Consider the following 72,089-nt stretch of genomic DNA (forward strand, 5'->3'; position numbering starts at 1 on the left):
TTCAGCTCAAAATAATCTTCATGCCAAAGTAGCACATGTTGAAGCAGCCTGCCTTTGTCCCCTACAATATCAACGTTTTAATGTCATCTATCCTTTTCTCATAAAAATTAGAGGGCAAAGTTTCTGATGTATTTGCCATTTCACATTATTGGCATTCTGGATGGGAAAATGAACACATTTTTAAAAATAAGACAATTGTATTTGAAGACATATTAACAGCAAATAGAGTGAGTTAGATTGAAATTTAAGTACTTCCCCTGCAATCAAAATCAACTTGACCCAACTATGTGAGCTGAGGTTGTTTTTCCCAGTTACCACATGTCTCAGTTCTGTTCTTTACACATTCATTCAACAATCTTTGAAAGTGAAAGTTTACATGGTTCTGCACAGAAATAAAATAAAAAATGAGTCTCCACTTAAAACTTGTGTACTTTATAAAGCTATAGCTCAATTAAAAAAATGTGAATGATCAGATCTTTGTCTAAGACTTAGCCAAATGTGTGTTTTGCCGACATCTGTCTATCCCATATTCTTGGAAATATTGCTCTCATATAAATATTGACAAGAGATGGGTTTATGGTATGTAAGATGTATTCACATACACATACAGAGTACGAATCACACTAATACTTAGGTCAGGGGATAATGAGTCTGAAAAAATAGGTATGGTTTTAGTATAAAGTCAATTTTTTAAGAATCTTAACATACACCCAAACTTTACTGAGAGGTTTCAACTAGCAAAGATTGTACTTCTGGTTACTATTTTGCAATGTCTTTGACAAAATAAATGACGACAGGGAAGTAGCTCTACATGTCTAAGGACTTCACTAGATTGTCTCTTCAGATCCCTCCTAGTCCTAAAGTTTTATTCTATGAAATAATGGTCTCTGATGAGTTTGTTTCTAGCATGACTCTGTGGTATCCATGGTTTCTCTAGGAGATGTTCTTCGAGGGACGGCTGGGAGGCCTTGTTAACTATCCATGTCAGTCCTGCTTCACTTTCCCTTTGGCTTCTGTGGGAGAGGGAGAATTTTCAAGGTTCTTCTAGGTCTGAGAACCAATTTGATATAAAACATATTAACAGGAGAAAAAATAAAGTTTTATTATGTAGGTATGGGGAATCCATTGACATGAGATTCCACAGATAGCCAGGGACAATGAGGGATTTATGTCGTCCTGAACTAAAGAGAGGAGGTAAGCAAGGAAGGCAATTTGCAAGAACTTGAAAGACCTAATGTTTGATAAACAGATGCTTGACGGGCTACATGGAGAAAATGGGACATTCGGAGGAATTTTAACAGGCTTCGCTACATTCCTCCCTGCCTAGTACCCTTAGTCACACTATAATGTAATCATCTATGGTGTTAGCTCCCTTCCTGGAACAGTTCCTCCATCTAAATTGCTTTAAGCAGTTGCGGGAAGGTCACATTTCTTTCTGAGTTTTCTGAGCCTTCGTTGTTCTCAGCTCCACGTAACCTGCATGTCACAGTGGCACATTTTGGGGTGGCCTGCCCTTGCTCCCTATACTTCTGATATAGTCCTTCTGTTGTGAGCTCCTGGGAGCTTCAGTATCCTGTCAGGACTCTGTGTCTGAGCAGCCACCAAACTCTTACATGCCATGTTACAATTCCCCATCAACAGCACTGAGAGGAAGCATATAACCTTGAAAGAGGACACGTCCCCTATTTTAAGCATATTGCCAAGCCAGGCTGGAATATACCAGGTCCCACAACAACTAAAGCTGAGGTCACTCTAGTCAGACAGTTTGTCTACACAGATGTGCAGCAGTTTGTGTCTGATGCTCTTGAACCTGAACATATATTTCTTTACCCACTTTGATCTTCCCTAGTCTCTAACTCCATACTAACCTTACAAGCTGCACATAGGCACATTCCTTCACTACTTTGCAAGAATTATTAACCTGTCCTTTGTTTTCTTTCCTGAAGCTAATTAGAGGACCAGGGAGGATTGGGGGTGATGCTAGCTGGTAACATTTAGCATGCAGAGCCACTGCCAGATGTGGTCATGAGGAAATACTCCAGGACCCCAGGGTGGTACTGGGATAATGGGATTAGTGCATAACTGAGAAGTTTCAAGGCCCATCTGAGGAGTTTCAAGGCCCTGTGTTTCTGCCCCAACCCCCACATTCGTTTGCCAATAGTATATAGCCTGTCTCTAGGCTTGATTGGCAAGGCATATTTGGGAAAGGTCCCTTTCATTCTTCTTGAGCAGCCCATCTGATAATAAGGCTTTTTTCTGCTTCAAATCCCCTGAATCAGAGATTGGCTTACTGCACATCAGGCACACAAATTCAAATTTGGAGGTTCAGTGAAGTCTGAGGAAGGAGTTAAACTCAAAGGATGCTATATAACTGTAACTAAACAACTGATTTTTGGATTGTGACCTGATCTTGCAAATCCAGGCAAAATCATCAACAAGAGCTCTGCAGTCACTTCATCTGTGGTTAACTAAGGGTAAGGGAGACTCTTCAATGTAGGACTAAGTCCACTTTTGTGTTACATTGATTTTGCTTGTTTTTTATTGAAATATAGTTGATATATAATGTTATATTGGTTTCAGGTATACAACATAGTGATTAGATAATTACATTACAAAGTGCTCGCCATGATAAGTGTAGTTACCATCTGTCACAATACAAAGTTATTATAATATGATTGACTATATTCCCTATGCTGTACTTGTCATCCCTGTAACTTATTTATTTTATAATTGGAAGTTTGTACCTTGTAATCCCCTTACCGATTTTGCTCATCTTCCCATCCTCCTCCCCCATGGCATTCACCAGTTGATTCTCTATGTTTATATGTCTAGAGAAAATGAACAATTTATGACTATAATACAACATATCTTCCTTAACTTATAGAAAATACTTCCAGTTTTTGAGCTATTTATACCTTTATCAATGCACTACTTATAAAATACAACTATTATTGGAAAGGAAGAAATTTCCTCCACCCCTCGGGGTTCTTTTAGCTGGTCTAAGAATTAAATTGACATGAGGCAGATTAACGAGGAAAAAAATGTTTAATTACATACGTATGGGGAAGCCATAGACATGGGTTCCAAAGACAGTCAGGGACAATGAGGTATGTATGTTAGCCTGAATGCAGGAGAATGGGGTAGGGGGCTAAGACTTCAAAGGAAAAGGGAAGTAATTCACAGTACTATGAAAAGAGTAAATGTTTGATGATCAAATATTCCCTGGTACACACAGAAACAGTGGGCCACAGAGAGGAATTTTAACAGACTTTGTCACACCCCTTCCCTCTCTACCACCCCTGGTTCACCTTATAATATAGCTGCTGTGGTGAGAGCTCTCCTCCTGGAGCATGCCCTCTATTTAAATTCTTTTTATCCATTGGGGGGTGGAAAGTAAAAGTTTCTTTCTGAGTTTTTTGGGCCTTGATGGTTTTCAGCTCAAAATAATCTGCATGTCACAATGGTACATCTTGTGGTGACCTGACCTTGGTCCCTACACTGTTCCCCTAAATATAAGATATTCTTCAATATCTACAGAGCTTCTGTTTTTATACTATTTATTCTTGTCTGAAAAGAGAGACCAAGTAATACTTCACTTAAATTGAAGATGAATAATTACCATGTCTAAAGCAGTAGGTGTTCAGAGATATTGCTTAAGGAGCATATTTTACTACAAAGTGAATAATTGTGAGAGGTTTTCCAGGAATCAATGTACAAGTCTTGATAGTGAGCATGATTAATTTTGCATGACCTGGACATCTCAGGGAGATGTGAGAAAGTGTCTAACATCAAGAGGCATCTTCAGCTAAGTGAAGATTCCACATAAGATGTGTTTATGATTATCTGGAGTTCTAAAAGTATGTTTATGGTCAAGGAACAATAATTATGGGAATGCATATATACCTGTTAAGCAGAAAGACAGACATGAGTGAGGTGGAAGAGAATAAAGCTAGTAAAGCCCACTAAACGGGACTCAAAGAGATAACCAGATAAAACCAGAGAGCCAGAAAGGATTCACAGAGTTGATTAGTTAATTAGTTGAAGTTTCAAAGGCCAGGAGTAACTTGGAATGTTCAGATATTCCCCATATGAAAAACAATTCCCCAGATAAAGAAGGACCTCAGAGCACAGCCTATGTCTTCATTGTACCAATTAGATCAGGCCTCCAAGGCCAAAGACTGTCAATCAAGGACTTCTCTGCCCCACCCCATGAGGCACAACAGGGAAATGGGACAAGGGTCATGCCATTATAAAAGCTACTTAGCCTGCAAAAGAGGCCCAGCTTATTCTTTAACTTAATATATTTAAATTCATCCTCTTCTTTCAACCCCTTAATCAATTAGGTAACTTTGTAACCAGGAAAGGATATAGGCCTCTAAAATTTAAATGAACCTATGGGATAAACAATGCCAAGATCCAGACCAACACAGTCACCTAAATAACCCTATTCTTAAGACAAAACTTCAAAGGAATTATGAATCATTTGTATAAATTGTGCCTTATGCTGAACCCCTACCCAAAGGCCCTATAAATCCTAACCCCTTAAGTGTGCTCCTCTCTGAGGTTGCTCGCACTCCCCTTCCTTCAAGTGTGTATTTTTTGCCTTAAATAAAAACTTCTTACTGCTCAACTTACTAAATTTTGTCCCTGCCTCTTCCAGTGGTAAGTTTCTTTGTCACTTTGCTATTTCATTCTATTCTCCACACTTACGCACAAGTCTTCACTCTGTCTCTGTCCTACTCCAGATAAGTAGGGAGGGGCTACTGAGAGCTCTGATTTGGGCTTGCAAGTTCCCATCGCCTGGGTGACCCAGACAGGACTGCAGCTGCAAAGCCATTCTCTTTAGTAGCCTGATTGTCTAATCTTAGGAGGCCTACTCTGTTATTCTATTACAGGGTGCAATAAAATTTACTTTGCCTTCTTGACTTTGTTTTCACTCTGACTTCCCTACATCTCTGAACCAAATTCCTTCCCAACATACCCACCTTCTATTCCTAAACATCAAACATATGTTGGAGATGAAGAAGTTTCCTCTACCCTTTGAGGTTCTCCTAGCTAGTCTAAGAATCAAACTGAGATGAGACAGATTAACAGGATGAAAAACAAAGTTTAATTGTGTACATGCAGGGAATGCAAAGAATGAGGTTCTAGGAGAGTCAAGGAAAATGAGGTATATAAATCATCCTGAACTAAGGATAAGGGGGTGGGGTTCTGAGACTTCCAAGAAAAAGGGAAACAACTCACAGTAACATGAAAGAGTAAATGTCCAGTAAACACGTTTCCTGGGCTACATAGAAACAACTCAGTATAGGAATTTTAACAGACTGGAATTCCTCCCTTGTACCACCTCTAGGTTATATTATGATGTGGTTATCTATGGTGGTAGCTCTCTTTTGTAGCAGGTATTCTATCTAAATGATTTTCATGCGGTTTGGGAGGTGCGGAAGGTTAAGGTTTCTTTCTTAGTCTTTTGGGTCTTGATTGTTCCCAGCTCTGAAATAATCTACATGCCAAAGTGGCACATCTTGGGGAAGCCTGCCTTTGGCCATTACACATAAAATATCTTCCCATATATTCTGCTACTCTTTTTTTTTTTTGGTACTACTCAAATTTCCACCAGAAATTCTGTTTAATGTTTAATTGAAATGTAAGGGCTAAAGGCAACTTGCCTCCAAAATGCACCATATAGATCATTAGGCATGCAGATTTTTTTCGGGCTAAAAACAATCAAGGCCCAAAAGACTTGGGAAGAAACTTTGACTTTGCCCTACTAAAAACTGCCTAAAAGAATTTAATTGGAGGACCTGTTCCAGGAAGGGAACTATCACCATAGATAACTACATTTTAATATGAAATAGGGATGGTAGACAAGGAGGAATTTAGCAAGTCTGTAAAAAATTCCTATGTCTCATTGTTTCTGTGTTGGCCCAGCAAACATTTGTTTACCAATTATTTGCTCTTTTTCATCTTCTTGTGATTGCTTTCCTTTCCTTTGAAGTCTAGGACCTCTACTCCCTTCTCCTTAGTTCAAGATGACTTATATATATCATTTGCCTGACTTTTTAGAATCTTGTATCTGTGTAGGTACCCTATATGTATAAAATTAAGTTTGTTTTTCTCCTGCTAATCTGTCTTGTGTCAATTTAATTCTTAGATCAGACAGAAGAACCTTGAAGAGTAAAGGAAAAAATTTCCTCTCCAATAGACTTAACAGACAAAATCCATTTTGACTTCCTACCCTCATAGCTTTGTTAGAGACTGTAACAAAACCTAACTCACTCCATTTTGAAACAAGCTAAGAATTCCCTCCATGTTATGTTCTAACCAAACCCGCCTGAAGCACACACCCCCCCATAAACCAGCAGATAAAGACATTCTATTATTCTCAAGGCAGTTTGGAGCACTCAGCCTTCTAGAAGCCAGCAAGTCTGCCCATGAGCCACGGATTAAGTGTCAATTCTACATGTAGTCCCCTCATGTTGAGACAGGGATCGTGGGTGTAGTCAGAGTAGGGTGAGAGCCTCCGGGAAAAGCAGGGTGGAATATTTAGTCAGAGCAATGTAACAAGGGGCAAAGAAGTCCCTACTGAAACTCTGTGCTAAGTATTATGCAAAGTCAAGGTCACACTAATTCTCTAGGGTAAAGATAGAGACATCTTCAGTGCGATCAGTTAAAGGTCAAAAGGCCAGAAGCAACTTGGCCTGGAATGTTTGAGTGTTCTGCAAGGGTATCAGCATAACCCGTGACTCTGCTGTCAGCTCTGGCAATCAGACTATGACCCAGCCCACCTCGAGGACAGGGCAGGTGGTACAAGTCCACACTCTTAAGTCTTTTTTGATGTTCTCGAAAAATCCTCAACTGCCTGTAAAACCCCCTAGACAACGCACCACTAGGGGCTCTGTTGTCTCCTTCTGGCATGAGCCAGGAGCTTATTCTCTCACTTTATTTCTAAATAAAAGCCTGTACCTTGCTCTCCTACCTTCAGTGTTTGTGAAGCTCATTCTTCGGCTTAGTGAACAAGAACCCTGGCATCAATGTCTCCTTGAAGTTCCCCTTTAAAACACTCTCACTCTGAATGGTACTTTGGAGATGGCCTTGGGACACTAGCCTACCATCTTCCCAGGTTGTCGGCTTCCTAAACAAAGCAAATTTCCCTTTCACCAACACCTGTCCCTCAGGTTTCGGCTTTTCAATCAACGAGCAGCCAAACCTGGGTTCAGAGCCAGGCTACTGCCTGGTAATAGCTTCCAGAGTGTTTTGTGTGAAAGAGAGTTATGATATTTTTAGTCATTCTTAAGACTAAGTGAATTAGGTTAACTGTCCTTATTTCTCCTATAGACCATATAATTTTTCATACAAACTAGGAAAAAATTTAGGCTAAAGAAGGGAGTTATTAATAGTTACTCCAGAACAACAGGTATAACTGTGACTGTTCAAGGAAAAGTAGAATATGTAACTTTACCCATAGTTCTGGTTGAGTGAAACAGTGTTAAGAAAAGTTTTTTATTTTTGAAATAAAAACCAAGTAACTTAGAAACTGAAGCATTTGAGGGATCCACTAGCCCCTTCCAAAAATTAGAGGTATACATCTGAGATTTATATGTATGTCAGCCCTGGGAGTTAACAATTTTGAGAAACAAGGTGTGCAGAGAAGGCTAAAAAGGAAATAGTTAAATACTAAAAGACAGGAACTGGAGTGAGCTTATTACACTAAAAGATGGCAATAGGATCAAGGAAAAAAGGATTATGGGATCTGCATTAAACTATAGCAACCTGAACCCCTGAAGTTCCCAAAGGATTTTGGTCAAGGAAAGAGCAGCATTTTATCATTAGCTGAATCTATCTTTGAAACCCAATGCAGACCTTTCAGGTAACCTGGACTAAATCATTAGGCAGTTTTTTCCTAAATTTCTTTCTGAATAAGTTCATGCAAAAGATAACTATACCTCTGCACCAGAACATGCATAAGCAGAGAGAGAGAGAGATACAAAGAGCAAAGGAGAGGCCCCTACCTGCCAACCCATACCCGTGTGTGTAGGGCAGCTGAAACATCCAGCAAACAGAGCAGTGGTGCAATTCTAGCTACACTCAGAGAGAAGGAAAAGCAGGGAAATGATGACCAAGCCTGCCTTCGGTTCATCTACCATAAAGTAGCATGAAAGAAAAAAGCTAGACTTGCAAGCACTGGATGAATCATTCCCATGTTTATGACGTTTTCAACATACAGTGTTTTCACTATATGATACAAATGGACCTAATCATTTATTTAGGTAAAGTATAAATTGGAAATTCCTATTTCACTCTCTTCATTCGGATAGTCAGTGATATAATCACTGTTAATGAAAGCAACAGTAAAATAAGTATTACAAATTATGATCTCTTCATAACTCAACATTTCTGTCTTCTGCAACTAATAACCTGGTAGTGTTTGCATATGATAAATACATACACATTTAAAAGAACTCCTAAAGACACTCTCCTTACATCATATACATCTGCATTTAACTAGGTAGTTTTAAACTTTTTCTGTTCTACTATAATTAGTTTGACTTTGTCAATATAAATGGAATTGCATTGCTTAGAGTAGAGCAAGAATCTATTTCATTTTATAAACTAGAAAACAGAGCTTTATAACCATAAAGTAGTTTTCCAATGTCAAGGAGGCAACAGGTGGTGACACCCAAGACACGTCATTTGGTTATAACAGCATATCCTGCCCACAATTCCAAGGTGCCACTCCAGACCCTGAGGCAGGGATTAGTGGGATATAGGCAGCCTTAGAATTCATGGCCCCAGTAAGGGAAAGTCAGGAGGGAAAAAGGAACAAGGCCCACAGTAAACAAGGAGCCACATCCTGGGCATCTAGAGAATTCAGCTTGAAAAACAAAGGGGTCTTCTTAGCAACAAGCCCCTGCTGATCCTGTAAACTTTCTTTTTGGCATATATACCCTAGACGCTTAAGGCCAGTGGCCTCCACTCTTGGAGCCCCTCCTTTAGAGGGAGTCTTTTTTTTTCCTTTTTATTCCTCATTAAAAATTTTACTAGTTGCTCCATACTCTTGTCTGCTGGCTTCATTCTTTGTCACCTCCAAGACACAATCCTGGGAAAACAGCATCTCAGCCAATAACAATATAACTTATTACCAGAATGGATAGAGATAAAAATGTTTTAAATGAAGAATTAAATTATTTTGAAACCAAAAGTAAGGTATTCTAGTTTGGAATTATGGGATAGTTAATTTAAGCACATTAAGCTCACATTCTCCAATTTGTCTCTCTGTATCTATTTATATTTCTCTTTATGTCTTCCTAACTCTTTTGTGTATGTGTAAAAGTAAGGATAAAAAAATCTCTGTAGTCATTGCTAAGTAGGTAATAGCTCCTTTTTATTAAAAACAGCATGATGTGTTTCCATTTTTCTTTATCTTTTTTCCCTTTAAAAAAACCAACATAATCTTCCTTTAATTTTTCAATTACATTTTATTTTTTTAATGAGGTGAGGTTATGAAATACCCCTCAAGTGTGTTGTAACTCCTTGAAAGTGCACTATTTCTTTCTAATATTCATAAAGTTTTTTCCAAACCTGAATCATTTGAAAAGTGAAAGGATTCAGAACAAACCTCTCCAAAATGTCCACTTTCTCATGTGGATTTGAGGTGAAGGCAATCAAGATCAGGTAGTCTCAAGAGATACTTTGTCTCTCCCCTACCTTGAAGAATGTAAATTGGGGGTCCTTAACAGAATGAGAGCTTGTTCCATGGATAAATTTTATCTGGGTGACCTATCTGTATGGCAGAGCAAGCATCTAATTACCAAACATCAGCTCTGCTTATTGCCCTGTGAACTGCCCTCCTCCCCATCTGAAGCCCCAGGTCCTTACCCCAATTTTTAGCTCTAAATGGCATATACACCTCATTTTACCTTCCTGTCTTTGAACCTCTCATGTATATGAAATTAAATTTGATTCTATTTTGCTAATCTGTTTCACGCCGATTTGATCTTAGACCAGCGAGAGGAACCTTGAAGGTTAAAGAAAAATTTTTCTTCCTCAACAAAATCTAATCCCTACTGTTAGTTGGATTTTGCACTGTAAACATAGTAAGAGAAATGCCATAACATAAAAAAAAGTATTTTAAGAAAAGAGGTTAACCTAGAAGTCCGTTCAAGGCCTTCATTTCTGAAGTAAGGTAACTGAAAGATGAGTTTCCCAAGTAAAAATGCTTTATCCATAAAAAAGATTACTACTAAATAGTTGTGGTTACTGCTATCCCAGGAATATTGCATGACAATATCAAACTATGAGATTTATTTTGTCCTAGATAAAAGAACAAATAGGTAATTTTCTTGGAAGAGGAAAAAAAAAGATTGGTCTAGAGATAGATAACAGAGATTTAGATACACATTTTTCTTTTTAAAAGAGAAATAATTATAATTGTAAATAAAATAATTATAACCATAATTTCTTTCTATTATTCTTTCTGGATTTTATTAGGTTGGTCCGGTTTGAAAGTCATCTTTTTTTTCCCATTTTCTCTAAAGCTGGCCTGGCATTACTTTGTTCCAGAAGGGTCAGCAAGTAAGGGATCTTTCCTATGGAAAAGTTTATTATTGCCTCATGCCAGACAAGTCTTTGAGCTCCAAGAGCCATGTGTCACGGCCATTCTTGTATTCTCCCATAGCTCTCATTGTATATTACATGACTGTTTTAACAATAAAAGTAAATAATGTCACAGCAAGTTTTAAAAAATAGAGGAAAAACATTCATTTTTTCCACCTAAACAATTTTCTTCCATTTTCTCATCCAGCCTTGTTTCATCAACTTATTTTGCATATTTGTAATAATAAAACATATATTAGTTGCAGCCTATATTCTGGAATCTGAAAATTGCATGAAGGAACTGATATGGCATGTGCCAGCTGTTATTTTTAAATGACTCAACTTCCCATAATAAGGGGCTGACCTTTAATAAACATATAACCTATTTGTATGTCCAAGAGACCTAACAATCTATCCTCATTCTATAACAGACCAATTATCATTCTTTCTTGCCCTCTCTGTTTCACCGTGTTGAAAACTTTAATTTCCTTTGCAAGCTTTTAAAAAAGAACCTTGTCTAATCTTTAGGATTGAAACATAGACTCTAGGACATGAATGAGATAATATTTTACCGGGTACAACTCTATTTGAACACAAATAGAGTGAACTTTCTGAAAGCTTCAACATTTAGTACAGATTGTTCTGCCGTGCTTACTCAGAAAAACAATGCTGACCCTTCTAAATAGGAGACTACAGTGGAAATGTCAAGTAAGTCCATTGTTTTCTTTTCTTCATGTGAATATTTGTTTTGTTTTGTTATTTTACTGACATCAATAGGCCCATACAGAAACACTCCGGCTCTAAAAAAGCCAACAGAAAATAGAATGTAGCAAAAGAGTGACATGCTGGCAACAGCAATATCCAGACTAGCATTTATCACATTTAATGGAAAATACATTTGGTTTGTACCTTACATGAGCACGTACCTTCTTCTCACAAATAAGTCTAAGAATAGGCTGTAAACAGAATACAATGATATAGTTTTTATTTCTGATGCATAATTATCTACATTCTAACATCTCCCTATTGTGTAGATGACTACTCGATTTTTCTATTCCATCAATTCATTTGAAATTCATCCAACAAATAGTAATTGAATGCTTTCTATGTGCCAGGCACCTTTTCAGGTGGTTGGAGCACAATAGTGATCATAGACCCCAGCATTTGTGGAGCTCGCTTTCAAGTGAGGAGAGCAGACAATCCTCGCTTTCAAGTGAGGAGAGCAGACAATCAACAAGAAAGCCAGTAAATACAGATGCTGGGAAGATGAGCGCTACAGGGAAAACAAGTAGAACAGGATGAGGAGGATCAGGGGTGTTTTGGAGAGGATGGTTCAGAGTCCGGAATAGGGTGATTTGGGTCCTTCTAGGCAGAAAAAGCAGTCAAAACAGGGGACTAAGGCAGAAGTGTCTGACCTATTAGGAAACAATAAACAGAATAAAGGAGAGAATAGTAAGAGACAGGTCAGGGAGGCCTCCCACATAGGAGCTGTAGAATATATATAGTAAGGAGTTTACTTTTAGTCTAGAGGATGGGAACCCACGAAGAATTGTCAGATTTAGCATATAAAAAGGTACATTTAAATATAAATTTCAGATAAACAATGAATATATTTTTAGTCTAAGTATGTCCTGTGCAATGCTTGGAACATGCTTACACTAAAAAATTACCTGAATAACTTTAGTATAAGTGTGCTACATACAATATTTAGGATGTACTTATTTCTATAATAATATTATATGTTGTTTAACTGAAATACAAAATTAACTGGGTATTCTGTATTTTGTTTAGCAACCCTGAACCAACCCTGAACCAGGAATTATGTGACCTGACATTTAAAATGGTCACTCCTTAGAGAATGATTTTAAATGACCTATTTAAATAATGACATATTTAAAATGATGGCTGCTGTCTAGAGAATGGATTGTAATGGGGCAAGGACAGAAACAGGGAGATATGTGAGGAGGCTTTTGTAGTGGTCCATGTGAAAGATCACAGTGTCTGAAACCACGATGATCAATAGCCGTAGACAGTAGTTTGGAAAGAAAAACATAAGAAAAAGGCAAGACATTTTACTTACTTATTGCTATACATATAAACAGATATAGTTGATATATATATAACTTCTGATTAATCTAAACTAATTGGTTATATGAGCATTTCTTTTGAAAATGAATAAAGGAAAGGTAGATGGAAGGAAGGAAGAAAGGAAGGAAAAAGAAAAGAAAAAAAAGGAAGACTTCACTGCAGACTTGAATAAGATATAAAAATGCAAAGGAAAAACTCAAGACTAGAAATCAAAACACTTGAGTCCTTTGTCACTTAACATGTTTCTGACTTCAGGTCAATTACAACCTCTCAGAGCTCTAGGCTTCTTTTGTAAATAGACATACATTTCCCTTTACCTTGCCAGATTACTGTGAAGACCAGATGAGCCCAGATGTTTTTGCTAATATGTCATGTCAAGTACCACTTGCTGTAAGAATTGAGGCAACAGGAAAATATATGAAGAGAACTCTGCAAGTAGGAAAAGATAGGATTCAGTGAGCTGAAGAAATGTCTTATTTCTTATTTCAAGGAAAGAGAACAAAAAGACATTTTTCTCTAAGTAACAAATAAAAAATACCAAGAAATCATAATGGTCTTTGGAAAATCATGTACCTATCTCAATTTTACCTTTTTTATTTTAAAACTCTGAAATTTATCATATTTTCATTATAACTTTAAAGACCTGTCATAATTGATGTCAAATTGATTCATTTATTTGTTTATTCATTGGAAAGTTGTTACCTGTCTAGTGTATTGCTTTTTGTTTCTTGTGTTTGGGCTTTGGTTTATCTTTATAAGAGGTTACGACTTTCTTAGCCCTATTGTATGAATCCAGAGCTGCTATGCTATTGAGAAATCATATTCCATTTTTGCTTTCCTATCACTGCCCTGTTTGAAAACTCTTAGAAAAATTATGGATTTTACTTTAACCTTTGCACAGCATTATAATTATAATCAAAGGGCAATGGCTATATTAAATTGTTTCATCTACTCATTCAACCAGTATTTATGAGAATGTATCATATGCGAGGCACTTTTCTAACTGCTGGAGATAAGATAGTGAATAAAAAGATAAGGTATTTTCCCTTAGAAGCATATGTTGTAGAAGGACTTCAGTAAGGACTAGGAAGCTCAGGTAATCAACAAATACATATGTGGAGAAAGCAGAAAATGGAGCTGAAAAATGGGGCAGAGAAAGGAAGACAGTGAATCAATGATTGATGGGTGACAAAGAGGAAAGGAGCCATGTTTACCGCTGGACAAAAAGGCCTGTAAGCAGCGGCAAGAGTGGATGCAGGGTAAAAAGACAAGAGGAAAGAGAAATGGAGCAGAAGTGAAATCACATAGTGACTTGTAATACATGCAAAGTCCTTATTTATTTATTTTATTTTGGTATCATAAATCTACAGTTACATGAAGAACACTATGTTTACCAGGCTCCCCCCTTCACCAAGGCCCCCACTCCACACATCCCTTCAGTCACTGTCCAAGATGCTGTAAAATCACCACTTGTCTTCTCTGTGTTGTAGAGCCTTCCCCGTAACCCCCTAAATTATACATGCTAATAGTAATGCCCCCTTTCTTTTTCCCACCCTTAACCTTCCCTTCCCACCCCTTATCCCCAGTCCATTTCCCTTTGGTTACTGTTAGTCCATCCGTGGGTTCTGTGAGTCTGCTGCTGTTTTGTTCCTTCAGTTTTTCTTTGTTCTTATACTCCACATATGAGTGAAATCATTTGGTACTTGTGTTTCTCCACCTGGCTTATTTCACTGAGCATAATACCCTCTAGCTCCATCCACGTTGTTGCAAATGGTAGGATTTGTTTTCCTCTTATGGCTGAGTAATATTCCATTGTGTATATGTACCACATCTTCTTTATCCATTCATCAACTGATGGACATCTAGGTTGCTCCCATTTCTTGGCTATTGTAAATAGTGCTGCGATAAACACAAGGGTGCAACTGTCTTTTTCAAACTGGGCTGCTGCATTCTTAGGGTCAATTTCTAGAAGTGGAATTCCTGGGTCAAATGGTATTTCTATTTTGAGCATTTTGAGGAACCTCCATACTGCTTTCCACAATGGTTGAACTAATTTACATTCCCACCAACAGTGTAGGAGGGTTCCCGTTTCTCCACAACCTCACCAACATTTGTTGTTTTTTGTCTTTTGGATGGAGGCCATCCTTACTGGGGTGAGGTGACATCTCATTGTGGTTTTAATTTGCATTTCTCTGATGACAAGCGAAATGGAGCATCTTTTCATATATCTGTTGGCCATCTGGATTTCTTCTTTAGAGAACTGTCTATTCAGCTCCTCTGCCCAGTTTTTAATTCGATTATTTGCTTTTTGTTTGTTGAGGTGTGTGAGCTCTTTATATATTTTGGATGTCAGCCATTTATCAGATCTGTCATTTATGAATATATTCTCCCATACTGTAGGATATCTTTTTGTTCTATTGATGGTGTCCTTTGCTCTACAGAAGCTTTTCAGCTTGATATAGTCCCACTTGTTCATTTTTGCTTTTCTTTCCCTTGCCTGGGGAGATATGTTCATGAAAAAGTCCCTCATGTTTATGTCTAAGAGATTTATGCCTATGTGTTTTCTAAGAGTTTTATGGTTTCATGACTTACATTCAGGTCTTTGATCCATTTTGAATTTACTTTTGTGTATGGGGTTAGACAGTGATCCACTTTCATTCTCTTACATGTAGCTGTGCAGTTTTGCCAGCACCATCTGTTGAAGAGACTGTCATTTCCCCATTGTATGTCTGTGGCACCTTTATTGTATATTAATTGACCATATATGTTTGGATTAATGTTTTGAGTATCTATTGTGTTCCACTGGTCAGTGGCTCTGTTCTTGTGCCAGTACCAAATTGTCTTGATTACTGTGGCTTTGTAGTAGAGCTTGAAGTTGGAGAGCAAGATCTACCCCACTTTATTCTTCCTTCTCAGGATTGCTTTGGCTATTCGGGGTCTTTGGTGGTTCCATATGAATTTTTGAACTATTTGTTCCAGTTCATTGAAGAATGCTGTAGGTAGTTTGATAGGGATTGCATCGAATTTGCATATTGCTTTGGGCAGGATGGCCATTTTGACAATATTAATTCTTTCTAGCCAGGAACATGGGATGAGTTTCCATTTTTTAGTGATCTCTTTAATTTCTCTTAAGAGTATCTTATAGTTTTCAGGAGATAGGTCTTTCACTTCCTTTGTTAAGTTTATTCCTAGGTATTTTATTCTTTTTGATGTTATTGTGAATGAAATTGTCTTCCTGATTTCTCTTTCTATTAGTTTATTGTTAGTGTATAGGAAGTCCACAGATTTCTGTGTGTTAATTTTGTATCCTGCAACTTTGCTGAATTCCAATATTAGCTTTAGTAGTTTCAGAGTGGAGTCTTTAGGGTTTTTATGTACAATATCATGTCATCTGCAAATAGTGACAGTTTAACGTCTTCTTTACCAATCTGGATTCCTTGTATTTCTTTGTTTTGTCTAATTGCTGTGGCTAGGACATCCAGTACTATGTTAAATAACAATGGGAGAGTGGGCATCCCTGTCTTGTTCCCGATCGTGGAGGAAAAGCTTTCTTTTCAGCTTCTCGCTGTTCAGTATGATGTTGGCTGTCGGTTTATCATATATGGCCTTTATTATGTTGAGGTACATGGTCTCTATACCCATTTTGTTGAGAGTTTTTATCATGAATACATATTGAATTTTGTCGAATGCTTTTTCAGCATCTATGGAGATGATCATGTGGTTTTTGTCTTTCTTTTTGTTGATGTGGAGCATGATGTTGATGGATTTTCAAATGTACCATTCTTGCATCCCTGGGATGAATCCCACTTGGTCATGGTGTATGATCCTTTTGATGTATTTTTTAATTCAGTTTGCTAATATTTTGTTGAGTATTTTTGCATCTACGTTCATCAGGGATATTGGTCTGTAGTTTTCTTTTTTGGTGGGATCTTTGCCTGGTTTTGGTATTAGGGTGATGTTGGCTTCATAGAATGAGTTTGGGAGCATTCCCTCCTCTTCTTTTTTTTTGGAAACTTTAAAGAGAATGGGTATTATGTCTTCTTTCTATGTCTGATAAAATTCCAAGGTAAATCCATCTGGCCTGGGGGTTTTGTTCTTTGGTAGTTTTTTTATTACCACTTCAATTTCGTTGCTGGTAATTGGTCTGTTTAGATTTTCTGTTTCTTTCTGGGTCAGTCTTGGAAGGTTGTATTTTTCTAGGAACTTGTCCATTTCTCCTAGGTTTCCCAGCTTGTTAGCATATAGGTTTTCATAGTAGGCTCTAATAATTCTTTGCATTTCTGTGGGGTCCATCGTGATTTTTCCTTTCTGGTTTCTGATTCTGTTGATTAGTGTTGACTCTCTTTTCCTCTTAATAAGTCTGGCTAGAGGCTTATCTATTTTCTTTATTTTCTAGAAGAACCAGCTGTTGGTTTCATTGATTTTTGCTATTGTTTTATTCTTCTCAATTTTATTTATTTCTTCTCTCATCTTTATTATGTCCCTCCTTCTGCTGACCTTAGGCCTCATTTGTTCTTCTTTTTCCAATTTTGATAATTGTGACATTAGATCATACATTTGGGATTGTTGTTCCTTCTTTAAATATGCCTGGATTGCTATATACTTTCCTCTTAAGACTGCTTTTGCTGTATCCCACAGTAGTTGGGGCTTTGTGTTGTTGTTGTCCTTTGTTCCCATATATTGCTGGATCTCTATTTTAATTTGGTCATTGATCCGTTGATTATTTAGGATCATGTTGTTAAGCCTCCATGTGTTTGTGAGCCTTTTTGCTTTTGTACAATTTATTTCTAGTTTTATACCTTTGTGGTCTGAGAAGTTGGTTAGTAGGATTTCAATCTTTTGGAATTTACTGAGGCTCTTCTTGTGGTCAAGTATGTGGTCTATTCTGGAGAATGTTCTATGTGCACTTGAGAAGAATGTGTATCCTGTTGCTTTTGGATGTAGAGTTCTGTATATATCTATTAGGTCCATCTTTTCTAGTGTATTGTTCAGTGCCTCTGTGTCCTTACTTATTTTCTGTCTGGTGGATCTGTCTTTTGGAGTGAGTGGTGTGTTGAAGTCTCCCAAAATGAATGCATTGCATTCTATTTCCTCCTTTAATTCTTTTAGTATTTGTTTCACATATATAGGTGCTCCTGTATTGGGTGCATATATGTTTATAATGGTTATATCGTGTTCTTGGACTGAGCCCTTTATCATTATGTAATGTCCTTTATCTCTTGTTACTTTCTTTGTTTTGAAGTCTATTTTGTCTGATACTAGTACTGCAACACCTGCTTTTTTATCCCCGTTGTTTGCATGAAATATTTTTTTCCATCCCTTGACTTTTAATCTGTGCATGTCTTTGGGTTTTAGGTGAATCTCTTGTAAGCAGCATATAGATGGGTCTTGTTTTTTTATCCATTCTATTACTCTGTGTCTTTTGATTGGTGCATTCAGTCCATTTACATTTAGGGTGATTATTGAAATATATGTCCTTATTGCCATTGCAGGCTTTAAGTTTGTGGTTACCAAAGGTTCAAAGTTAGCTTCTTTACTATCTTACTGTCTACCTTAACTAGTTTATTGAGCTATTATAAACATGGTCTGATGATTCTTTATTTCTCTCCCTTCTTATTCCTCCTCCTCCATTCTTCATATGTTGGGTGTTTTGCTCTGTGCTCTTTTTAGGAGTGCTCCCATCTAGAGCAGTCTCTGTAAGATGCCCTGTAGAGGTGGTTTGTGGGAGGCAAATTCCCTCAACTTTGGCTTGTCTGGGAATTGTTTAATCCCTCCTTCATATTTAAATGATAATCGTGCTGGATACAGTATCCTTGGTTCAAGGCCCTTCTGTTTCACTGCATTAAATATATCATGCCATTCTCTTCTGGCCTGTAAGGTTTCTGTTGAGAAGTCTGATGATAGCCTGATGGGTTTTCCTTTGTAGGTGACCTTTTTTCTCTCTCTGGCTGCCTTTAATACTCTGTCCTTGTCCTTGATACTTGCCATTTTAATTATTATGTGTCTTGGTGTTGTCCTCTTTGGATCCCTTCTGTTGGGAGTTCTGTGTGCTTCCGTGGTCTGAGCAACTATTTCCTCCCCCAGTTTTGGGAAGTTCTCAGCAATTATTTCTTTTATGATACTTTCTGTCCCTTTTTCTCTCTCTTCTTCTTCTGGTACTCCTATAATGTGGATATTGTTCCTTTTGGGTTGGTCACACAGTTCTCTTAATATTGTTTCATTTCTGGAGATCCTTTTATCTCTCTCTGCATCAGCCTCTATGCGTTCCTGTTCTCTGGTTTCTATTCCATTAATGGCCTCTTGCTTTCCATCCATTCTGCTTTTAAGTCCTTCCCGAGATTGTTTTATTTCTGTAGTCTCCCTCTGTACTTGCCCCTTTAGCTCTTGCATATTTCTCTGCAGATCCATCAGCATTTTTATGTTTTTTTTTGAATTCTTTTTCAGAGGGAGACTGGTTAGATCTATCTCTGCAGGTCCTCTCTCAGGGGTTGTCTGGACTGAACTAAATTTTTCTGTCTTTTCATGGTGATAGCAGTGGCTGTAGGCAGGTTGCGGGTGTGTCAGCTGGGAGAAGAAAGTCCTTTCCTGCTTGCTGGACACCTTACCCTTCTGCACTGCCTGTGTCGGTTACCTGCACTCCTGTATCAGCCACCGGGTTAATTCCCTAAGCTTCCATGGGCGGGGTCTCCGTCAGAGCAGCACAGAGCCCTGCGGGGACTGGCTGGCACACCAGGTTCGCTCCTCCATGATAGCGGCTCCCCTGCCTGGCATCTGTGTGACAGCAGTGGCCTTTGGGTCTGGCCCGGATGGCTGTGCGTTAGGCTGGGATTCTGGTCAGCTGCTGGGAGCAGGGTTGCTCCCTCTGGCACCACTGCAGGTGTGTGCAGGCCTCTCCTGTGCCCCTCTGGTGCCGCCACCACCAGTATGCATGGGCCGCTCCCAGGTCACTCGGGTTGCCACTTTCGTGGGTTCTCACGGGCCTCTCCTGGGCCCCTCTGGCGCTGCGGTCACCAGCACACGTGGGCCACTTCTAGGTCGCTCATTCGCTGTTGCCACAGGCTCACGCAGACCTCTCCCAGGCCCTCTGGCACCGCCGGCATGTGTGGGCCGCTCCCGGTCCCCTCTGGCACTGCCACCCCCGGTGCGCACTGCTGCTCTCCCACTACTGGGCCAGTATATCAGGGTCTGCACCAGTTGGGGGAATGACTGGCAGGCTGCTTAATGCCGTGAGGGACTTCAGAGCTCTGCTACCACTCAGGGAGGTAGGGCGCCTAAAGTTCCCCAGGATTCTCAGCTGCTGGCTAAGTGTTCTTAGATGACTTCATCCAGCTTTGGGGTCCCTGTCTCTTTAAGACTTGAAATAAAGCACTCGCTTTTCTTTTTTCTTAGGGGTGCCATTTGCGGGGACCTGCTCACAAGTTTTGCTCTTCCGTTTCTTTAATATCCAGCACCCCGTGCACCTTGTGTCTGTGCTTCAGGTGCAGATTTCTAGAGCTGGTTGTTTAGCAGTCCTGGGCTTTTACTCCTTCCCTGTTTTGACTCCTTTCTTCCCGCCGGGTTCTCGAGTGGGGGGGGCATTCAGGTCCCGCCTGGCCGCAGCTTGTATCTTACCCCCTTTGTGTGATGCTGAGTTCTCGCAGATGTAGATGTATCCTGGATGTTGTACTGTGTCCATTGGTGTCTCTTTTAGGAATAGTTGTATTTATTGTATTTTCATAAATATATATGTTTTTGGGAGGAGATTTCCACTGAACTACTCATGCCGCCATCTGGGCTCCACCCCACAAAGTCCTTATTTTAAAATATTTTTAAATGAATAAAGTGATGGAAAGGAGGAATTTACAGAAGGAAGGAAGAAAGATCAGATGGACTACATAATTAGATGAAATATTTCAAACTGGTTTGAAGAGATTGTTGGTTAATTGTAGATAATGACTGCCTTAGTAAAGAAATCAACTCTTAAAATTTACTTACTTGAAGTAATTCTGTAACTACTCAATTTGTCTTGCTTTTGTTTTGTGCTTATTTTGAACAGAGTTACCTAAAGCACAAAATATCAGAATTAAATCTAAAGTATGTGAATCTGTAATACTTTTTGTGTGCACTAATAGTTCCCTCCCTACAGGCTGATCTGTGCCATCTATGATCTTCCCAGTGCTTTTTTCTTTTTCTGATATGGAGCATACAAATTAAAATCCTGAACCCACCACAGGTCTCCATGGTTACAAGAGGACAAGCCACCAATCTATGCTCAAAAGAGCTGGAACTGTTTTCACCTGAAAATGAATAGCACCCAGGCTGCATTTTCAGAATGATGCTCTCATAGTGAGTGACATATTTTTATTCTAATACAAACAGAATGCATTTAAATCACATTAAGGAAGAAATGAAAAGCATTAATGCAGGCACTTATTATTCCAGTCCACACTGACACATGTTCAAGAACATGAACCTAAGAGGTCAACTATGCAATTATGAATTCACTGAACACAACACTCAAAGTGGAACTCTCTTTCTAGAATTACAGAAAGAAATATGCTAAAATTGACTACTAATTGATGCTACACAACACTTATTTTCCTGGAAATATATATATGTGTGTGTGTGTATGTGTGTATATGTCTGTATATATATATATATATATATATATATATATATATATATATATATGACTATATATTAATATACATAAATTTTATATATACACATTATATGTGGAATTTGGGTATTTTCTATGTTAGAATTCTATTCCCTAAATATCCTCCAAGTTAAAGAAGGAATTCCGTATGTATCTGCTTCAAATGAGTCTCTTTTTGTTCTTTTCACTATTTGTGTGATCAAATAATGTTTTATTTCAAGTTTCTTTTTTATTACTGAAAAGATTACAATAAGATTATTTTGTCAGTTTTGAGTGTAGATGTAATTTTTGAAAACTTTCACATTCCCCATAGTTTAAAATGGACCTATTTCACTGATTCTCAGCCTAAGAATAGGCATCTATATCTGTACACTGTGTCCTACAGGAGCCTGATCAACAAGTGTTTTCATGTGTAAGAACAAAGAAAACAAATAAAAAGACAGGACAATGAATTCAACAATGGATGGATCACAGATTAGAAGACTATGGAAAAAGGACAAAATTAAGATGTAAGGAACGGTAAGGTTTAGCTTCCTTTTATAGTCTTCAAAAAGACACTAGTCATGGATGTAAGACAGTCATCAGCCAGGCTGAAAATATAGCAGATCCTTAAAAGTAAATATTTCCAACAGTGTATAAAAAGCATTATACACTACAGCATTTAAAAATCAATTAATATTACCCATTACATCAGTAGTCCAAAAAAAGAAAAAGGACATGATCATATCAGTAAATGCAGAAAAAGCATTTGATGAAATATAAAACCCATTCATGATAAAACACCTCAGGACAGAAATGGAGAGGAACAGCCTCAACGTGGCAATCTATGAAAAATCCTACAGCTAACATATTTAATGGTGAGAAACTAGAAGCTTTCTCATTAAGATCAGGTACAAATCAAGGATGTCACTTTTCACCACTCCTTTTTAACTTCTTTTTTGAAGTCCTATTAATGCAAGATAGCCAGAAAATGAAATTAAAGGTATCCATATTGGGAAAAAAGTCCTAAAACTACCTTTGTTTATAGATGACATGATCATCTACAAAGCATATCTTAAAGAATCAACAAAAAAACTTCTGGAACTAATAAGCAATTATACAAAGCAGGATACAAGGTTAATATGCAAGTTCAATCATTTTCCTATATAACAACAATGAACAAATGGAATGTGAAATTAAAAATATAATACAATTTACGTTAAAATCCTCCAAAATAAAATAGGTAGAAATCTAACAGTATAAACAAAACCTACATGAGGAAAACTACAGAACTCTGATGAATAAAATCAAAGTAGTATTAAATATATGGAGAAACACTCTATGTCCACGGATAGAAAGACTTAATATTATCAAGACGTCAGTTCTTTCCAACTTGATTTATAGATTCAATGCAACTCCAATCAAAATCCTAGACTAGTTATTTTAGGATATTGGCAAATTGATTCTAAAGCTTATATGCAGAGGCAAAAGACACAAAATAGGCAAAACAATACTGAAGGAGAAGATGAAAATTGGAGGCTGATACTACCTAACTCTAAGTAGTAAAAATCTACAGTTATCGAGATAGTGTGGTATTGGTGTATGAATGGAAAAATAGGACAAGGGACCAGAATAGGGAGTTCAAGAATATACCCCCATAAATATAGTCTACTTTCACAAATGAGCAAAGCTATCTAATGGAGCAATGATAGTCTCATCAATAATGGTTTTTGAACAACTGAACATCCACATGCAAAAAAATAAAAATTAATCTAGATACAAAAATTATACCCTTCACAAATATTAACTCAAAACTGACCATAGACCTATACGGGGACTGCAAATTTATAAAACTCCCACGAGATAACATAAGAGAAAACCTACAGGACTCTGGGGATGGTGATGCTGTTTTAGACAGGATAGCAAAGACAAGTCCTATTAAAGAAATAATTGATACACTAGATTTAATTACAATTAGGAACTTCTACTCAGTGAAAGACCATATGAAAAGATTAGAAGAAAGCCACTTACTGGAAGAAAATATTGGATATACAATATTAGATAACAAATTAGATAATCTAAATGAAATGGTCATATTCTTGGAAACATACAAACTATTATAACTTTCTTCAAGAAGAATAGAAAAATACTAATTATTCTAAAGAAGTAGAGAAATTGAACTAATAATTCAAAAGCTAACCCCAAACTCAGATGACTTCTTTTTTTTTTAGGAAGTTTTTTATTTAAGGAGTTAATACCAATCCTTCATAAATTCTCCCCTCCAAAAATGTTAAAAGGTGTGAACACTTACCCAGCTAATTCTATGAGACCATTATCAGCAAAACCAGACAAACACATAAAAATAGATGCAAACTTCAGATTGATATTCATTATGAATACATATGTAAAATTCTTTGACAAAATATTAGCCAGCTGTGGGTGGGAGAATACTGGCTCCCTAAAGATGCCAATGTCCTTATCCCTGCAATCTGTAACTGTGACAAAAGGGAATTAAGGTAGCACTGGTATATGATTGGTAACCATTTGAAGTTAAATAGGGAGACTATCCTGAATTATTTAAGTCCAATGTAATCACAAGGGTCTTCATAAGTGGAAAAGGAAGAGAAAGGCAGAACAGAGAGAGATTTGAAGATGCTACACTGCTAGCTTTGAAGATTAAGGAGGACTCCATGAGCCAAGGAATACAGGCAGCCTCTAAAAGTTGATAAAGCAAGGGTACAATTCCCTTCCAGTCCTTCCTGTCAGAGACTCTGGAAGGAATGCAGCATGATTTTAACCTAGTAAGACCCTTCTATACTTCATACTTCCACAAATGAAAGACAATACATTTGTGTTGTCTTAAGCCACTGCTTATGATAGTTTTTAGAGTAGTAGTAGGAAACGACTATACCACTTAAATCTGGTACAATATATACAAAGGATATAAATCCAACTAAAATAAATGTCTTAATAAATACATAATTGGAAAAGAATAGACAAATCTCCCATGCAAAATTCCAAATAATTTATGTAGATACTCTGACTCAAGAGAGTGGATCATAATTTTCTACTCCTTAAGAATGGGCTCTGTAACTGAATAAAGTATGGACTTTAATTATAATGATGTATCAATATTGGCTTATTGTGACAAATGTACCATAGTAATGTCAGACATTAATAATAGGCAAAACTGGGTGTATGGGAATTCTATAGTGTCTTCAGAACTTTTTTATGTATTTAAAACTAATCTAAAATAAATAATTTATATTAAAAAAATACAGTCTATGAAAGTTGGTATAAACTCAAGGTGACAAGAATAAAACACTAAAAATTTTCTCCCACCACTCACAAAAAGAGTAAATGACATCTCTCAAGTCACCGCTAAGTGGGTGATTTTTCTTTTATTTTAATATCTTCGTGGGAAAAATGAGGAAATTATTCAGAAAAGAATCAGGAAACAAAATATCTAAGAGTATGAAGATGAAGGTGATACAAAGGATAATGCAGAGTCCTTACAAAATTCAACATCCATTCACGATAAAAGCTCTCAACAAAATGGGTATGGAGAGCAAGTACCTTAACATAATAAGGCCATATATGACAAACCCACAGCCAATATTATATGTAACAGCGAGAAGCTGAAAACTTTTCCTTTAAGATCAGGAACAAGAGACGGATGCCCACTCTCCCCACTTTAATTCAACATAGTTCTGGAGGTTCTAGATATGGCAATCAGACAACACAAAGAAATAAAAGGCATCTAGACTGACAAGGAAGAAGTCAAACTGTCCTTGTTTGCAGATGACATGATATTGTACATAAAAAACCCTAAAGAATCCATTCCAAAACTACTTGATCTAATATATGAATTCAGCAAAGTTGCAGGATACAAAATGAGTACACAGAAATGTGTTTCATTCCTATACACTAATGATGAACTAGCAGAAAAAGAAATCAGGAAAACAATTCCATTCACAATTGCATCAAAAAGAATAAAATACTTAGGAATAAACCTAGCCAAGGAAGTGACAAACCTGTACTTTGAAAACTACAAGACACTCATGAGAGAAATTAAAGAAGATACCAATAAATAGAAACATATCCCATGCTCATGGGTAGGAAGAATTAATATTGTCAAAATGGCCATCCTGCCTAAAGTAATCTACATATTAAATGCAATCCCTGTCAAAATACCAACAGCATTCTTCAACGAACTAGAACAAATAATTCTAAAATTCATATGGAACCACAACATACCCTGAATAGCCAAAGCAATCCTGAGAAGGAAGAATAAAGCTGGGGGATTACACTCCCCAACTTCGAGCTCTACTACAAAGCCACAGTTATCAAGATAATTTCGTACTGGCACAAGAACAGACCCATAGACCAATGGAACAGACTAGAGAGCCTTGATATAAACACAAGCATATATGGTCAATTAATAAACAATAAAGGAACCATGGACATACAATGGGAAAAAGACAGCCTCTTCAACTGTTGGTGTTGCCACACTGGACAGCTACATGCAAGAGAATGAAACTGGATTATTGTCTAACCCCATACACAAAAGTAAACTCAAAATGGATCAAAGACCTGAATGTAAGTCATGAAGCCATAAAACTTAGAAGAAAACATAGGCAAAAATTTCTTGAATATAAATATGAGCAACTTTTTCCTGAATGCATCTCCTCGGGCAAGGGAAACAAAATAAAAAATGAGCAAATGGGACTACATCATGCTAAAAAGCTTCTGTACAGCAAAGGACACCACAGAACAAAATGGCATCCTACAGTATGGGAGAATATATTTGTAAATGACATATGTGACAAGGGTTAATATCCAAAATATATAAAGACCTCACATGCCTCAACACCCAAAAATCAAATAACCCTATTAAAAAATGGGCAGAGGTTATGAACAGACACTTCTCCAAAGAAGAAATTTAGATGGCCAACAGACACATGAAAAGATGCTCCACATGGCTAATTATCAGGGAAATGCAAATTCAAACCACAGTGAGATATCACCTCACACTAGTTAGGATGGCCAATATAGAAAAGACTAAGAACAACAAATATTGGTGAGGATGTGGAAAAAGGGGAACCCTCCTACACTGCTGGTGGGAATGTAAATTAGTTCAACCATTATGCAAAGCAGTATAGAGGTTCCTCAAAAAACTAAAAATAGAAATTTCATTTGACCCAGGAATTCCACTCCTAGGAATTTAGCCTAAGTATGCAGCTGTCCACTTTCAAAAAGACATATGCACCCCGATGTTTATTGAAGCATTATTTACCAAGAATGGAAGCAATCTAAGTGTCCATCAGTAGATGAATGGATAAAGAAGATGTGGTACATATACACAATGGAATATTATTCAGCCATAAGAAGAAAACAAATTCCACCATTTGTAACAATATGGATGGAGCTAGAGGGTATTATGGTCAGTGAAATAACCCAGACAGAGAAAGACAAGTACCAATTGATTTCACTCATCTGTAGAGCATAAGAACAAAGCAAAAACTGAAGGAACAAACAGCAGCAGACTCACAGAACCCAAGAATGGACTAACAGTTGCCAAAGGGAAAGGGACTGGGGAGGATGGGTGGGAAGGGAGGGAGAAGGGGAATAACGGGCATTATGATTAGCACACATAAGGTGGTACGGGGACATGGGGAAGGCCGTATAGCACAGAGAAGACAAGTAGTGACTGTATAACATCTTACTACGCCGATGGACAGAGACTATAATGGGGTGGTGACTTGATAATGGGGGGAATCTAGTAGCCACAGTGTTGCTCATGTGATTGTGTATTAGTGATACCAATATAGAAAAAGAGAGACATTTTAGGCAATCAGTTTTCAATTTTAAATATATTATTAAGGATCTAAATATATAACTATTTCATTCTCAAAGTCTAAAAAAGATTCTATTATGCATGATGACTAAGTTCTAGAGGTCTACTGTACAACATTGTGCATATATTTAACAATACTGGATTGTGCACCTAAATATTTGTTAAGAGGGTAGATCTCATGCTAAGTGTTCTCACCAAAATCTAATAAAACAAAATCCTAAATCTTAAAAATTGATCACCAAAAATAGTCCTTGTTTTTTGGACCTTAGACAGAAATCTGATAATGGAAAACATATAGAATTGGGAGTTATATAAATCTAGAAATTATTGACTGTACAGTATTGGGCAACCTATTTAAATTCTTTGAGCTTCAGTTTTCTCACATTTATTATGGTATAATAGTACTTAAAATACAGAATTTTTAGGGTTATTCATTGAGGTATTATGTGAAATGCACCTGGTAGATTGCCAGACACATACTGGACACTGGTAGCCAGGAATATACTAGCCCCATTCACTTACTGCATTAGGTTTAGGAATACAAGCTCACACAAGTTAAAAATTGTTAATTGTTAAAAGCAATAAATAAGGGCATTTTAAAAATGACCATATGCTACTACATTTCCCAGATGGAGATACAGAATTTAAAGTCAAATGATGTGCCCTAAGACAGACTGTTAGTGCTGATTTCAGGCCCTCAAGCAGAAACCTATGACATGCACTCTACAGTGAACCATCCAGAATAGTGGCCCCTACTATTTTTACAATAACCAAAGTTCACTTTAAAACTGAAAATCACATTTCTGGTCACTATAAGTACTGAAATGAACTTTTCAGGAAAATGAATACAGAAGGCAAGAAAGCTACGTTAATATGTCCATTGTTTAAAAGGCAGATTTTCTTTCTAGTTAACTGCTATATTACAAATTTTCTTTTTTTTCCCCATCTTAGAAGTTCTTGAAAATGCAAATTGGCACTTAAATTTACTTAGGTTTTACCCAAAACAGTAGGAGTTATAGTTAATCCTTAGTAAAACTGGTGAATATTCATTTTCCCTATCCAGGATATTATACTGCAGTCAACTTACTGAAATCCCCTTAGGATATGGTCATGATTATATTATTTGGTTGATTCAAGAAATAGGAACAACAGTTGCTAAACTCTCCAAGGGAACTGGTTGGGGAAATTATCCCCCAGATGGCACTAGCAATTATTTACTTTGCTTGAAATTTCTTCAATTTTTGGATAGAATACTCTTTGAAGTAATAAAAATAAATATATCTGAAGATTTGAACATTATCTACAGACAGTTAAGTACAATTCAACAATGGTAAGAGATTCAATGTTGAATTAAATACAATTCACTAATTGTGAGGAATGAAGTTTTTAACACACCTTGATTCACATGTGTTAAAAGAACTTTCTTTTTCTACCATAAGAATTTCTTTTCCCATAATAATTGAGCAAAGACCATAAGAGATGAAGATATTAAACTAATGAGATAGAAAGACAAGGATTTCAGACAAATATGTTTGGCCAACTCTAGGGAAAGTGGTTAGATACTGAAGCACCCAGGCTTCTGGCCTGTGCTCTCTCCTCTTTGATCTCTAAACCTTTTGCTTTTGGGATCTTGTTTGATCACATGGCTTTAAATATCAATATACTGATAAACTCTCCAATTTGCATATCCTATCCTAGCCTCTTCTAAGAGTTCTAGACTTATACATCAAACTGCCAATCCAATCTCCATTTGAATATTCAATTGGTATTTCAAGACGAACCTGAAAAAAAGAAGTACAAGAGAAGAGTTCTAGGTTTTCTGGAAAAAAAGAAAACAAAAAACACCTCTTCTTCCATAAGTCTTTGTCAACTGAGTATCTACTCAGTTATTTAAACCATAAAAACTGGGGTGTATTTGAGTATTCTCTTTCTACCATACCCTATATCCAATCCATTTTCTAATCTGTTCTACTTTTAAGATGTATCTCATAATCCATTGAAATTATTATCTACTGATACTCCCAAGTCCTAGCCATTACCACAGCTCACCACAACTCCTACCACAATAGCCTCTATGCCCACTGTCCTCCCTTTAATCCATTTGGAACAGGGCAAATTGATCCTGAGATATGACATTTTTGTGTTTATTAGCTTCCTACAGTTTCATATTGTAAGTAAAAGTTCATTTTTTAACTTCTCTCATACTCAAGTGGAGAGTAGAAATGGCATGTATCAGAACCTCTTAAATGCAGGTTAGCATATACTCTTCCAGCATGGATAAAATGAACTACAGCTGGCTGAGAGCTAGAGTCTGAAACAAAGCCTTTGTCTGAGCTGGAACTAAGTAATTCTAGAAATAGTCTTCTTTTTCCTGGTTAGAAAAAAATTAATAATGATCACGTAACTTAAAGACTTATATATGACTAACTCATAGCACGTAGAAGGACTTAATAATTATTTGGTGAAGCAATGAACAAATGAATGATGTTTCTTTTCCTCAAATGGCACAAGATGCACATGATTCAGCACCAGAGGGACAGTCTGTTTGTCCCCAAAGGGACAAGCACAGCAGCAGAGCATCCACATCCACATTCAGGAAGAGCAGCCAAAGTGAGGAGGATGGCAGCCTGATGACAACCATGCCACAGACAAGATTCCAGACAATGTCGGCGGGTGGATCCTTTCAGGAAGAGTACATATACCTGGGTAATTTAGACGATGTACACAGCAAGCTAGCAGTGAAGAAGTATATGAGAACGTGGGGAAAATGGCAATTTGAGGGAAATCAACAGGAAAAAAAGATCCTCCAAACGCAAGAACTACTTCTCCCAAAATCTTCCTTCTAATTCACTGCATTTACTGGATTATGTTTTACTAATTGCCTTTCTTTCCCCCAGACTCCCTGAAGTTAGAAGTAAAAATTACCCAATGGGTCCAAGAAATATTTCCTTGAAATTTTATTTAGACTCTACAAATAGTGAATCTGACAAAGGAAAACATTAAAAATAAAAGAAATGAACTTCAATTGTTCATGTATTTATTCAGTCATTTAGCTAGCTTCTTGCAATAAGCAATGAAGCCATAAAAGCAGCAAACTCTTACTTTTTAAATTTCTGTGAGTTATTTAAACATTCCCCTGACTCTTCCCTGAGCAAAAACTGTAACCTCTGGGGAAGAATTCCCAATTCACAGCTGTTTAGCATCACCTTATCATGGTTTATTATCACAGTAGCCAGGTTGTCTCTTTGAAGATCAATTTCCCACTGAGCAATCAGATCAAGAGTAGTCAATCTAATTCAGTCACTTTAACGACCCAGATAACTGGAATGGTGCTGGTAATTTTAGTGATTAATGTGACAAATACAATTCAATTGTGCAGATTTGACATAGCTCAGCAGCTGGCTCTGATGTCAACACACGAGCCTGCCCAAAGCACTTTGTGGACACAATATGTAACTGTGCAGCTCTTGCCATTGCATGGCATGCCAAGGATCTACCACTTTTTGACAGCTCAACAATATCTTTTCCATATTCCTCACATAGCCTTATCTTAGTGAAAAAATAAATCAAATTGCACACTACTCCAATCATATAGAATTTAGAGTTGGGTTCTGACAATATGATAAAAGTAATCACAATCATTTATCACTCAGGTGGGAAAAGGTTCCTTCGTTTTCAAAACAAACATAATGCCATAAAATTTGCTATTTTGGGGAACATTTTAGAAAAAGGAAATCTGGAACAACTGTTGTCAAGACTCAGGAAAACTGCCAGTAGCATTTTAAATAGTGTCTTTACCTGTTTCACACAACAGCTGAGTCTCACCATCTGGGCCAGTCTGAAATTTCCACGAGTTCAGCTAAATTGTCAAAATAGCTTCTTTTGCTGGTCCTTCAAGCAATTGGCTGTTCAGGAAAACTAAAAATACATTTGACATCAGAAAGCCATCTCCAAATGCATGAAACCCAAGTGCCATAAAACGATGGAAAGAGCATTAGGCTTACACACCATATAATCATTTCTAGTGTAATCATTTCTATTAGAATTAGGGATTAAGCCAATGGAGCATGTTTGTTTAGAATCGTGATAATTGCCGGGTGCAGAGCAGTATGAAATCATTCCTCAAAATGAAACATTTCATTTTCCTAATGGACAACTAAAAAATAAACATGTTGTGAATGTTTCAAGTCAGGCAACAGAACACTTTAGAGCAAAAACAACATATATTCTCAGATAATAAACTTTTTCTATGAAGTTGTAAGGGGTCAAAGGTAGGCTACCCCAAGATGTACTGCTTTGACATCGGACAATTTGAGATGAAAACAATCAAGGCCCCGAAAGACTCAGCAAGAAAATTTGACCTCCCCACACAAGAAACAGAATAAAAAGAATTTAGGTGGAGGACCTGCTCCAAGAGAAGCTAGCACCATAGATAACCATGCTACAATATGAACTAGGTATGGTAGACAAGGAGGAATTTAGCAAAGTTTCTTTAGCAAAGGAATTTGCTAAAATTCCTGTGTCCCACTGTTTCTATGTGGGCTAGGAAACATTTGTATTTACTCTTTCATATGCCAATAAATTGCTTCTCTTTCTCTTTGAAGTCCAGACCCCTACCCTTTCTCCTTATTTCAGGATGACATATACATCCCATTTCGCCTGTCTCTGGAATTTCATGTCTGGATTCCTAGTACATAGCTAATTAAACTTTGCTGCTTCCTCCTGTTAATCTGTCAGTTTGTTTCTTAGACCAAACAAAAGCACTTTGAAGGGTAGAAGAAAATTCTTCTGCCCCAAAAAAGCACTTTAGACAATGCCAGTGAAATGTAACTGCACTAAAACCATTTTATTCTCAGAGACAGTGGAGATTTTATATTAAAAATTATTGATTAAAATGTTTTCAAAAATCAGAAAATGATGTGTAAAATGGGTGCATCATTTTTAATGAGGTGTAACTTACAGTGAAATTCACAGATCATAAGTGTAGTGTCTCTGTATTTTACAAGTGCCTGCAACCATGCACCCCACATAGATACCAAGACAAAAATGTTTCCACCAACCCCTGAAGTTCCCTCCTCATGCTGTTGCCAGTCAATCTCCACTGCACCTACATAAACTACCACTATTGCGGGTTGAGTTCATCCTCCTCAGTCCTTATTCCTGCCACAACAAGGAATTAAAAGGAGACACAATAGCGAAGCAGAGGGGGTTTTATTTGAATACACTCCAAGGGAGGAGAAGGCCAGAGTCAAGGCATCAGTGTGTTAGGCGCGAGGCTTACCTATTGCATTCTGGTAGGAGGCTCCTCTTTGACCGACAAGCTGGGGTTTATTTGATTTACAGGTTCATCTGTACAGCCATCCCTCTCAGTGAGCCTGTCCTTCCCCCATGCTGAGGTGCTATCTGGGCAGTTCCTACTTCCGGTGGGTGGGTTGTGGTCTGGCTGGTGAGGAACTTACCTCCCTGCAAAGCCTTTGTTGTCTGCACATGGGACCCCCTACCTGGACAGAGTGTGGGTGGCTTTTTCTTTGAACCTTATCTGGAAGGCTTCCTCTTTGAGCCTTATCTTCCCCTTTTCTGGCTGCTCATGTCTACCTTTCCACCTGATATTCCTAATACTACCAATCTAATTATTTACATTAAATGTTGCCTGTTATAAAATTTCATATAGTGGAATTGTTGGGGAAGAAATATTTTCTTCTACCCGTCAAGGTTCTTTTGGCTAGTCTAATAATTAAATTGACATGACACAAAATAAGAAGAGAAAATCAAGTTTAATTAATACGGCTATCCCACATAAACATGAGAGATTCCAAAGACAGTCAAACAAAATGAGGTACATATGTGATCCTGAAACAAAGAGAAGCGGGTGAGAGTCTGAGACTTCAAAGAGAAAGGGAAGCAATTGACAGATATATGAAAGAGCAAATGTTTGGTAAACATTTGCTGGGCCACACAGAAACAATGGGACATAGAGAAGAATTTTAACAAACGAACTTTGTTAAATTCCTCCCAGCCTACCATCCTTAATTCATGTTACATTAGAGATATCTGATGATAGCTTTCTTCCTCAGTCAGGTCCTCTCTCTAATTTCTTTCAGGCAGTTAGGGGGAAGGTCAAAGATTTTTCCAAGCCTTCTGTTTCTTAAATATAATTAGCCTAAAATAATCCATATGCCAAAAAGACACATTTTGGGGTGGCAAATTTTTTTTTGCACCCCTTCAGAGTCATACAGTTTGTACTTTTTTGTGTGTAGTTTATTGTTTTTAAGTTGTATCTATGTCATTGTATGTTTAAGTACTATTTCATTATATAAATATACCACATATAATTTATACATTTTCCTAGTTGAAAAACATTTAGGTTATATCCAGTTTTTGTCTATTTTCAATAACACAGTTATGAATACTATTGGTAAGTACTTTTGTGAATATATATGTTGGAATTTTCTTAGGTAAATACCTAGTGTGGCATTTCTGGGTGATGGCAGAGAGTACACTTAACTTTATAAGAAAATGGGAGAACTTTTCTTAAAAATGGCTTCATTATTTTATACTCCTATCAACAGTGTATGAAATTCTTGGTTGTTTTACAATCAATATTTAATGCTGTCAGTCTTTTTGAATTATAACCAGTAATATAATATCTCATGTATATAATTAACTTTAATTAGCATTTCTTGAATAACTGCTCATGATTATGCTTGTTCATATGCTTGTTTGCCCTGTGTATAGCTCTCATCTGAAAATGTCTTTTTAGTCTTGCCCTTTTTAAAATGAGGTTGTTTGTCTTTTTTATTATTAATTTGTAGGGGTTGTCACTATATTCTGAATACAAATCCTTGGTCAGGTATATGCATTGTAAATATTTTCTTTCAGTAAATATTTTCTTTCAGTCAGTTGCTTATGTATTTATTTCACTGGCATGTTTGGGGAGATATTTTTATGTAATCTAATTTATAACATTTTTTGTTGTTTGTGATTTTTGATTCTAAAAAATATGTGCCTACTCCAAGGTCAGGAAGATATTTCCCATTTTTTTCCTAGAAGCTTTATAATTAGAGCTTTTGTGCTTAGTCATATCATTTATAGTGAATTAATTTTTGTGTATGATGGATGTAGAGCTTGAGGGTTTTGGTCTTTTCTTCCTTAAATATTTAATAGAATTCACAGGGAATCCATCTGGGCCTGAAGTTTTAAATTATGAGTATGATTACTTTTAAAATATGGAACTATTCTAATTTTTTATTTTTTTTTTGTATCAAGTTTGTGTTTGTTCATTTATCTGAATTGTCAAATTGTTTGAGTTAAGTAGATAGCTAGGCATAAGCAGGTAGATAAAAGGAGACTTCAGTCGGATGACTGCTTACATTCTACACATTCCATGCAAGCTGTTCTCTCAGGATGTGGAGTGAGGTTATAGGTAATAACTGGCTAAAACCGGCTAGTTCGAGCAAGGAGGAGAAATTTCCCTAAATTTCACCCCAAAATCCATTGACGTAATACAAATCACACCTCCATCATTATCATAGTAAGAATCATACCTCCCTACACCATGACAGTTCCAATGGGGAGCAAATATAGTCAAAAATCCCTCTACCTGACATGAGAGTGGAGCAAGCCTGAACTCCAAAAGACTACACCTGTTCCCTTTGAAACCTAATTTAACTTAGTGAATATTCTCCCTTTATATAAAAAGTGCTCCCTAATATTCCCTTGAGGCAACCAACCCTCTCTGTGTCTGCCTGCACCCCAACTCTCAGGCATATACTTTTGTTTTCCAAATAAATTTTGAATGATCAACTCATTTTTGTAACTGTTCTTGAACTCTTTTTCACAATAAGGCCAAGGACCCATCTCCAATAACAAAATTTACTAGCATAAATTTTTCATATAATCCTTATTAAGTATTTTATAATGTAAGGGTCTCATTTTTGGTTTCCTTTTCATTTGTGATGTTTATCTTTTATATATTCTTTTTTCTTAATTACTTTAGTCAGCAATTTATCAATTTTATTGGTATTTTCAGAGAAATTATCTCAGATCTCACTGATTTTTTTCTATTGTTTCTTTGTTTTCTAGTTCATTGAAACTTTTATCTTTATTATTTTCTTTATTTTACTTAGTTTTTAATTTGTTCTTTAATTTCTTAAGGTGTAAGCTTAGACAATTAATTTAATATTTTATTTGCTTATAATACAACATTTAAAGATACTAATTTCCTCACAAGTACTTTTTTATCTGTATCCCAAAACCTTTGACGTGTTTTTGTTATTATTAAGTCCAAAATAGTATTATGTTCACTTGTTGATTTCTTTGCCCCATTTACTATTTGGAAGTATATTTTTTATTTCCAAATATTTGGAGATTTTCTAGGCATATTTTTGTTACTGATTTTGAATTTAATTCAATTGTGGTCATAAGACATACTCTTTAAGATTATAATCATTTGAAATTTATTGAGGCATTTTTATGAACCAGCATAGTTTCCATCATAGTGAACATTCCATGTACACTTGAAAAAAAATGAATCCTCTAGTTGTAGGGTAAATTGTTTTATAAATGTCATTTAAGTCGGGTGATAGTATTGTTCAAATCTTTTATATCCTTACTGATTTTTTTTCCTTTTTTGGCTATACTTATTTTTCTTTCAAATACTATAAGAATATATATTAAAATATCTACATATGGTTCTTGGTTTGTCTTTTATTCCTTTTAATTCTGTGTTTTTCTTCATTATTGAAGTCACATTACTAAAAGCCTACATATATAAGAATGTTAAGTTTCTGATGCATTGATTTTTTCATCATAATGTAACATCTTCTTTATCTCTGATAATACAGTTTTTCTTAGTACACTTTGATTTTATTTATATGGCCAGTCCAGCTTCTTTATGGTTGTTGTTTATTTACATTTTGTACTCCTTTTACTTTTAGATTATTAACGACATTTTATTAAAATGCACCTCTTGTAAGTAATATGTAATTCTCTCTTGCTTTTAATTAAATCCAACATTCTGTATCTTTACATCAAAGATTTAATCCATTTAGATTTACTGTAAGTATTGATTTGACTGCATTTATTTCTACCATCTTGCCATTTGCTTTTATTTTGCTCAATGTATTTTTTTTCCTTCCTTCCCTGCCTTCTTTCCATTAAACAAATTTTCACATATTTTTCACCACAGCATTTTATTGCCTATTTCTCATCACCCCTACTCACTCCTTACAGGAGGGATCCCTGCCCTAAATAGTACAAGATGGCTAAACATGAGAGCCAATACTGAACATTTAAGACTGACAATGATTTTCTAGTCACATATACTCACAGTCTTAGGGGATGTGCACATTGTAAACCATGCAGGGCTGCACAGGATTGCACTCAGGAACAGAGTGGACCAGCATGAGCTGTTGAAACCAAGCTTCGTAGTGACAAGAGTGTAGATGACCCTTAGCTCCTTCATGAGGGTCTGAGAGGCTTGTTTGAATAATTTTGTGGGCTGCAGAGAAATGGAACATAGAAGGTTGAAGACCCAGTAGGGTACAAGTGGTACAGCTGATAAGAGAACTAAGTAGGCAGAAGGATTTTTCTTTTGTGTGGGAGACATGTTTGGTGGGAGGAAGGGGAATTCAAAGCCAGGACCTCTGGGCCTTGTGAGGCTCAAAGAAGTCAAGGATGTCTATCATGAATTAATATTATACAACTTTACATACAATCTAATAACCTTACAGCAATATAGTTCCATTTACCACTCTCTTAAATTTTGTTCCAATTTAAGCATTCATTTTACATCTATGTATAGTATGAACTTCATAAGACATTACTATTATTAAATTACATTCAACTCTCAAATACCTTTGAAAAGGTTTTAAAAATAAGAAAAGTATTTTACCACACATTTATAATTTCTATTGCCATATCTTCCTTTGTTTATACCTCAGTATTCATATAGTATCATCTTTATTTGCCTTGAAGAATTCTGTTACTACTTCTTGTATGGTTAGTCTGCTGGGGACACATTCTTCCCAAGTTCTCATGTTTCTAAAATGTCATTATTTCACCATAATTTCTGAAGAACAGTTTAGCTGAATATCAACTTCTAGGTCGATAGTTTACTTTTTGTACTTAAACAATGAATTTCTATTGCCATATGGGTTAAGTTTTCTTTGAAAAATAAGCTTTTGATTCTTACCTTTGTTCCTATATTGCGTGTCTATTTTTCTTCTGCCTGCTTGAAGAATTTATCTTTCTTCTTGAATTTCAAGCATTTGTGTATGATATGTCTATTTGATAGTTTTGTTGTTTTTAGTTCTCTGGTAGCTTCACTGATCCAGGTAAGGAGGTCATTATTTTTCATCAAACTTGAAATATTTATATCATCAATTTTTCAGTGAGTTTTCCTGACATATTATCTTTTGTCTCTCCTTCTGGGTCTCTAATTACATATATATTTGATTTGTTTTTTGATATTTTTCCACAGGTCTCTGAAAGTGTGTTCAGTTTTTCAGTCTTTTATCCTCTGTACTTTAGCTTGCAAGGTCTCTTGTACCTATCTACAAATGTACTAATCTTTTCTTCTGTGATGCTAGTTTTAAATCCTATGAAGTGGTTATTTTCAGATATCTTATTTCTCAGTTTTAGAATTTTGTTTGAGTATTTCCTACAGTTTCCATTTTTCTATTAATATTCACCATCTTTCAACTTAATATTTTTATCTTTTTCATAAATCCTTAAACATATATAATTACTGTTTTAAAGATTTAATATACTAATTCTGTCATCTCCATATTCTTTGAATCTGTGTTCTTGACTGTTTCCCTGTTAACAAGTCATGATTTCCTGCTTCTTCAATTTTGATTGGATATGAGCATTATGGATACTACACTGATAATTGTAAATAGTGCTTCATTTTATTTTGGTAAGAAGCTAATTTAATGTCAGTCGTTTTGTCCTTTTGAGGCTTTTTAAAAGATTTTTTTTTATTTCTTTAGTGTGAATTTAAAGAAGCCCAAATTCTAAGACTAGAATATTCTTTCTCCTAAGGCATGGTGTTTTTGTTGCCTTAAGTGAAAGCTCTGAGAGTTCAGTGAAATTTCTTCAGTCCAATTATTTTGTAATTTCTACATCTCCCCAAGATTTGCGGCCAATAGTATTTCCACTTAGTTCACAGTTTCCCAATTTTCTCTGTTCTCTAGTAACCCTCAAAGAATCTCATTCCATGACTGCATAACTCTTGAACATTTGGTCTTCTCTGACTCCTGCCTAGAAAATTACAGCCACATCTGCAGCTGTAGTTTTTAATCATTCCCTCTTGAGCTTGGTGAGACTGCCATGCTCCAGGCTCCACACACCTGTGCCATTGTCCAGAAAGTTCTTCTAGGCAGAAAACCACCTAGTTTCTGTGATTCACCTCATGTGCCCTTTATTCTCTCAGGGATTGTATCCTGCCATGACTTCTGTTCATTAGACAACTTTATCTCTAACATGCACGTTTTGTCTCTAACAGTTACTTCATGATTAGAGCAAGCAAAAGTTGAGAGCAGCAATTTTAGTCCTTTATTTGTAAACACCAAAGTTACATCTAGGTGATAGCTGTATAGTCCCTGAAGCTTATACTATATAGAGTCATATCTCTTTAAGAAAAAGAATACACAATTTTAAATGCATGCTTAGGCACAGGTGTGAATTTTTATCTAGAGAAAAGAAATCACTGCAAATCACAATTTTTAAAAATTGGCAAATAATACAAATATCACCAAAAAAATGAAAACAAACTATTAACTTTATTAATTAACTGTCTATCTGCCAATATATTTTTTTCCTAACTTTTTGGACCAATTCTTTTTTGATTAGCTCCTTATAGACCAATAATTTAATTATAATTTAAAGAGACCAGCATGAGTAATTGAAATTTATTTTTTAATTAGTGATAGTTTAAAGTAGCTTATTTTACCTTTATAACTTGTAATTGACCCTTTTACTAAGAATGTTCAGATTGTGATCAGATTTGGGAAACATCATATATGTTTTAAGATATGAGGTATAATATTTCTCAGCATTTCAAGTTTTCTTATGTAGTAGCTAATGCAATCCAAAAAGTAAAAATTGAATTTTTTCTAGTGTTTTTCCTAATGTATTTGATTTGCTTTCTATTTAAATGATAAATGCATTTTAAAAATGCAATAAAATAGCTTATTCACTACTGCTGTACAAAGCTTCTCTCTCATCTTATTAAATTACTGCCTTTAGCATTATATAAGTATTTGTCACAATTTGTTTCTAATGTCAGAACAATTTCTAATAGTTCTACCCATTAATTTTATAATATCTTTTAAATTTGAGTAAGTTTTACCGAATTTTCCCTGAAATTATTTACTGAATAAGAGTAAATATACAAGATACCATGTATACATATCCAAATCAGAAGACTGTTTAAGTTCTCATATTTTCTCCAAAAAATGCTCTAAAACTTTTTGTAATCTGCAGTTTAAAATGAACATTATCAAATTTTTGAATAAACTGCATTTCATTTATGTATAGGCTTCTCTTCCAGTTACTCAAGAAAATATTTCAGTGTATTTAAAATGTTGTTGTGTCTCTGTTCATGACTTGCACTGATTTACAATAGGCAGGTCATCTCATTAAACTTATTATCTTTAAAGGAGCTGGCATGTATGTACAGTACTTCAAATGCAAAAGAAAACCTATTACTATCATAGAATATCCCAAATCTTGAATAACCTAAGGGACTATGAATTCAGCTTTTTTTCTCTGATGAGACCACAGGAAGAAGAGCACACATTAAACATATGCTGCCTTCTTGTTAATGTTCATGAAAAGGGTGTGCAGTCCTTCACCACCACCTTTTAGTCACAAGACCAAACACACTTTTTGTTAAAGGATATTTTACAACCACCTCAAACATTTTCATTTGTTGAAAACAATCACATAGATAATTTTCAATTGACCAGAAAATTAAAGATTGCTCAGAGGGGTTTTTGCATTGTAATAGCAGTGCACAATAATTATCAACTTATCAGTCAGTATTCAATGAAGAAACTATAATAGAATAATGTTTAGTGTCTGCTTTATTTTTCAGACCTGCCACTTTATTTTATGCATGCTTTCCAATTATTTTAATTCTTCATAAATTCTCTTGGATAAATAAGTCACTTTTTCCTACTTTGGTATTTTTTTAAAAGTGCTTGTGCAAAAAACTGATCAATTTCAACTATTATCATATCATTTCCATTATCTGAAGAATGTTCCTTTGCATTTTCACCTCTGAAGAGTAAACCTCATTCATTCATAATGAGTAATTATTAATTAATAATGAGTTTACTCATTAATGAGGTTTATTCATTAGTAAGAGTAAACCTCATTATTATGCATAACTAGTCCTTCTAGCACTTTAATAAAGAACCAAATATTCTGTCTGGTGTGTTCAAGGTACTGGTCTAGTGAATTTTCATTTGACTTTCAAAATCCAAGTAAATATATAGTTTTCTTTGACCATTACTGTCATTACTTTCAGGGCTCTAGATATATTCACGAAGTCTGAAGATCATTCTAATATATATATTGTCTGTCTTGCTTATAAAGAGCTAGTAAACAAAAATATAAGCAAGTTTTACTGTTGAAATAGGCTGGCAAGGATCTCATAAAACTGAAATATTTCCATGTTTTTCCCAAATTTATTTCAGAATAATCTTTTTGCATTAAATATTCTCTGTCTCTAAAAGTAATTCTAGAACCATGACTGCATATAAACAATTATTCATTAAACAGTGTTGAATAAAGTTATTTTTCCCTATTGAAGATCAGTGTATTATCAAAGGCAACAAATTTATCCAAGCAAAGCAATTGCTCTTCATGCTCTGTTTGACTATACATATTGTGTTTTTCTTTATCATTACTCTTGTCACTTTTCTTTGTTTTTAAAGTTTGTTCCCTGTTTGAATGTATCCTCATTCTTAGTTTTCTCTTTTTTTCTTCCAGCTTTATCAAGATATAATTGATATACGACATTGTATAAAATTAAGGAGTACAAAGTGTTGATTTGATGCACTTATATAGTGCAAAATGATTACAACCCTAGTGTCAACTAACACCTATAATACATCACATAGTTACCATTTCTTTATTGTCCTGATGGTGAGAACATTTAAGATCTACTCACTTAGCAACTTTCATTTATATAATACAGTATTATTAACTATAATCACTATGTTGTACACTGTATTCCTCAGAACATATTCATCTTACAGCTGACAGTTTGTACTCTGATTAACCTCTCCCCCTTTGCACCACTTCCCCAGCACCTGGTAACCACCACTCCAGTCTCTCTCTGAGATTGGCTTTTTAGATTCCACATATAAATGTTATCATACAGCAATACAATATTTGTCTCTCTCTATCTACTTTACTTAGTATGCCCTCAAGGTCCATCCCTGTTATTACAAACAGGAGGCTGTCTTTTTCTCACAACTTTCCACTATCTTCTTTATCCATTCATTATCTGACAGACATTTAAGTTGTTTAATACATTTTAAGGCTAGTGCCTCAATGAACACGGCAGTACAGATATCTCTGTGAGGTAGTGATTTTATTTCCTTTGGATGTATATACCCAGAAATTGGATTGTTGGATTATATGGTAGTTTCATTTTAATTTTTAGAGGAATTTCCATAGTTTTTTCCATAGTGGCTCTACCAATTTACATTCCCAGCAATAGTGCATGACAACACTTATAGTGCAACACTTGTTATAGCTTGTATTTTGATATTAGACATTCTGACTGGTATGAGGTGACATCTTACTGTGGTTTTAACTTGTACTTCCTTCTCTGCCCATATTTTAAATAGGTTTTTTTTTTGCTAATGAGTTGCATGTATTATTTATATATTGTGATTTTAATCACTTATATGATATGATGTGCAAATATGTTCCCATCTCATAATTTTTGTCACCAATTTTGTTGGCATTTAATACTCTGCATTTTCTTATTAATTGTGATACCTTTGTTTTCATAATTCTTGAACATCATGGGTTTTAGTTTCCATGTTGAAAAATTAGTGAGTTTTTGACATTTTAAATCTCTGAGCTCATTTTTTTTTTTTGGCAGAGGAAGGAGAGAGGAAATGTTTTGGGCTTCTCCTGGAATAGTTTTGGTGTAATCAATAACTCTGAAAGTATATACAGAATCATCCTGAATATAAGGGACATACAAGGGCAATCCTTTTTATTTTTTTCTGCTGTGTCTTTGCCCTCCATATCCCTGCACCCTGCATGTCAGCAATCTTTATTTATTTTAGTATCATTAATATACAATCACCTGAGCAACACTGTGGTTACTACATTCACCCCATTATCAAGTCCCGATCACATACCCATTAAACTGTCCATCAGTTTAGTAAGATGCTATAGAGTCATTACTTGTCTTCTCTCTGCTATCCTGCCCTCCCTGTGTGCCAACACCGCGTTCTGTGTGCTAATCGTAATGCTTCTTATTCCCCTTCCCCCTCTCTTCCTACCCACCTTCCCCAGTCCCTTTCTCTTTTGCAATTGTTAGTCCATTCTTGGGTTTTGTGAGTCTGCTGCTGTTTTGTCCCTTCAGTTTTTGCTTTTTTCTTATGCTCCACAGATGAGTAAAATCATTTGGTACTTGTCGTTCTCCAACTGGTTTATTTCACTTACCATAATACCCTCTAGCTCCATCCATGTTATTGCAAATGGTAGGATTTGTTTTCTTCTTATGGCTGAATAATATTCCATTGTGTATATGTACCCCCTCTTCTTTATCCATTCATCTACTGATGGACACTTAGGTAGCTCCCATATCTTGGCTATTGTAAATAGTGTTGCAATAAACACAGGGGTGCATATGTCTCTTTTGAAACTGGGCTCCTGAATACTTAGGGTAAATTCCTAGGAGTGGAATTCATGGGTCAAATGGTATTTCTATTTTCAGTTTTTTGAGGAACCTCTATACTGCTTTCCACAATGGCTGAACTAATTTACATTCCCACCAGCAGTGTAGGAGGGTTCCCCTTTCTCCACATCCTGGCCAGCATTTGTTGTTCCTAGTCTTTTCTCTGCTGGCCATCCTAACTAGTGTGAAGTGATATCTCATTGTGGTTTAAATTTGCATTTCCCTGGTATTTCATGATGTGGAGCATCTTTTCATGTGCCTGTTAGCCATTTGAATTTCTTCTTTGGAGAAGTGTCTGTTCATAATCTCTGCCCATTTTTTAATAGGGTTATTTGCTTTTTGGGTGTTGAGGCATGTGAGTTCTTTATATATTTTGGATGTTAACCCCTTGTCAGATATGTCATTTGCAAATATATTCTTCCATACTGTAGGATGCCTTTTTATTCTGCTGATGGTGTCCTTTGATGTACAGAAGCTTTTTAACATGATGTAGGCCCATTTGTTTATTTTTGCTTTTGTTTCCCTTGCTCAAGGAGATGCGTTCAGGAAGAACTTGCTCATGCTTATATACAGGAGATTTTTGCCTATGATTTTTTCTAAGAGTTTTATGGTTTCTTGACTTACATTCAGGTCTTTGATCAATTATGAATTTACTTTTGTGCATGGAGTTAGACAATAATTCAGTTTCATTCTCTTGCACGTAGCTGTTCAGTTTTGAAAATACCAGTTGGTGAAGAGGCTGTCATTTCCCCATTGTATGTCCATGGCTGCTTTATCATATATTGATTGGCCATTTATGCTTGGGTTTATATCAGGGCTCTCTAGTCTGTTCCATTGGTCTATGAGTCTGTTCTGTGTGAGTACCAAATTGTCTTGATTACTGTGGCTTTGTAGTAGAGCTTGAAGTCAGGGAGCATAATCCCTCCAGCTTTATTCTTCCTTCTAAAGACTGCTTTGGCTATTAAAGGTCTTTTGTGGTTCCATATGAATTTTAGAACTATTTGCTCTAGTTTGTTGTAGAATGCTGTTGATATTTTGATAGGGATTGCATTGAATCTATAGATTACTTTAGACAATATTAATACTTCCTATCCATGAGCATGAGATGTGTTTCCATTTATTGATATCTTCTTTAATTTCTCTCATGAGTGTCTTGTACTTTTCAGAGTATAGATCTTTCACTTCCTTGGTTAGGTTTATTCCTAGGTATTTTATTCTTTTGTTGCAATGGTGCATGGAATTGTTTTCCTGATTTCTCTTTCTGCTAGTTCATCATTAGTGTATAGGAATGCAACAGATTTCTGTGTATTAATTTTGTATCCTGCAACTTTGCTGAATTCAAATATTAGATCTAATAGTTTTGGAGTGGATTTTTTAGGGTTTTTTAGGTACGGTATCACCTCATTAGCAAACAGGGACAGTTTAACTTCTTCATTGCTGGTCTGGATGCCTTCTGTTTCTTTGTGTTGTCTCATTGCTATGGCTAGGACCTCCAGTATTATGTTGAATAAAAATGGGGAGAGTGGGCTTCCTTGTCTTGTTCCTGAACTTACAGGAAAAGCTTTCAGCTTCTCACTATTGAATACAATGTTGGCTGTGGGTTTGTCACATATTGTCTTTATTATGTTGAGGTACTTGCCGTCAATTTCCATTTTGTTGAGAGTTTTTATCATGAATGGATGTTGAATTTTGTCAAACGTTTTTCAGCATCTATGGAGATGATCATGTGGTTTTTGTCCTTCTTTTTGTTGATGTGGTGGATGATGTTGATGCATTTTTGAATGTTGCACCATCCTTGCATTCCTGGAGTAATCCTACTTGATCATGATGGATGATCTTTTTGATGTATTTTTGAATTTGGTTGCTAATATTTTGTTGAATATTTTTGCATCTGGTTCAACAGGGTTATTGGTCTGTAATTTTATTTTTTTGTGGTGTCTTTGCCTGGCTTTGGTATTAGAGTGATGCTGGCCTCATAGAATAAGTTTGGGAGTAGTCCCTTTTCTTCTACTTTTTGGAAAACTTTAAGGAGGATGGGTATTAGGTCTTCACTAAATCTTTGATAAAATTCATCAGTGAAACCATCTGGACCAGGGATTTTAGTCTTAGTTCATTTTTTGATTACCAATTTAATTTCCTTGCTGTTAATTGGTCTATTCAAATTTTCTGTTTCTTCCTGGATCAGCCTTGGAAGGTTGTATTTTTCTAGAAAGTTGTCCATTTCTTCTAGGTAATCCATTTGTTAGCATAAAATTTTTCATAGTAGTCTCTCATATTTCTTTGTATTTCTGTGGTGTCCATAGTGATTATTCCTTTCTCATTTCTGATTCTGTTTATGTGTGTAGACTCTCTTTTTTTCTTGATAAGTCTGGCCAGGGGTTTATCTATTTTCTTTATTTTCTCAAAGAACCAAATCCTGCTTTCATTGATTCTTTCTATTGTTTTATTTTTCTCGATTTTATTTATTTATGCTCTAATCTTTATTATGTCCCTCCTTCTACTGACTTTGGGCCTCATTTGTTCTTCTTTTTCTAGTTTTGTTAATTGTGAATTTAGACTGTTCATATGGGATTGTTCTTCTTTCTGAGGCCATACAAGGGCAATCTTGATGGAATTTGAAATCACTTCCATAGTGCATCAAGGTATATAAATGTAAAATCAAGTTTCTCACCACTATCTACATTGGCCTATTAATACATGAAATTTTGTTATTGAAATGTTTGTTTTTTCTAGGTGTTTCTATGTGTCAGTAGAAATTTTAGTGTTGTTTTGAGTGGCATTAACAGATATGTCTGGTACTGCAAAGGATGATCTAATACTGAGGTCTGTGATGCATAAAATGGGAGGTGTAACAACATAAACTACTATTTATAGTACTCTTATGTGTTTGTGCCCTATCGACCCAGGAATTCTGATCAATATTATTTGTTTCAATTCTGATTAAAAATGGAAAACAATATAACTTATCCATAATTGTGTGTTCTGCATTTTATCCTTATTTATATTCTCCAGACAGGACAGAACATCTGTTGTGCTTAAGCATCAATAAGAGCAGAGTTCTTTGTTTATGATTTTGCACACTTAATAATTAGATGAATTTTCAAAGCAATAGCTTCTGACTTCATATATTTCATATTTGCATCTCCCCACTACACACATTCTTCTGGTGCCACATGCCATACCACATGGTTATAACACAATAGGACCTGTGTTTCTTCACCTGCAGTCACCAAACTAGGTAAGTTATAAGAGTAATCAGGTGGAGTATTCTTAGAACCTATTACTATGTTAGAATGGCTAGCAGTAAATTAATTATACACCGAAGTGACTGCAAACTACCTAAAACATATCCCTCTAAATCCAACAAAATGTATCCCAACTCATTTGTCCTTAGCTAGCACCCCAAAATGCCAAATGATCACACCAATACCATCCAACAGAAGGAAAAATATGACAGAGGAAAAGCTAAAGTGGAACAATGAAGTTACCCCATTAAAGGTAAAATACATTCAACATATTTTATAACAAATTACCATGTAATACATTGCTAGGACTCTTCCTACCAAGGTCCTTGGAAGAAGCTTAGTAAAAGTCAGGGGTCCTGTAACTTAAGGTTCATTAGCATTGTGGCAAATCCAGTTTAATCAGGTATTTAGTTTAAATATTTTATATCACATAACAAAAAATATGAGTGCTCACAAATTGACAGATCTTACATTTCTGCCCTTGATAGTAATGCCTCTCTTAAAGTACCCTTAACCCAATGCAGATGGAATGAAAGGATTCACAACTAGTCAGAAGGAAAGTTTGTGATTAGTGGAACAGGTCTGGCTCCAGATACCTTTCTTCTAAAAAAATTCATCCAGTCTGTTTCACATGGGTAGGGCTGTGCCTCCTCAATTCGAAGAAACTCCTCAAAGTTTCTCACAAATAAATACCACTCCTGCTCTGCTTCTCCAATTCCCAGATTCTACTTCATAATCTGCTAGTTCGTTCTTTGGGGAAAGAAGATGGAGGGAAGTAATTATTGGTTAAATGTCTATGTTTTCAATACCATTTTACCCAGAATTGATCAAAAAGAATATACTAGATTTGATGATGTAGTAATTTTGATTTAATTATGAGGAAAAATTTAAAATCACAAATAATTTGAAGACTATTTTGTTGAGTTTTGCATAATGTTTCTACAGTTCATTGAAATGGCAATTTTCCAAAATAAGATTGAGTGTGGATGTCACTGCCAGATTATTTTAAAATATCTTATAATTCTACAGTTATTGAAACACGTTGAGGCTACTTAAAAAATTCAAGATAACAGAAAACACAGGTACAGTTCTTTATATATATGTCATAATTTGCATCCTCCAAATATCACTATTCAAATCAGAGGAAGAAAAAAATTTTATTCAACACATATTATTTGTATGTGAGGTTAACTAACTGGGGAAAATATTTTGAGCTCTACATTATGATATAAAATCAAATGTTCAACTAAAATGTTAATTATAGAGAAATCAGCTTATATCAACTGAATATTTACTGATTTTGTATTGGGAAGTACTTGCTAATCAATAAAAACAAAGATATCATTATCAGGAAAGGCTTAGATTTTGGTTATACAAAAATGAAAATGATTTTATGTCAGTATCTCAGACAAAATTTAAAATGAAGTGAAAACTAGGAAGATTAGCAAATTCTGTAACAGACAAGAAGTCAATATCTTTAACATAAAATTGGTATTGAGTCAATGGAAAAAGAAGTATAATTTTTAATGGTTAAAGGATATAAAAAAATTCACAGAATAAAAACTTTTCCAATTAAATGACTATTGTCCTTTTTGTCACTACTCAGAGGAAAATGCATTTAAGAAAAGTTATATTTGTTACATTTAAAATTGCTAAATTATTTCAAGTACTCATTTCTTAAGTGAATATTTTTGGAATATCTGTTCTATCCTTGATATCCTCGTAAGTACTGAAACATTTAAAATTACAAAAAGTTTTCACAATCTTTGCGGTTGCAATGAAATGCTAACTCAGTCTCATACTGGGAGTTTAAATCTATAGAACTTTTCTGGAAGGCAATATGGAAATATCTTTGATGTTTACATATGATTTGATTCAACAATTACACTTACAGGGAAAAAATCAGCTGGGATATTGTGCAACTATATGTGCACATCTGTGTTTTTCTCTTTTCGGTGTATAATATTTAATGAATTATTAATGATTAAGAAAAGAGAACTAGTGAATTAATGATGGTATATTCAACTAACTGAAGCTATGTAGCCACTAATTTTGGTTGACTAAATGATTGCATAAATTAATTGTCAGATTAGTGATTTCATTAATCTTTTTGTAATTAATTAAGTAATAGAATTGCATGCTTTCTTATTTTTTAATGTACAGCAAAATATGGTGGTAGATGATTCACACATGTAGCAGAATGAGATAGAACTAGAAACACACATCATAACAATGTCATATTCCTGGCTTTGATGCTATATTAGAGCTAGCATAAAATGTCATGGAACCACTGGGAGGTAGGAAAGGAAACATGGAACCTCTCTGTACTATCTTCCCAACTTCTGGTGAATTTATCATTATTTCTAAATAAAGCATTAGAATAATATAACAAAACAAGAAATCAAAGACCTTTTTGTCCACTGTCACTTTGATTTCCAGCTCCCTTTTCCACTCATTCTCCATTCCCAAAGAAAATCTCTGTTATGATTTTGGTGTCCACCTTTCCAAACATCTTAAAATATTTTAAAATATATATGAGGTAGGCCAGATCACAAAAGTGACCCAGATATTGCCACAGACTGAATGATGTGTCCCCTCAAAATTCATGAGCTGAAACCTAATCCCCAGTGTGGGGGAGGTGGGGTCTTCAGTAAGTGATTAGGTCATGAGGGTGGATTAGTATCTTTCTAAAAGAGACCTAAGAGAGCTCCCTTGCCCTGTCTACCATGAATGACACAGTGAGACAATAGCAATCTATGAGCCATGAAGCTGGCTATCACCAGACACCATAATTGCCAGCACCTTCGATCTTGGACTTCCTAGCCTCCAGAACTGTGAGAAGTAATTCTTTTTGTATATAAAATTCTTGTTGTATATAAATTACTAAGTCTATGATATTTTCCTATATAAGCCCAAACAGAAGACAAACAATTGGAAAAGTTGACACTAGTTTTAGGTTGTTTTTACTTCAATTTGCTGTAAATGAGGAAATAGATATGCAAAGACATGCAAAAACAAGAATACAAGGGTGCCGGTAAATATAGTTTTCTGAAGCACTGCAAGGTCTATCTGACAGAAACACTCTTGGAGAAGTAGAATTGTCCCGGAAGTTTGAAATTTAGTTTTCAATGAAGACTCATGGAAGTGATGATCCACTGACTAAAGCAGCATAGAAAATGGGTATTTGCCAGAACCATTAATGTATGAGAATCAGCCATGCCAGCATGTGTGGATCTTCCCCCAATTCTAACACCTAAGCAAATTCCCCCTGGCCGCAATTGCACAGGTTCTTGTTCCTTTTGTATTTCATCATTCGACTTTTTTCAAGTATTGGCTTACCAAACCATAATAAACATTAGGTATGCTTTGTATGTTCATTTCTAACCCAAATTTTATTACCCTGTATTTAGTATTTATAATTTACAATTTTTTAAACTCAACATATAAGTAAAAGAAATTGCCACATTAATGTCCATAGGTCTTCTTATTTCCTTTGAAGCATTTTATAGATTTCCAAGGTAGGAATTTAAATATTATTTAGCCATTTCCTACAAAAGGACTTCTAGGTCATATCCAATATGCTGGTATTGCAATTAATGTTGCAGTAAAGATGTCTCTATGCAGCTTCTTTTTTTGTCCTCTGTTTTGTCAATGATACATATTGAGAAGGGAAATTACCTACTTGAGGTCAGTGTAAATTTTGTTTCCAGTAATACTGGCAAATTGCCTTCTAAAATGCCTGATTCAATTTATATTCCTTCTTTAGTGTGTAACCCTTTTCCCACAAGTCCACAAACAACAGCTTTTATAAACTTCAATCTTTCTAAGATTAAGGGCATTCCTGTTTTATCTACATTTTCCTAATTATCTTCTGCTGTTTGTTTCTTTATACTTAAGCTTTAAATGTATTTAGATTTAAATGGTATGAGGTAAGAATCTAATTTTGTATTATAATGATGATGATGTTTTTATGTTTTAATGGTAGCCTTCTTGATACTGGTTGAATGTTTTCACCCTATTGATTTTGGTATTTTTCACGGTTACTATTTTTTACATATTTATATATGAAAGATTCATATGTAAACATATACATATATCTATTTCTGGACTTTCTAATCTATTAAGCTACTTATTTACTGATGAACCATTATTCCACAGTATTAATTTGTTCAGCTTTATGATATATTGCTGACTGTAGAACAAACCACTCTTCTGTTCTTCTTAAAATTTCTTCATTGCCAGTTTATGCTTCATATGAATTTTTTTAAACTGTTTGCTGAATCATAACAATCTTAACTGAACAACAACACAGGTAAGTTTTGGAAGAACCAGCATCTTGATCTTGACAATATTCTGGTTTCCCCTTTATAAACATAGTAAAGATTTTTATTTGGGTCTTTCTGTGTGCCCCTTTACTAAAATTTGAAAACTTTTTCCCTAATGGTACAATAAAATTGCCAGGATTTTTAGGTTTACATTTTTTGAGTTCTTATGAGTTTGTTACTAATGTGAAAGAAATCCTTCAGTAAATCACTCATTACTCTTATTACATTTTCCAACTTGCTTGTTGCTGTTAATGAGAAAAGTTACTGACTTTTGTTTTTTATCTTGTATCTAGCTACTTTGATCAAGTAATTTAGCCTTGTTAAATACAATTTGTATTTATAAATCAGTCACCAAAATGTCTTTCACTTTATAGTTGAGGAAAGGTAAATCTGAGGAGGTTATAATTTGCTGACTTCACAAAACTGACTAGGGGATATTAGGCCTAGAACACTAGTTTTTTGAGGGCTGCAACCTTGCTGCAGGCACTGGTAGCAATCATTACAAAGTAGAACATCAATAAACACTAGTTGGCCAAATGAAATCCCCCCCACCCCCAACAGAGATATGCTCTGGCTATTAACAGGGTTAAATGAGAATAAAATGACAAACTCTGAGTTACACATATAGAAAAGTCTTGAAGGATAATGTAAATGTGCAATATTCTTAATCTGATTATGTGAGAGGCATTACTGTGTCATGGTTGAAGGACAATTTGCCTCCGTTAAGTTCTGGCTCCACCACTAATGGCTGAGGGATTTTGGAAGTTCACTTACCTTTTCTGCATTTCAGTTCCTTTATATGCAAAATAGGTATAATAATAATGACATATATGTTTAACGCTTTTGAGTGTTACAAGAATTAACAGCTTAAAGCTGCATGCCTGGTATTCTATTCCCAGCATCTAAAACAGGGTCTTATGTATGTAAGTAATTTCAGTAAAAATGTTCAATTGAAATTAAATTGGAGTGGGACACCAGAGCCCAGTTTAGCTTCCAGGGAATGTGTAACATTCTCATATTGCCTTTCTTATTATAGATAAATGTGTATTTCCATAATGAGAGCTGCTGTAATATTGCATATAAACTCATTTTGTCTGCCACCTGGTTTGCCCAGTAACTCCATCACACAGATCAGTAGAGAAGCAAATGTATATGACACTGCCTTGATCCACCTCTCCCCAGCCCCCTCAAATCAATTTACAAGTACCTTTTGCTCCATCTCCAAAATACATGCAGAAGTCTTCACAGTTAGCTGCTGTGCTCTCTCCCTCAGTCAGTGAAATGGCCTCCTGCCTCATTTCACTGAATCCACTCAATCCAGACTCCACACCAGGCCCCATGGTGTCTGAAAAATAAAAAGCAGCAAAAACCACTCTGCCTTAAAACACTTCAGTGATATCCCTTTGGATTTTAGATAAAAGCAAGACTCTTTACCATATCCTAAAAGACTCTCCATGCTGGAGTCTCTTGACTCTTTACTCTCACGCTAATCATGGACAGAACAAAGAATAAGTGCAGAAGCTCTGGGGCAGAACTACACTTGCCCAGCTTTACTTGCTTTTTTCCTATTCAACACCTTCTTCCCTACATCTTTAAATAGGGAGCTCCTCATCTCATTAGCCCCAGCTAAAAAACAAACAAAACACAGGGACATACTTCTTGAACAAGTTGCTGAAAGGAATTTCCAATATCCACCTCCACCTTGTCTCTATCATTGTCTCATATCACCTCCACTTATTTTAATCAGAACACTCATTATCACCTGAAATTATTACATTTCTTTATTATTTATGTATTGTCTATCTCTACCCCACCATATCCTATATACCAAATTTTGGATCACCAGGACGTTTTTATTTTTTTCCTTATTCATCACTGTACCTCCACCACCTGGAAAACTACCTGACATGGCAAATACTAGTTGAATGAATAATTAATATATGAATATAGTATTGATATTAAGTATGAAGCTGCTAGCTCACTCTCCTTCAATAGATGTAACTTCAACAGGTAATAACTTCAGTACCTGGAATTTACTGGTTTTTGTTTTCACTTTACAACAGCTTTCTCCAAAAATGAAAAGATACTATTTCATTACATATTTATAGGCTCTGTCTGCCTTGGAGGACTTCACTTCCAGTGATGAAACCTGATTTAAGGTTCCAATGTACTATTGTTAATTAAGACACCTCCAGCATTTTTAGACTCATTTTCCATACAAGGTCTTTCCACACTTACACTGGCCAAAGTTTTAAATACGATTATTCTAAATTTCTCACCTGACTCAAGAAAATACTTCTACCCAAGAACAGTAAAAGATACTTTAAATACCATCCTTGATCAGTTATATATCTATATATTACTATATAGTTACAAAAAATTCTCAAAATCCTTATATAGAAAAAAAATTGTTTTGGCAGGGTGAATGGATGAGGAAATGATTTAGCTTAATCATTTTCCCTCTGCAAGAGTTAATAAACTGAGCAAATGTGATTCAAGAAGTGTTTCATTCTTTGGGTGTTCTGCAAATGAAAGAAGAGTTAAAAAATAAGAATTACAAGGTCACAAGGTGGTAAACCATTGGGAATATCAATCAGCACTTATGCTATGAGACCTACAATTTTGAAAAAACAGAAGGCTGCTCAGGTAATTCACGCTTGCATCTACTTATTTGTTTTTGCTTATTTGTTTCCTTCACCTGGTCTCAGATTTCATCCTATTCAGCATGCACACACTCACTTAAGCAATAGAATTTATTGCAGGTCTTCCATAACCCAGATTTTGGGCTAGAAGTTGAGCATATAATAGTATGTAAAATCAATCAGGTTCCCAACTTCCTGTTTCTCCTCTTCTTTTGTTTAATGATAGGTAAATTTTTTTAGAATAGTAAACTATCTTTAATCACCATTAAAAGAAACTGTGTCTGATCTAGAAGGACACAGGAAATAATTTTTTTCCCGTTCCCAAACTGTAGATATTTTCCCCCTCCCATTACTGGCCTCTGCTCCATGATGTTCTGGTATAAACCCTTTCAAACTGTGAACTCCCTAGTTTTACATTTCAAATATCAGTTTTACATCTGCTTAAATATTTGTGCTATATCATCCAACCTTCCAGAGTAAGTCCTTCAGAAGTCATTGATGGACTAAATTATATCACTGTTATACTCTTCCCCTTCTCTACATATTTTTTTCATTCAACTTTTCTGTCATCCTTTATAAAGTACAGCTACAGGAGTTGAGTTGGTCTGCGTTGCTGCAACTTTAAGGTCTTGACATAAAATTTTCACAGCACACAGTCTTTCTTTTCTCCAGTGAGAGGAGAAATACAATATTAAATTAAAAGGAAATTAAATTAAAAGGAGATTAAAAGGAAAAATACAATATATGAATATTTGATTTTGTAATTTATTCTTATTCCCATAATCCTGATTCATTAATGTTTCCTTTCCATCTTGAATATTAATAAGTATCCCAGACAATACTTTATTATAATACCAAGAAGATAAAAAGACTAGTTCCTGCCTGTGAAAGATACATTATACTAAATTCTTACATTTTAAAAAAGCCAGTTTTTTGTTAAATGTAGATTTTTTAGAATCCTTAGAGAAAATTACATTATATATGTATTGGAAGATGACCTTATCTTAGAAAGAAATACCTGATTAATTAAAACTACTTGAATTTTTAGTATTATCAATGCTGTCAAAGATACACAAAATAAGAGTAGCAGTGTGATGGCGTACCACATATTCATCAGCCAGGATCAACATTTGTCAACTCAGGGTTAATCTTGTCTCACCTATATTGGCACCAATCTCCACCCTCCTGAGATTATTTTGAAAAAATCTCAGATATGCCTTTCATCAGTCAGTATTCATCATGTATCTCTAAGATGTACAACCATTATTACACCCAAACTCATTAAAAATAATTCCTTAGTATCATCAAATACACAATCCACAATTGTCTTTTAATAGTTTATTTGGGATTTAAAATAAAGCCCATACATTAGAATAGCTAAAATGTCTCTTAATTCTTTTTTAATCTACATCTTCATCTTATTTTTCTTCACATTTTTGTTTTTGTGGTTGCAGAGTTCAGGTCATTTGTCCTGTGGGTTTTGCCACAATGTGGATTTTACTGATTGTATTCTTGAATCCTTTTAACATGCCCCCTCTCACCTGATTGTTCAGTAATTTGATAAATCTAGAAGCTAAATAAGAGTCAAGTATATTCAAGGATTTTTTTCCCATACCTCTATAAATAACAGGAAAAGAAATAGGAAAAAATTCAAATATCTGTCACAGGAGACTACCTGAATAAACTATAGTATATTGATACAGTGAAGTGTTGTGTAGCTGAAAAAGAATGAAGAGTAGTACTATGTGGTCATCTGTAGGATATATTGTTAAATAAAAAAACAAAATGCATACATAAGATGGGATATATACCCTTTAATAGGAACTAAAGGAACTAGAAAAGTCAACTTAAAATATTTCAGTAATTATATACATAATAGTAGTAGTGTACTCTGAGAATATTGTTGGTGTAGAGTTGGATAAAGCTAAATGGGAATTTATGCTGGTTACACTGAATACAGCTTTTTGTCTTAGGAGAAAGGAGATACAGTTTAAATAAAAATCCTATTATCCTAAATTAGAATTATATATAAGTAAACTCATGATGTATTTTATCGTATATATATATATGGAGAAATCATACGCACACAAACATACACACACACAATATATGTGTGTTTAGTGAAAATACCTAGGAACAATGACCTGTCAGTAACAATGAATACATCTAGTATCAGATTTTCATTTCTAAGTACAATTTCTCACTAAAATAAACCATATTTCATAGGAAAAATGGCAAGTCCTTGATCTAGATTAACATTAGTCTGGCATGACTTGTCAAAACAGAAATTAAGGAAGCCATCAAAGACTACTAGGTTATGGGAAATAGACCCATTTAATAGGCTCCCACTGAGCCAGACAACCATTTGAGTACCAATAAGATAATAAATGCAATGAATTAAAACATATAAAATATATTTGATTTCATCAGTTCATGATGATATTTAAAAAATAAACCTCAGGGGTCAAATTTAAAAGCTGTTAAAGAATATAACTATGAAAACTGGAAAATAAAGGGGAAAAAAACAAAGCATTTATCCTGCCTTTCCTCTGGAAAGCATATCTAAGGGTAATCAAAATTTGGTGAGGACCAGTTTCTGTTTACAAAAGTAATCCATCTAACAACTGAAGAAGGAACCATATTATTGGAGTGTCATGATTTTGCAGTGCTTGATGAATTGATGAACCCAGGCAATAACCATCTGTAGTTGCTAACATCACTAAAAAAGAAAAATCTGGCACTGTGTGCTCCCTGATGGAAGTTCACAATGCCATTTATGGAGTAGTCTTGACAAAAACAAAAAACAAAATAATAAAGAAAGAAAGAAATCCTTTACCATTTGAAAACTTTGAATGGCAATATGCAAAGCAATTCAAAATCCATTTATTAAACGCTTACAGGGCTTCATAAATATATCAGGGAAATGACAACATCTGGTACCTTGCTGGACCCCAAAGAAAACTGAATGAATAAATGTATTTAAAATATTATTCACTTTGGATTTGGAAAGCTGAACTTGTAGTCTCAAAACTCTTAGTAGAAAATATTAATAGGAAATGTGTTTCCTAATGAGTATTGAATACATGATAATGAAGAGATGACAAAGATAAAGCCAATATGATTTAAGCATATAGTTTTTTTCCCCAAGACAAAATGAATCACTTATATAAAAGAAATAATAAGCTGTTAAAGTGACTGTGACTCATTCTTAAATTCAGCTTACAGGTTTTTTCTCAACAATATTCATAATGAAAGGTATTTCTAAAGGGATTTTTTTGCAGGTTAAGGCTTGAAAGTCATCATGGGCCACACAACCCCATGCAGGGGAGAATGAATGTGCTGAGGAGGTGACAAGCTATTTGTCCACAGGGGAAGAAAAAAAGCTGTGTTACCCATGTACTTGCAAAAGCCATCCCGCTGGGCAGTATCTTTGCAATGATACCCTTCTTTGTCCATCCTGTTGGACTCATGTGGCTCTGATACACATATTATTTCCTAGGTTGTCTACATCATTGATTATGTTATGACAATGTTATAGTGTATGTTTTAGGCATTTTCTAAGATCTTATCTAGGGTACATAGTCACACACACACACACACACACACACACACACACACACACACACATACACACTCACTCCCATTTTGTATGTAAGAAGCCATTGTCTGAACTAACTTTGATGAATTTAAAGCAAAAGCAAAGATACAATTCTTCTTGCACAAAAGAGGCATACTTAAGAAAGGAATGATTGTGTTAAGTGGAACAATATAGTGGTTTTAAATAAAATTCATGAATAAAGCTCATTTACCAAATAATGTTCAATTGCCTAATGATGTTATCTAATCATTTGCATGGTATAATTACCTTATCATTGACTTGAAAGTCTATAAAGGACACAAAACATGCCAACAACTAACTTTGCATCTTAGGGAAAGTCATTTAACCTCTCTAAGTTGTCATTTCTTTATCTGGGGACCCAGGAAAATTGAAATAAATTGCCTCCAAGGTACTTTTAATTCTAGAAGTTTCTGAGTGAATGATAATTGTTTAATGTGCTACCCCCTACATCATAGGCAATGTTTTTAATACCTGTCTGATTCTGGCTTTATGTATGTGTGCACTCAAGATCATGATTGAAAACATGTTTTTAATACATTTTGCTGAAGAATCAAAAGCTATGTCTTTTGTATGCTGGGAAATCCAATCTGGGGAGGCCTCCCTGCATGCTTGGTGAGACCTTAACCTGGTAGAGGGTTCCTGACTTCATCTGAGAAATATCTCACTAGCAGGTCAAGTAGATGCAAGTAAAGAGTAGTTTAATAATGCAAAAGTACACACTCAAGGGGGGAGTGTGGGTATGTTAAAGAGGTGAGCACCAGAGCAAGTTGGGATTGGGTAGACTTACAGCTGGAGCTTAAGCAGGGGGTGAAATATTCATCTGGACAGGTGTGGTTTTCTCCAAATAGAGGGGGAATTTTGGGGAAAAGGGGCTATGTTTTCTTTATGTCCTGATACAGTCAGCCTCAGAACTGTCATGGTGCAAAGGGGTATGATTTTTAGCATGGTAATGAGCATGTAATAAGCTTTAGGGTAACTGCAAGTTTACAAATCTATTTGGTTTGAAGCAGGTGGAAACCACATTTGTTTTCCATCAGTTATTTTCCTAGAATGTAGCTGGTTTGTTTTTGCTGAACCTGTCTGCCAGCTGGCCACATTAACTGCCTCAAGCTTTTCTTGAGTAACCAAGGGCCTGGCTGGCTCTTTTCCTGAATTACACTGCCTATGTTACTATTAGTTGTTTTTTTTTTTTAAAAAAAGAACCACAGATCCTGCCCTGCAAGTCTCTTAGGAAGGTGCTGCAGATAAAAGTTTCCACGTTCAGCTGCAGTAAGTATTATTACATTAATAAAGACAAAATAACCTCTCAGAATCAGGGAAACATTCATGCTGGTAGTGATATTTGAATTGAATATTTAAAAGTGGAACAGTCTGGTAATGTCTGCTACACGTGTCCAAATACATGTGGTAGTTCCTTAAGCATAAGTACTTGTAATTTTATTAGTCTTTATTTTCCAATGTTGTTACTTACTGGAAGCTAAAAATGTTTTCTTTATTCAATTGAAAATTGAAAAATTCTCAATTATAGAGTAACATCTGAGACAAAAAATAACAGAACAATCTCCAGATGCTAAGAATAAAATTTTTTAAACCCTCAGAAAGTATCATTACAGCTTGAAAATTTTTCTCAAAATTTCAAGAAACTTTTCAAATAAGCTGAAAATATCCCTGACAGCCAGTTCTGGTAGTAAGTTATATTGATAATCAGTATATGTTTGGTTATTAATTACAACCAAGTTAGTTTCTTTTGATAGACAAAAGCTTGCCACCCTATGGATGATAATTCTTTATGCAAACAGAATAACAGTAAGTTAACAGTAAGTTTTTAAATGAATATAGTGGGAATGTATGTCAGGCACAATCTCAAGTATATCAGAATTATGTAAAACTGTCTTTCCTATAATATATCTTAATTTCTAAATTGAACTCCTATTCTCTTGATGTACTTTATAGAACCTGAAATTACCACCTTGTGGTTTAATAACATAATTTTTTGACCCAATCAAAATAATCATATTCAGTATAGAACTTTTTTCGATGTGATCTTTACTCTCCTCCAAAGTTGTCTCACCAAAAAAAAAAAAAAAAAAAAATTAAATAGAAAACTTGTCACACAGCTCAACAGCCAGAGAGAATAGTTGCTTTAAAAGGTATTTCAAAACACTTAAGGAGCCTGGGTTCCCAAAATGACAGTGAATACTTTGTAAATTTTGGAAGTGTTTGAGTCATTTTTCCCAATTACTACCACCATATGATACTCAGTTATTCACAGCGTGAGGTTAGATTGAAAGTTTTTTGTTATTCCAGGGGGCCATGGAGAGATCATATGGCACAGGAGGCCATAATTGAGTAAGAGCGGTTGAAGCAGACCCCCCAAGGGGATTTTCACCAGACCAGGCAAGCCTGACAGCAAACTGGAAGCCCCGGGGAGGAGCAGACAGCTGCATCATCCCTCCCACCTCTGCAGCCCACTGAGGGGATCCTGGTCAGCCACTGATGGAAGGTCCTTTCTGCATTTAAAATGGACAATTTACTTCCAATTCTTTTCCTGCTTTAGTCTTCCTTTAGGCGGAAATTTTTTATTTTGAACTAGGAGCTTCTAAGTACTAAATGACCCTCTCAAGGAGTAGCTGTAACTCTGAAGTATCACATATGCAACCAGAAGGCAACAGACACAAGGAATCAAAGTCAGTAACTCCTACCAAGTTTACAGAGCCTTTGCGAGAGAGCTGGTGATTAAATTAAATGACTAGGACGGACAAAATTCAATGGAGAGGCTTATTATTTCTATTACTGATAGGGCAGCTAAGGGTTATGTCCATTATGCAGATATAGAGGAGAAAGAGAAAAATAGTTCCATTAGGCTTGGAACTTAGTTCATGATTATAACTTTGGCCATATGCTCTTCTTTAATATCAAAACTAAAAGGATGTTTACACCATTTATTTTCTTCCTTTTTTCATATATATCTTCAAACACATATTTTTAAGTAAAAGAAGTTTCCTAACCATTATAATTATAATATTTATTTCCTTGTGTGTTGGATCATTTCTAAATATACTTAAGACTTGCTCATGTTTATCCTCAGTATATGTATACATATTTTATATATATATATACACACACACACATATATATACTTTGGGAATAGATTGAAAATAATAAATAATAACTTCATACAAGGAAATAATTTTTAATATTCAATAACAGGATATATTTAATGGAACCTGAGGTAGACCTGGTTCTTAAAGCACTCTCTCTAGGAAATCAGGAACTAGTAAGTTTCATAAGATGTATAGATTTCTTTGATTATTCACCTAACTACAACAATAGTTCTCAAACTTTGGCATGCATCCGAATCTCCTGGAGGGCTTGTGCAGACTCCAGATTCCTGGACCTCACTTCGGAAAAAGTAGGTCTGTGCTGAGACCCAACAGTGTACATAGCAAGCAAAACCCAGGTAATACAATGCCATTGATGCACACTTTAATTTAAGAGACACTGAATTAGAAGATGGGAACCATGCCAATTTAAATCTCTATAAAAATAATGAAATGTAGATAATCTTGATAACCATTGGCATAGGATGAGATAGAGAATCTTATTTAACAGAGTGCAGCCTTGGGAGCTAATATTAACAAAAATTTTTTAAATAACTAGATCATATGACTTAACAGATATAGAAGGTTTAGGAAACAGAATTGATGCATTGCTATCAATAAGGTAATATGGCATCAGCTTTGTATGACAACAACTGAAATACCATCAGAATAAGCATGACATCAGTGTGCTGTGTCAAACCGAACACAGTTGGAGGTTTACCATATACCATTTGCTGGTATAAAATGAGTAAATACTACTAAGCCCTGACCCAGAAAATACTTAGTACATGGCACTCCGCAAATATTAAATTTCAAATGCATATTCCAGTTTTAGTATAGGTTATATGAGATCATAAAAGATTATATACAGTGGATGATTTATTAAGTGTATATTACATAGTGCAAGAATCCTGCCTATGACCTTGGTGATCACAGGTAGGTGTAATAACACCATTTTGTCATCCTTAACCCAATACCCCAAAGTACAAACAAAAGCAATTAGTAATAGAATGGTTTTAGAGCAATAATAAAAATTCTAAAGATGACGAGTACCTGGTCATCGGCCGCACATGTCTCCTCAGAAAGGCAAATTAGAAACTCACACTCTGGAAAAGACATTCCCCATGTCTAGGAAAATAATTCCAGAAGTAGGATGTCTGCTGTTCAACTTGGCCTAATTCAATGGATCAGATTATGTCATCTCTTTTCTTGGCCAACAGACAAGAAAATCAAGATTGTAGTTACAGTTTGGTCACTGAGAACTGGTCACTCATTTCAACAGAGAAGAGTTTTCCTCCTTCTGTGCTCATATTGCAGCTTGAGGGGGTAATAGACATGTTTCTTTTCCCTGTCAGTGTTTTGGAGCAAGTGTGAGATACACAAAAATCCAGGCAAATGGAGATCAAAATGACAGTTTCATTTTTAAGAGAGCTATTGGGGATCTTTGCATCATCAATGAATTTCCTATGGCTACAAACTTATCTTCCCAGACAGTGGGAGTGGCTAGACATCTGAAAGTCTCCTTACCCCAACCTTGTTTCCCTATCATAGATGCATAGTACTTTTCTTAAAATGCTGATGAAGGGAATTATTGTACCACTACATCTCTAAATAATTCCTGATACTGACATAATTTTTTAGATGAAAGTAAGATTAAAGCAAAAAAATACATGTAATCAAAGTAGAGGGAGGTGATATTTTATTCATGCAACATGACCCCTGCATGAGATGTGACCTCTACAAGCCTGGTGAGCCTGTTGAATAAATGGTCTCAGTTTCAGTAACTGACTTTTGTCAGAAGTAATAAATAGTAAAAGTTTGCACATTCTCGGTCAGTATGAACTTTCTAAATATCACTCACACAAACTCAAGAGAGGCATCGAATTCCAGGTTAACAAAGAATAATGACTATCCCTGTTAAGCCAGTCGTTTATCTTGGAAGCCTTAAAGATATGAAAAGTTGGAGTTTATGAGAACAAAAGCTGCCTTACCTTGGGCTGCCATATGAAATACCAGGCTGGGTGGCTTAACACAAATGCATTTTCATACAGTTCTGGAGGTTGGAAGGCCAAGACCAGGGTGGCAGTCTGGTCCGGGCTCTGGCGAGAGCTCTGATCCTGGCTCACAGGCAGCTGCCTTCTTATGTGAGTCTCAGGGAGGACAGAGGAAGAGTTCCTCTTATGGAGACACTGATCTCCCCTGAGGCTGCTACTCTTACGACCTCATCTGAATCTAATCGTCTCCCAAAGACTCCATCTCCAAATACTATCACATTACTTCTTGGTAGTTTTTACAACCAATGTCAGAACTGTCAACGAGTCGGATATATGGCCTTGTATAATTTATGACAAGAGGCACTAAAGATCATGTTTTAGAAGTATGTAACTGTCCTCCCCAATACTGATCTCAAAACATAGGAGTCTCTTTCCCAAATGTGGTGATTTCTCATTATTAATAATTCATATCATTTATACCTCCAGCTGAAAACTCTGCTCTGGACTCCAGACACTTACCAGATGGGCTACTCACTATCTCCACTTGGCAGCACAATAGACATCTCAAACTTAACTTATCCAAACGGCTCTTTACCTCTTCTAGTCTCTGGGCTTCTCACACCATCTTCCCCATCTCAGGTAATAAGTTCCATCTTTCTAGTTAAGCCCCCAAATCTTGGTTTCATCTTTAACTCCCCTCACTGTTCTACAGTCCACACTGTGTTAACAAATCTTGTTGACTAGTTTCAAAATGGATTGGGAATATGTCCACCCTAATTTGAACCACCACCACCTCTCCACTATCCAGTTAGGCTTACTGCTATCGCCTCCTAGCTGGTCTTCGCACCTTTGTACTGCCCTTATATCTATTCTCATCTCTGCAGCTAGAAGGATTCTTTTAAAACATGTCAGATCAAGCTACTCTTATTAAAACCCTCTAGTGGCTTAATTCCCCACCTCACTCAGTGCATTAGTTTTCTAGGGCTTCTGTAACAAATTACCATAAACTAGGGGGCTTAAAATGAGGGAAACTTATTGTCTCACAGTTCTAGAGGCTAGAAGTCTGAAATCAAGGTATCAGCAAGGCCATCCTCTCTCTGGAGCCTATAAGAGAGAGGATCATTCCTTGTTTCTTCCTAGTTTTTGGTGGTTACTGGCAATTATTAGTTTTCCTTGGCTTGTAACTTTACCATCCCAGTATCTGCTCCCATTTTCAAGTGGCTTTCTCTGCTCTGTGTCTCTTTGTCCAAATTTCCCACTTCTTATAAAGACACTGGTCATGAGATTAATGGCCTCCTTCAATCTACTGTGACCTTAGCTTAACTTGATTATATTGGCAAAAGACCCTATTACCAAATAAGGTCAAATTCACAGGCACTGGGAGTTAATACCTGAACATGTCTTTTTAGGGGGGAGGAGAGAAAGGGGAGCACAATATATATAACCCACAACACTCAAAGTAAATCCAAAGTCCTTACAATGGTATACATGTTTCAATCTTTTGCTCCTCAATCTTTTGTCAGCAGCACTGGGGAGCTTGTACAACATGTGGAATCTTTGGATTTCCTAAATCAGAATTTTTCATTTTAATGAGACACCTAGGTGATTTACATGCAAATTAAAGTTTGAGAACCTCTCAAAATGACCCACCTACTTTTCTGCTCTCTCTCCATCAACTACTCACCAACAAATCTCTCCATAACTCTGCTTTAGTCATAGTGGACTCTTAATTGATTCTGAAATGTCTAGAAAACTCCTTTCCCAGATGTTTGCAGAGATTACTCCTTCACCTACTTCTAATATTTATGCAAATATCTAAAAAGATATGTAATATACATAGGTCTTTGATTTAGGAGGTAAAAAATTAACATGTACAAAGACATTCATGACTCAGTTTGTTCTTATGCTTCACCCCTTCTTACGGTAAAGTATGTCTGAGCCCTGGCGCATACTGTGAGGATAGATAACTACTTTCATCAGGAATCCTAAATTTATCCCATTGTACCTTCCTGGGATGTCCCCTTGTTCTGTGACACAGAAATATCACAAAGTACATTTGCACCATACTTCCCTTTCTCACATTTTGTATCTTTTCATTATATTTTCTTTCCATTTTCATCTTTTCAAGATGAAGATTCCTATCTCCTCAGTTAGCCCTAATCCAATGGGCCTTCTAAGAACTACTTTTCACAATCAGGTTCTTTTAACCAGACTCTCACTGATAGTTATCAAAGAACGGTAAAGAGGAAAGAATGTTGACACTTTCCCCTCTCCACTGAATTCAACTGGACCCATCCCCTGTCCCTGTGTTAGTGTTCTTTTTCCCCAGAAAAGAAAAAGAAAACAGTCTTTACCCTTAAGAAATGCACAATCTAGTTGGGGAGACATGATTTCAGAGAGGGGATTTCTTAGTTTCAGTTTTGATTATATTACCTTCAGATATTTGGAAAGGGCAAAAAGCTGAATACCTATGGACTACAAACAGTATGACTGGAAAACAAAGTAATAGATGTATATTGGTTAGCAATTGCCTACTGAAAAAATGTTTAAAATGACTATTACTAAACGTAGAAATGAGAGAAAGGAACTAAGCCAATAAATTTCAAGCCACTGAATCCACTACTCAGAAATAAACAGAAAACTCAGAGAGAATTAATTTCCTATTGGAAGTGTAGCAATTTGTTAGGTTCTTAGTTTATAAGGACTCAAGTAGAAGCTAAGTAGTTTAGAAGAACTGAGACCTTTACAAGGGATAGATAACTACCTCCTGTTCAGATGAAGCTTTCAGATGCAGCCATCCATTTTTGTCTTGTCTTTTTGAACAAGCTCCTTCTTGAGACCTTAAAAAACAACAGCCACAGAAAGTAGGGAATGCAGTGATTAAGTATCAAGTTTATGCCTTACACAGTATTGCATACCTACACACATTACATGATTGAATCATAACAATACTATAAGATAGGAATCACCCTATTATCCCAGTTTTACAGATTAGGTTGCTGAGGCTCAGACAATATGTCCAAACTCATACAACTGAAAACAGGAAAAGCAACAATTTGATTTCAGGACTTTTCATTTTTTCTTTAATACTTCTTATCTTAAAATAACTTGACCCATGAGAAGGTTTTTTTTGCAAAAATAGCGAAGAGAATTACTGTGTTATCTTCACCAGTTCTCTCCAAAAATTGTATCATATTTATATAACCTCAATTTATTGTAAAAACTAAGAAATCGACATTGGTACAATGCCATTAACTCAGGTTCAGGCCTTATTCAGATGTCAAAGGTTTTTATATGCTACCTTATATGTGAGTGTGTGTGGTGTGCTGTTGTTCTATGAAGTATAGTTCATGTATCCAACACCACAATCAGGGTACAAGATTTCTTTGTCACCACAAAAAAAGTAACACATTCTTACATTACCCCTCAGTACTCAGTCGTAGTCCTTGGCGGCCACTGATCTGTTGTGCATCTCTAGAATTCATTTCTATAATTCAAAGCCCATGAGATTGTTAAATGAGTGGTAATTTTTTCCTTAAAAGTTATTTTCATTTTTAATAAATAGTATACTGTGGTGCATATTCAAATGTGCATGTACATGAATAGATGAACTGAAGATTGAACATAGATTTGCATGCATAAAGTAAAAAGTACTCCACTTTATCACTATAACTATATTTATAATTCTGTTCCCAAAACTAGTAGTAGTGTTTTTAAATTTATTTTAAATGTATATCTGAATTATTATCATTACTAAATAAAACTATTAATAACTTTATACATATGCCTGAATTTCATGTTTTGTCTCTCAACTTTAAATAGTATTAAGGTAATTTTACATTTAAACACATCTGAAGGAAAACATAGAAGTATCTCATAAATAAAATATAATCCTGGGGACTGGTATCTTTCCATTTTGACTATCATGCACCATTAGTTTTTAATAATTATGTAGATTCCACATAAAAAAATGTTTTTGAAAAGGCAATAAACAATAGAGAACAGGTCCATTCTAAGAAAAAATTTAGTAAGTCTTCTTAGGTCATTGAAGGGCAATGCATAATACATCCCATGCAAATTACCTGGTGAGGATCACTAAATTAATAATTTATCATACCAGGTAAAATATCTTTTGACTTAATAATACAAAAGTTTCCAATTATGTTATTCCTTTGGACTAAATTCTGGGGCTACTTGAAGGACTGCTGATAGCAATGGAAATGCTAAGAACAGAAAATGGCATTTGTTTCCAATTTTGACTGGATGGACTGTCCCTAAGACCACACTGCCACTCACCATTACAGAATGCTATATAGAGTAACAAAATAAATGCATTATTAAAATGGAGCTTTGCCATAACCCTGTGTGAGAGGCAAGACCAACTGTTATTATTCATAGTTTACAGATGAAGAAGTTAGATTAGGTAGCATTAAAAGATTTTCCCAAAGTCATTGATTTATTAAATGACAGACTAAGATCAGAACCAATCTTTATATGTGTATAAGACTAAAGAAGAGGGTTGAACCAAATGGATTATATATTTTTCTTACAACTTCAATAACTATAATTGATTATCCAGTGATTTCTATAATAACAATCTGATATGACAAGATGGACAATCTATTGATTAGATTTGGATAATATTTTTTTAATGTTTTTGTTTTGATACTTTAATTATGTTTCATCACAATAGAACACATATTGATCACTTATTTTTTCTTCATATGCTGACTAAATGAAGCACAGCAACTGCTATATTATTAACACCTGTTAACACCAAAGGAACACCTTTTCATAGTTATTTATTACTATATGAATACCTCTTGAGTATGCACTCTTTGCAAAGGGAATTCTAGGCCCTGGGATTGCAAGAGTAAGCACAAAAGAGTCCCTATTCTCATGGGGTTTATACTATGTAGAAGGAGACAATGTGTAAATACACAAATGATTTAAGAGAGTATCTGTATAAAACATCTGTCAGCAGTAAGTGCTAGGGCAAAAAATGAAGCCAGGTGGGAGGATAGAGTGACAGGAGAAAGCCCATTTTAAGTAGGGTGGTCAGTGAAGGCCTCTCCGAGTAGTGATATTTGAACAATGTGAGTGAGTGAATTGTAAACATCTGGAAAATGATCTTCCAGGCTGAAGTAACAGCAAGTAAAAAAAGTGGGAAATAATTTTATGTGTTTGAAGAAAGCAAGTGGGCCAATAAAGCAGGATCAGACTGAATGACAAAAATGAGAAAGAAAATGAGGAAGGAGAAGCAGCCCGGACTCCTGCTGTCCTTACCCGCAGTCCTGAGGGCTGAAAGATCTCGCTCTGAGTGTGAGGGGAATCTGTGAGAAGACTTTGAGCTCTGTGTGTTGGGAAGACAGGTACGTTATGATATGATTTGAGCATTTTAAAGTTTTAAAGCGTCCCCCTGTTATTTGAGAGAATAGTGTTAGGTTGCTCAGGCTGCCAAAACAAAGTACCGTAGACTGGATAACCTAAGAAAAATAAATTTATTTTCTCACATTTCTGGGGGCTAGAAGTCCAAGATCAAGGTGCTGGCAGGGTTGATATCTTCCGAGGCTTCTCTCCGTGTCTTATAAATGGCTATTTTCTCCCTGTGTCTTCACATTGTCTTACCTCTGGACCTGCTGTGTCCAAATTTTCTCTTCTCATGAGGCCAACAGTCGGGTTGGGTTATGACCCACTCAACTGACCTCATTTTAACTTAGCATCATTAAAGATCCTGTCTCCAAATATAGTCACACTCTGAGGTACTGGAGGTTAGGACTTCAACATACGAATTTTTTGACAACACAATCCAGCCCATAACAAGAATAAAATGCAATGGGGCAAGGGTGAAAACAAGTGGGTCATTAGAAGGCTATTGCATTATCCAAAGGAAAATTATACTACTTAGACTATACTAAAAGTGATGAGAATCAGTCATTATATGTTATATAAAGGAAGGAATTAAGGGGCTCACCAAGACTATCTCATGAAATCCCCAAACATCATAGGTCTGCTGCTATGTTTACCATGTTGACTGTCCTTCACGCATAAGGTCACACAGAGAGAAATTCAAGAACTAGAATGCAAACATAGACATGTCTGATTCCAAAGATTGTATTCTATCTTCTCCAGCGTGCTTCCTGAAGGTTGTTATCTTCTTAGAGGTATTTAATATTATGTGTATAGAAATTATTGTAATTGGGAGGTCTTTGAGCATAGAATTAAAATAATGGAAAATTACATGTTTTCCTAAAGAGATAACATATATTAACCTTGAATTTGTACAGAACATATATCAATTGCAACTAGCCTTGAATGGAGGCTTTTTGTTCAACAGCCATTTATTTAGTCTCTATAATATAATAATTATTGGGTTCCAGAATAAATTCTGTGAGGAGTCAGGAGAAATAGTTATCTTTGCTTTGAAAGAATTCTCATCATGTTCAGAAAAAAGGTGATATGCACATTAAAATTGGTATTTGCTGCTTACCAAATAAATGAGCTGACAAACAGTGCTGGAGGGTTTCAAAAGAGGAAAATCACTCCAGGCTTTGAAAGAGTGAAAATGGATGAGAATCTGTACAAATCAAATCAATAAATAAGGCAATGCCTAATTAGTTCAGGTCTACAAAAGTAGACAATCTTATTTTCTTTTCTTTCTAGGTCGACAAATGTCTTTTCTTTCCTAGTTTTGTGTAAAAAATATTAACCCTAGAATTCAGATTCCAAGGATTGCTATGATCTGCTCTGAGAACATAGCATTTTTTGCCTTCCTATAATTCTTTTTATTTCTAATTTTTTAACAACTGCATCGTTGGTAATGGCAAGCATCATGAAAGCAGGGACAGATCATATTTGTTATAATTCTCTTTTAACTCCCTCAGCACACAGAAAATATTGTGGGCAAGAAGTCAATAGATTAGATTCAAAGATATAAACAGTGGCAAGAACAGTGATCAGATCAGACATATGTACAACATAAAATTGTTCAGGGGTAATTTCTTCAAATCATTTTCCTTATGAAAAAAATGTGGGGTGATATTGTGCATATTATTTCATAATTTTTTTTGTTTTATAGCTTAACCAAAAAAGTGTGAACGATTTCCCCTCTTAATAAATAACTACCAATAACCCTGCTATTTAAAACATTGCTATGTCTCTACAATACTTTATTGTCCAATTGCATCATAACGCATTCAGTGAATGCCCTATTGTGGAACATTTAGGTTCTGATGTTTCCTTTTACAAAATAATGCCATGTTACACATTTTTGTATGTATGTTTAAGATGTGCAATCACTGTATCAAACGAAATGAATAAACTTAGGGTTTTGGTAAATGCTCTGAGAATTCTCTCCAGAGAGGATACAGTGAAGGATCTTTGCATCTCAGGAAGAGGAGTAACTACAATATTCTTCTGTGACCGCCTGCACTTTTTGGTGTGTCGGGTTTTTTTGTTGTTGGTTGTTTGGTTGGCTTTGGGGGTTTCGTTAGTGTTTTCTTTTGTGGGTTGCAGTACAATTTAGTATTCAGTGGTCTTAAAGAATAATTTCTCTCTTTGAAAGTATTCCTCCAGTATCTACAAACAAATACCAATGTGTTCTTTCTCTAAAGGACAATATAAAGCAGAGAGAAATGAAATGCTGCTCAACTTCAGAAACGATGAAAATATAACAATGGAGAAAACAAGCGGAAAGTTTTTAAGCTACCCAGTGACTTCAGCAGCTGGTGGACCCTACCATGCCTATTTTTGAACAGAATGAAAAAGACACAGCAGGTTCCTTTGGAACATCAAACTGAGAAAATCGACTACAGCTTTAACAGCCTTAAAAGAATTTTTTGGCAGAATGAGTAAGTATGCATAATTGAGAAAAATACCCCAATCTGGAGGGAAAAAAATAGATATAAAAAGAGGCTAAACAAGAATGTTGCTGCCTTTTCTTTTCACAACAATCTTTCCACCTGTCCCTGACTGCAATATTTAGGGAGCCAAGGTTTAGATTTGTAAAAGAATAGGAAGTGATCAAGTTTAGAATGGAGACAGTCTGGGGCAATGTAAATTGCAGGGGACTTTGAGCCAGAAGGCTTGGGTGACATGCAACTGGGAGTGGGCTGTGAAGTCAGGAAGCCTGGCCTTAAATCCCAGTTCAGCTACTTACTAATCCTGTGATCCTAAACAAATAATGTATTCTCTCTCTCACTCAACGTCCCCATTTAATTATTTATTTATTTTTTATTATTTTTATTTTTATTTTTTTGGTATCATTAATCTACAATTACATGAAGGACATTATGTTTACTAGGCTCCCCCCTTCACCAAGTCCCCCCCACCTCCCTGTTCACAGTCACTGTCCATCAAAATAGTAAGATGTTGTGAAATCACTACTTGTCACCAAGTTCAGTCACTGTCCTTCAACATAGTAAGATGCTGAAAAATCACTACTTGTCTTCTCTGTGTTGCACAGCCCTACCCGTGCCCCCCAACACTATACATGCTAATCATAATGCCCCCTTTCTTTTCTTCGCACCCTTATCCATCCCTTCCCACCCGTCCTCCACAGTCCCTTTCCCTTTGGTAACTATAGTCCATTCTTGGGTTCTGTGCTTCTGCTGCTGTTTTGTTCCTTCAGTTTTCTTTTGTTCTTATACTCCACATATGAGTGAAATCACTTGGTACTTGTCTTTCTCCGCTTGGCTTATTTCACTGAGCATAATACCCTCTAGCTCCATCCATGTTGTTGCAAATGGTAGGATTTGTTTCCTTCTTATGGCTGAGTAATATTCCATTGTGTATATGTACCACATCTTCTTTATCCATTCATCTACTGATGGACACTTAGGTTGCTTCCATATCATGGCTATTGCAAATAGTGCAGCAATAAACATAGGGGTGCACCTATCTTTCTCAAACTTGATTGTTGCGTTCTTAGGATAAATTCCTAGAAGTGGAATTCCTGGGTCAAATGGTATTTCTATTTTAAGCATTTTGAGGAACCTCCATACTGCTTTTCACAATGGTTGAACTAATTTATATTCCCAACAGCAGTATAGGAGGGTTCCCCTTTCTCCACAACCTCACCAACATTTGTTGTTGTTTGTCTTTTGTATGGTAGCCATCCTTACTGGGGTGAGATGATACCTCATTGTGGTTTTAATTTGCATTTCTCTGATGACAAGCAATGTGGAGCATCTTTTCATGTGTCTGTTGGCCATCTGAATTCCTTCCTTAGAGAACTGTCTATTCAGCTCCTCTGCCCAGTTTTTAATTCGATTATTTGCTTTTTGTTTGTTGAGGTGTGTGAGCTCTTTATATATTTTGGATGTCAACCCTTTATCAGATCTGTCATTTTCGAATATATTCTCCCATACTGTAGGGTACCTTTTTGTTCTATTGATGGTGTCCTTTGCTCTACAGAAGCTTTTCAGCTTGATATAGTCCCATTTGTTCATTTTTGTGTTTGTTTCCCTTGCCCAGGGAGATATGTTCAAGAAGAGGTCACACATGTTTATGTCTAAGAGATTTTTGCCTATGTTTTTTTCTAAGAGTTTTATGGTTTCATGACTTACATTCAAGTCTTTGATCCATTTTGAATTTACTTTTGTGTATGGGGTTAGACAGTGATCCAGTTTCATTCTCTTACATGTAGCTGTCCAGTTTTGCCAGCACCATCTGTTGAAGAGACTGTCATTTCCCCATTGTATGTCCATGGCCCCTTTATCGAATATTAGTTGACCATATATGTTTGGGTTAATGTTTGGAGTCTCTATTCTGTTCCATTGGTCTGTGGCTCTGTTCTTGTGCCAGAACCAAATTATCTTGATTACTGTGGCTTTGTAGAAGAGCTTGAAGATGGAGAGTGCGATCCCTCCCACTTTATTCTTCCTTCTCAGGATTGCTTTAGCTATTCGGGGTCTTTGGTGTTTCCATATGAATTTTTGTACTATTTGTTCCAGTTCATTGAAGAAAGCTGTTGGTAATTTGATAGGGATTGCATCGAATCTGTATATTGCTTTGGGCAGGATGGCCATTTTGGCGATATTAATTCTTCCTAGCCAAGAGCATGGGATGAGTTTC

General features: G+C 35.7%; 1 long non-coding RNA gene across 1 annotated transcript; it reads right to left on the reverse strand.

Moving 5' to 3' along the window:
- Nucleotides 1-30,902: 30,902 nt before the first annotated feature.
- Nucleotides 30,903-51,984, reverse strand: LOC108396149 (uncharacterized). Its single transcript, XR_001852874.3, has 3 exons — nt 51,867-51,984; nt 36,487-36,657; nt 30,903-31,076 (listed from the first exon to the last, which is right to left on the reverse strand). It is a non-coding gene; the product is annotated as an uncharacterized lncRNA (long non-coding RNA).
- Nucleotides 51,985-72,089: the final 20,105 nt, after the last annotated feature.

The sequence above is a fragment of the Manis javanica genome, chromosome 5, assembly GCF_040802235.1.
Source record: "Manis javanica isolate MJ-LG chromosome 5, MJ_LKY, whole genome shotgun sequence".
In the NCBI taxonomy this organism is placed as follows: Eukaryota; Metazoa; Chordata; class Mammalia; order Pholidota; family Manidae; genus Manis; species Manis javanica.